This window comes from Hippopotamus amphibius, chromosome 2 (genome assembly GCF_030028045.1).
Source record: "Hippopotamus amphibius kiboko isolate mHipAmp2 chromosome 2, mHipAmp2.hap2, whole genome shotgun sequence".
In the NCBI taxonomy this organism is placed as follows: Eukaryota; Metazoa; Chordata; class Mammalia; order Artiodactyla; family Hippopotamidae; genus Hippopotamus; species Hippopotamus amphibius.
The window spans coordinates 142683362-142755450 of record NC_080187.1 but is presented as its reverse complement, the minus strand read 5'-3'; the positions used below and the strand labels follow the sequence as shown (position 1 = coordinate 142755450).

Genomic DNA, 72089 nt, shown 5'->3' with positions numbered 1-72089 from the left:
ACTTGGTAGTGTATACATGTCAATGCTACTCTCTCACCTCGGCCCAGCTTCCCCCTTGCAGTAAGTTTTGAAATCTGGAAATGAGTCCTTCAACTTTGTTCTGCCTTTTCAAGAATGTTTTGGCTATTCTAGGTCCCTTGTATTTCCAGATGAATGTTAGGATCAGCTTGTCAATTTCTGCAAAAAACCCAGCTGGGTTTTTTTTTGAGTTGTAATTAACATACAACATTAATGTAGTTTCAGGTATACAACACAGCAATTCAATATTTTCATACATTATGAAATGACCACTGCAACAAGACCAGGTACCATCCATCCTGGTACAAAGTTGTTCACACTATTATTGATTTTATTCCCTGTGCATACATTACATCCCCATAACTTATTTATCTTATAGCTGGAAGCTTGTACCTCTTAATCCCCTTCACCTATTTCATCAGTCCCTTCCCCTCTCCCCTCTGGTAACAACCAGTTTGTTCTCTGTGTCTATGACTCTGTTTCTGTTTTGTTTTGTTTGTTCGTTTGTTTTGTTTTTTAGTGTCCACATATAAGTGAAATAAATCATACAGTATTTATCTTTCTCCATCTGATTTATTTCACTTAGCATAATACCCTCCGGGCCCACCCATGTTTTTGCAATGGTAAGATTTCATTCTTTTTATGGCTGAATAATAATCCATTGCCTATATATACCACATCTTCTTTTTCTAGTCATCTACTGATACACACTTAAGTTGCTTCCAGATCTTAGCTATTGCAGATTGCACCGCAATGAACAAAGGAGTACTTATAACTTTTCAAAGTAGTGTTTTCATTTTCTTCGAAAAAAATATTTAGAAGCGGAATTGCTGGATCGTATGGTAGTTATATTAAGTTTTTTGAGGAATCTCCATGCTGTTTTTTCATAATTTGCTGCACCAACGTACATTTCCACCAACAATGCACAAAGGATCCCTTTTTCTCCACATCTTTGTCAATACTTGTTGTTTCTTGTCTTTTTTAGAGCAGCCATCTGACAGGTGTGAGGTGATTATCTTATGGTGGTTTTCATGTTCATTTCCCGGATGATTACTGATGTTGAGCATCTTTTCATGTACCTGTTGACCATCTGTATGTCTTCTTTAGAAAAATGTCTATTCGAGTCCTCTGCCCATTTTTAATTGGGTTGTTTATTTTTTAATATCAAGTTGTGTGAGTTCTTTATATATTTTGGATATATTATCAGATATATGATTTGCAAATATCTTCTCCCATTCGGGAGGTTGCCATTAAGACAGTTTCTTTTAAACAATCTATGAATCAAAAAAGTAATCATCATAAAAATTAGAAAATACTCTTAACAAAAGAACGTGAATATATTACATATCAAAGAGTAGAGAAAGCAGTTAAAGCAGTGCTTAAAAAAGAAAGTTCTAGTTTTAAATGTACACATATTTGAAAAGAAGAGATCTGAAAAAAAATCAATGACCTCAGTTATTTCAAGACATTAGAAATATGGCAGCAGCTTTTCCAGCGCCATCTGCTCGCGCCGCCACCTCCTGCTCCTCCCGTGGCTGCCCTGAGTCACTGCCTGCACAGTGCCGGCCGCCTGGCTCCCTGTGCTAGCCACCAATATTTGGCGTTCAAACAACACGGCAGACACCGACAACAAAGAACAGTCTGAACTTGACCAAGATTTGGATGATGTTGAAGAAGTAGAAGAAGAAACTGGTGAAGAAACAAAAATCAAAGCATGTCAGCTGAGCGTTCAGATGATGCAAAATCCTCAGATTCTGGCAGCCCTTCAAGAAAGACTTGATGGTCTGGTAGAAACACCAACAGGATACACTGAAAGCTTGCCTAGAGTAGTTAAAAGACACGTGAATGCTCTCAAAAACCTTCAAGTTAAATGTGCACAGACAGAAGCCAGGTTCTATGAGGAAGTTCATGATCTTGAAAGAAAGTATGATGTTCTCTATCAGCCTCTATTTGATAAGCAATTTGAGATTATTAATACCATTTATGAATCTACAGAAGAAGAATGTGAATGGAAACCAGAGAAGGAAGATGCCTGTTGAATGCCCTCTGATTTTTGAAAAGATATTTGCCATGGAGGGTGAGCCACCTTAGTGGACCCACTTTGGGGTATCTGCCCTTGTTCCCCAGGGCAGGGCTCCTGGAACAGATGTATTTGTACTATGTGAGAAGGGCTCCTCATGCCCAAACTCTAGAAGAGGGCCCTAGCCTGAGCTAGTTCAATCACTGTCTCTCTCCCAGGAATCTGGAAGTTGCAGAAACAAGACATATAAACCTGAAGGCTGGAGTAGTGGCGGCCACACTCTGCCACATGGGCCAGACAAGTAGAAAAAATAACATTCAGGAAGCACCAAACAATGAAGCAGAAATGCACGGAGCTGCAGAGACTAGAGGAGAAATAACCCTAATGACTTCTCATTTCTTGGTTACTGTCCCTCCCGAGGTCTGACGGCATTATCCCTTTGGATTGAGACATTTTTGTGTTCCTATAAAAGGCTCTTTATCAGTGCACATAATCTATAAGGAGTATTGAAACACCACTGGAAATCTAATAAGATGGAGACAATTCTGATCCCCTGAACTTTTCTAAGAAGAGAGTATTACACATAGCTGGAAGCAAGACTTTGATTATCCAGGAGGGGGAAACTCTATCAAAGGGTTTACTTAAACAACACTGTCACATCCAGCTGTTGATAACATTTCTAAGAGGCTAAAGGATGAGGGTGTCCTGTTAACTGCAGGGGTTTTGTTTTCCCCAGGGGGTATGAATCTTAGGGGTCAAAAGATGGGTTGCTTTGGACAACAGGGCAGAGACTGAGTACTCTTCAGCCATCCCCTATGCAGAGATCAGCTTTCCTACTGAAAACAGTTGAACAAATATTCCAGGAATACTCAAAGAATACATTTTAAAAGATACCAAATTGTTGCATGTAAGAATGGTAGTCCTATCTTAATAAGAAATCTCCCACCCTCTTTGCACAAATCATTCCAAGTGGACTTTTCTTGTTTCCAGCCCAAAGGACCTTAACTAATACAGCCTCTTTTTCTGCTTCCATAGAAGACAGGGCCAGTGGGAAGTCAGAAGAACCTATTTAGCTTCCTAAATACAAAAGATGAGAGGGGCACAGGGAGCTGGAGACCCATGCCGATGCTAAAACCCAAGAGGTTGGTCATTGAGGACCCAGGAAAAGAATGCAAGATCAGTCCAGCAGACAGCCTCACTTCCTTCTGGCCAGGGATGGGATGGGGTATGGGGATGCCTGAGCTAGGGGGACACAGTCTGGGCACCAACGCTGTGCACACAATCGGAGCTCATGTGTTCTTTTGCGTAAACTATGAAAGTAGAAATGGCAGCAGAAATCATAAAGTAAGCCTGTTTTTACTAGTCTTTCTCAATTTCTCATTCCTATTCAGTCCAGCTCTGCTCCTACCTCAAGTAACGCCTTTCATCACCAGCCAGGTGGAACGACTGATTCGGTAGGGCAGTAGTTTTCAAGTCTGGCTTATCATCAGAAGTCTGTGAGCAGCTTTAAAAAGATGTAGATTAAGAAAGAATTAAAAACAAAAGACACACAGACAAAGGGATATACATTGCCAGGTTCCACTCCCTCTCAAAGATTCTAATTCATAAGTCCCAGTGGAGGCCCAAGAATCTTTATTTTGAAGAAACTTCCCAGGGAATTCTGACTCATGGCTGAGGTTAGGAATTACCCCTTTGGGGAATAAACTCTCTGGGTCCTCAAGCATTTCCTCAGATCCCCATGTTGTCTTCTTGCCATAATGTGGGCTAGTTGTACCCTGATAATTCTCACTCCCTTTATAACTCTTTTCAGTGGAAGCCACACCTCCCAAACCCTTCCCAGGGACGATGAAAGAGGCTACCGGACAGCCTGCTCCTCACTGATTCTCTACCCACGGCCCCTCATAAAGTTACTCCCTGTAAAACACCCTGTAATATTTACCGAGGCCAAACTATGGCAACTGGGGGTCTCTAGCCTGCCCACTTCATTGTACACTGAGATTTAATACGTCACCTATATTCAGCAAGCCCATAGTAAGCATGACCGGTCAGCAGAAGAGGTCTCGGGGGTCGGGGGAGGGGGGCGGAAATGAGGCCAGAAAACTGCAAAAGAAACCCACAGAAGCTCTCTAAACTAACCTAGTCCTTCTTCCATAAACCACCAGATCTGGGGAAAACTAAGAGCATGAAAAAAAAGCACTAGGATAAAAGCCAAACAGCCAACCTTGGAGGAAGCAGAAATAATAGAGAAAAAGAAAGGCAACTTGAATCTTTTCCCCCCTCAGGTCTAAGAATTTTTCTTCTATTATTTCTTTTAAAAATGTCTGTCCTTCCAGTTCATTTCCATATCTCTTTCTCTAAAACTGCACTTAAGCAGATATCCTCCTGATAGACCCTTCCATGCCTTTTATCCTCTTCATTATATTTTTTGCTTCTAGTGAAAGAAGGACAGTGTGGCTAGAACACAAAGAGTGAGACAGAGTAAGGTCTTAGTTGAGGCTTTGCAGGGAGGTAGGACTTGACTGTGCAATATTTTAGAGGCCACATTGTGGATTTTGGTCAACCTTTTCCCTAAGAGCAAGTGAAGCCTCTAAAGTGATGTTAATCTAGCAGGGAGATGGGGCGTGGTGGTGTTATGATCAGATCTGTATTTTGGAAAAGATTACTCTGGCTGGGTTGGAAAGGAGCATGGATGGATGCAGGGGGACCAGTTGAATGGCTTGACCAAGGGTGATGGTGGTAAAGATGGGAAAAAGTGGATGGGTTGCAAAAAAAATTACAAAGAGCCAAAAGACATATAGAAAGTAACCAGAAAGGTACAAATTACAGTATGATATAATTTTTCATCTGATTGACAAAACTTTTAAAACACTGAAAACCTATATAAAATTGATGAAAAGGGGGAACTCTCAAATACTCTTTGTATAGACGTTTTGATGGTAATTTAGTAGTATCCAAATGAGCATGTCTCTCAATTCAAGTCCATATCTAAAACGTATCCTATAAGAATATTACCCTTTGTGCATAAAGATATATGTTCCAGGATGTTTACCACACCATTTGTTTGGAATAGCAAAAGACTGGAAACAATCAAATGTCCATCAGCAACGGAGTGAGGTAATATTACATACAACAATTCAAAAGAATAAAGTGACTCTTACATACTCGGATGGGAAAAAAGTCTATAATGTATTGATGCATAGAAAAACAAGTGTCAGAAAAACATGTCCAGGATGTTATAAAGAAAGCTCAATCCACCTAAATGTGCTTGTAACGTAAATATATCTTTGAGCGTGCAAAATCAATCATCTGGGATGATATATATCAATCTGTGTGTGGTCTATCTTCTGAGCAAAACTGGAAACTAGGTTTTCGGTTGAGAATAAGGGCAGCTGTTCCAAATGTTTTCCATCGGAGGAGAATGGTTATGGCTGGAATTGTCGGGAATAGGAAATGCAGCTGACACTACACTGCCAAGCCTTACGGAAGGCTCAAAATGGAAACTGAGCCAATCGTCAAGGTCATCTCATTTTCTCCAGCAAGACTCACGATGCGGAAGAGGAAGGAAGAGCCACAGACTGAGCATCTGCTATGACCCAGGTTGCTTACGTGTTTCACTCTAAACCAATTAATCAAAACTTCCCAAACACAAGACAACCTAAAGAATGGGAGAAAATATCTGCAAGTGATGCAAAAAACCAAATGACTCTATCCAACAATTGGCAGAAGGCCTAAATAGACATTTGTTCAAAGAAGAATACATATAGCCAATAGGCACATGCAAAGATGCTCAACATCACTAATTATTAGAGAAAGGCAAATCCAAAGTCTAATGAGGCACCACCTCACACCCGTCAGAATGGCCATCATTAAAAAGTCTACAAATAACAAATGCTGGAGAGGGTGTGGAGAAAAGGGAACCCTCTTATACTATTGGTGGGAATGTACGTTGGTGCAGCCATTGTAGAAAACAGTGTGGAGGTTCCTCAGAATACTAAAATTAGAATTACCATATGATCCAGCAATCCCACTCCTTGGCATATATGCGGACAAAACTATAATTCAAAAAGAAACATGCACCCCTATGTTCATAGAAGCAGTATTCACAACAGCCAAAACATGGAAACAACCTAAATGTCCATCGGCAGAGGGATGGATAAAGATGTTGTACATATATACAATGGAATATTACTCAGCCATAAAAAAGAACAAAATAACGCCATTTGCAGCAACATGGATGCAATTAGAGATTATCATACTCGGTGAAGTAAGTCAGAAAGAGAAACACAAATGTCATATGATACCACTGATGTGTGGAATCTAAAACATGACACAAATGAACCTATCTATGAAACAGAAACAGAATCATGGACTTAAGAGAACAGACTTGTGGTTGCCAAGGAGGGGGGAGGGGGTTGGGGAGGGAGGGAGTGAGAGGTTGGGGTTAGCAGATGTAAGCTTCTGTATATAGAATGGATAAACAACAAGGTCCTCCTGTATAGCACAGAGAACTATATTCAATATCCTATGAAAAACCATAGTGGAAAAGAATATTTAAAAATAAGAATGCATCGGACTTCCTAGGTGGCGCAGTGGTAAAGAATCTGCCTGCCAATGCAGGGGACATGGGTTCGAGCCCTGCCCTGGGAAGATTCCACATGCCATGGAGCAACTAAGCCCGTGCGCCTAAAAAAAAAAAAAAATAAGAATGCATATATATGTATATATATAACTGAATCACTTTGCTGTAGAGCAGAAATTAACACAACATTGTAAATTAACTATACTTCAGTAAAACAAAAAACTTCCCAGCCATAATTTCACACAGACAATAATACCCCACTGTGCAGATTAGGAGGTTAGGTAGTCCAAGGTTACACAAGAAGAGTATGGTAGAACTCCAAATTTCCCCATTAGTGTGCCCTCACGGCTCTCTCCTCACTTTCCCTGGCTGGAGCACGCTCCTCCCGGGTGGTAGAGTCGCCAGAAGGAAGGGGTCTGGGTGACCTTTGAGTGACCTCAGGGAACAAAGCTCTTCTACCCCTAAACCATCTACCAGCTCAGACTCTTATCAAAGAGAAAAGCATTTTTTTCCTGTTTAAGGCCCGAAACAAGAGAAAAGTTACTTTTATTCTCTGCTAACCCACTGTACCAACGTCCTCATTAAACAGTTTCTAAACAAAGGGATAGAGTAGTTCAGTGAAAACACTAGGTTACAGATTTAATGTGAAACGAAATATTCTTAGGCCTCATCAACTTTGTATATAGAGGGAAACTACCTGTCTATTCTCAACGCTACTTTTTTCTTTCTCTTTGGGGTGTCTCTATATGTTCGACATCCCAATGATTTGTAATTATAAAGAGTACATGTTAATTAGTATTTACATACTAATTGGTATAATACATACCATTGAGGATGGCACTATGAGAAACCATCATTTAGTAGGAACTCTCCATTATGAGAGGTGGTACACAGCAGAGATGACGCCATTTTCAGGCGGTCAAAGTCACTATCTGAGGTGGGAGAGGGTGTGTGCTGCCCTAGGGTGGGGCCGGTACCTCCTTCTGTCATCACAGCCAGACTCAGAACTGTTGGGGTGTTGACAAACGATATGCTGCTGCTGCATCCTCACAGCGCGACCCAGGCAATGACCAGGACATGGAGCAAAAGCACAATGCAGTATAAACAACACCGTGAGCTCACACATGCTGGGGTTCCAAACCCATGTGCTGTGGCAGCTTTGCCGAACACTAGCTCCAGGGATCCGCTGTCCCCAAGGGGAGTTAGGGAGGATGGAAGCCCAGCTCTGAGGACCAGACAGCCCTCCTTCAGAGCCAGACAGATACCTGAGTTTCCCTTCCTCCTCTTTGCCCCTAGATACTTAGACCACCTCTGGGGAGAAGGGGAAAGGACAGGGCCAATCTGTAAGTGACCAGACTTGACTATGCTTAAATCCATAAGCTACAGCCAAGTTTGGGTTTTCCTGCTAGGGACAAAATAGGGGGCTGTGTGTTGAGGTGAGCTCAATGACAGAAAAAAAAATTTCACATGCAGTTCTTAAATTTTTCTGTACTCATAACACCTATTAATTTTTCCTTGTAATTTGTTTTATGCTTGAAAAGGTCTTTCCCATGCCAACAGTTCTATTCCAGTTTAATTACTTTTTCACTGAGCACTTTAATAGTCATAATTTATTTTGGTGTACGCTGTGAGTTTGGGCTCTGATTTTACTTATTTTTCTTACATTAGTTGAGCAATTTCCCTCATCAAACTTTTTTTTGTGTGTGTTTTTTTTTTTTTTGCTAACAACATTACTGAGATATAATTCACATAGCCTAAAAGTCACTGTTTAATGTATACAATTTACAGTAAGTCCCCAACATACAAACCTTCAAGTTGGGAACTTTCAAAGACATGAATGTGCCCCAGTATGCCAGCTGTTGTACTGTACTACTGTACTTATCAAGGTACTGTATTGTAGGGTTTAAAATATTTTCTTTGTTTTTAAGTTTGTTTTTTATGTATTTTTTGTGAGAAAAGTATTGTAAACCTATTACAGTACAGTACGATATAGCCAATTATGTTAATTGGGTACCTAGGCTAACGTTGTTCGACTTATGAGCAAATTGGACTGACGAACATGCTCTCAGAATGGACTTCGTTCATATGGAGGGGACTTACTGTTATGGCTTTTAGAGTTCTGCAACCATCACCACGATCAATTTTAAGACATTCTCACCGGGACTTCCCTGGTGGCTCAGTGGTTAAGAATCCACCTGCCACTGCAGGGGACATGGGTTCCAGCCCCGGTCCGGGAAGACCCCACATGCCTCGGAGCAACTAAGCCAGTGCGCCACAGCTACTGGACCCTCGAATCACAACTACTGAAACCTGTGTGACGAGTAGCCCCTACTCACCACAACTAAAGAAAGCCCACGTGCAGCAACAAAACCCAACGCAGCCAAAAACAATAAGATTTTTTTTTTAAAAAAGGCATTATCAACATCCCCCCAGAAAACCTTGTCCCCTTTAGCAGCTACTCCCAGTTCCTCCCACGGCCTCTCCCACAAGGCCTAGACAACTGTTAACCTACTTTTGTCTCTAGATTTAATGTGTAACGAAATATTCTTGCCTATTGTAGACACTTCATATAAGTGGAATCATACACTATGTGGCCTTTTGTGTCTGCCTTCCCTCACTGACCATAATGTCTGTAAGGTTCATCCACATTGTTATGCACAGTAGTCCTTTATTCCTTTTACTGGCCAGATAATATTCCATTGTACAAATATACCACCTTTATCTATCCATCAGTTATTGCCAATTTTTGGAATTTTATTATGGGTTTGATTTGAGTTGTTCCCACTTTTTGGTTGTTATGAATAATGCTGCTACGAACATTCACGTACAAGCTTTTGTGTGAACCTGTTTTCGTTTCTCTCCGGTACATACCTAGGAGTGGAATCACTGAGTCATATGGGAACCACACATCTACCCTTTTGAGGGACTGTCAGACTGCTTTCCAACATGGCTAGACCATTTTGCATTCCCGCTCACAATGTATTCAGTTCCAATTTCTGCACGTCCTCATCAACACTTGCTTACTATCTCTCTTTGTGATTAGCATGCCCCTAATGTCTAAAGATGCTGAGTACATTTTCCTGTTCTTATTGGCCACTTGTAAATCTTTATTGGAGAAATGTCTATTCAGATCCTTTGTCATTATTTTAATCAGGTTACTTGTGTTTTTATTATTGAGTTGTGTTCTTCACATACTTTAGAAACAAGTTCCCTTTCAGATATATATAGGTTTTTCAAATATTTTCTCCCATTTTGTGGGCTGTCCACTTTCTTGATCCTGTCCTTCTTAGCAAAAAAGCTTTTAAATTTGATGTAGTCCAACTTATCTATTGTTGTTGTTGTAGCTTCTGTTTTTGGTGTCATATCTAAGAAACTGTCTCCTATTCCAAAGCATGAAGATTTATGGCCACATTTTCTTCCAAGAGCTTTACCATCTCCACTCTTAAATTTAGGTCTCTGATAAATTTTGACTTAACTTTTCTGTGCATGTTATAAGCTAGGAGTCCAAGTTCATTATTTTGTATGTGGATGTTCAGTTGTCCTGCACCATTTGTTGAAAAGATGATTCTTTCCCCATTGAATGGTCTTGTCACCTGTGTAGAAACTCAATCAATGTAGATAACATGGATTTATCTCCAGACTTTCAATTCTATTTCATCAATCTATGTGTCTCTTCTATGCTAGTACCACAGTGTCCTGATTATTACAGTTTTGTAGTAAGTTTTGAAACTGAGAAATCTGAGCCCTCCAACTTTGTTCTGTTTCTGGATTGTTATGGCTATTCTGGGTCCTTTATATTTCCACATAACTTTTAGGATCAGCTTGTCAATTTCTGCAACGAAGCTGGGATTTTGTTAGGGATTGTGTTGAGTCTGTAGATTAATTTGGGCAGGTTGTCATCTGAATAATATTAAGTCTTTTGATCCATAAGTAGAGGATATCTTTTCATTTATTTAGATCTTCTTTAATGTCCTGGAAAAAATCTTTTTGTAGTTTTATAGTATTTGTTTTTTAAACTACTCTTCCCTCTATGATGACCTGCCTTTGAACTTTGAACTCATTTCTCATGGGTCTGTTTCTATACTCTAATTATAGTCCATGACTCATGTCTACTCCTGCACTAAACTGCACTCGTTTACTTACAACAGTTTTGCAGCACGCTTTGACATCAGATAAGGAACGTCTTTCTATACCTCGAATAATTTTTCTACAAATGTCGTCCTCACTCATTCTCCCACAAGAATGTCAAAATTATCTTAAGTTCCGAAAAAAGAATTCTACTGTCATCTGAATTGGAATTACATGTTTCAGTTCATTTAAGGGAATGGACATCTTTGTAGTAGTGTTCAACTTTTCTACTATGTGTTTCAACAATGTGTGATATTTTTCTTTATAGGTTCTGTGATGGTTAATTTTATGCGTCATTTTTCATCCATACCCGATCAGGTGAAATTTAATGAGACCTTGGGCTTGGAAGTGATGTTGGAATGGGTTAAGACTTCTAGGGATACTGAGATGGAGTGTATTTTGCATATGCAAAAGGCAGACTGCTATGGACCAATTCATATCCCCTCAAAATTTATATATTGAAAACCTGACCACCAATGTGACTATTTGGAGACAGGCTCTACAAGGAGGTTAGAGGTTAAATGAGGCCATAAAGGTGGGGCCTTAATCCGATAGGAATAGTGTCTGTAGAAGAAGAGGAAGAAACACCAGGACTCTCTCTCTCTCTCTCTGTGCACAAAGAGGCCATGTGAGGACATAGTGAGAACATGGCTGTCTACAAGCCAGAAAGTGACGTCTGACCAAAACCAACCCTGACAACACCTTGATTTTGGACTTCTAGCCTCTAGAACTGTGAGAAAGTAAATTTCTACTGTTTAAGGCACCCAGCCTGTGGTTTTCTCTTATGGTGTCCTGCAGACTAATGCAAGGTGCTACACATTTCTCAAAAAATTTTTCCCAAATATTTTTTATTATAATAATATTCAAGGTGGTATTTGGAATAAGGGTTCTGAGACTTTTGTGCACATATTACTAGTGTTCCTCTGCTCCTGTTCTTGAAGCCTGCTCTTATTCCTATTGCCTCAAATCCATCTATCTTGTAGCTTCTGTTCTTGAGCTGCTGCATTCAAAGGGACCCGAACTTGGTTTACCTTTGTATTGGAAGACAGAGACGCTATGATTTCTAAATGCAATCCATGAGGTCAGACACATACGTTCATTTTAGAGAACAAGCAGATTTCTCCCCACCCCCAAATTAAAAAAAAAAGATTAGAAACAAGGTGATGATTTGTGTGTGTTCGTGTGTTTTTAATTCTATATTAGTCCCTTAAATCAAATAGAAACCAAAGGAACATTAGGACTAGCTTTTCTAATCACCCAGCTATCTGCTCTTACCAGAGATCTTTATTCTTCACAAGGCTTTGTATTACTGTCCAGGGTCCTTCACACCACCCTGAAGATCTCCCTGCTGCAGGCAGGTCTGGTGGTTAAGAACTCTCTCAACTCTTGATTAGCTGGCAATGTCTTAATTTCACCCTCGTGTTTGAAGGACAGTTTTGCTAGATATAGGATTCTTGGTCAACAGCCTCTTTCCTTCAACACTTGGAATACACCGACCCCTGCCATCTGGCCTCCCAGGCTCCTGAAGAGAAATCTGCTCACGACCCTCCTGGCAAATCTTCTTGCAGCTTCCCAGACATGAATGATGTACCTTATCAGTGTCTTATGCACCAGAACGTTTTCCTATTATATCATGTAGTCAGTTAAGCTGTAACATTTATTTTGAGACCAGAGTTTCAGGAAAAGGAACTGAATACTTCAAGTGTAGATGTTATGAGGTCTTTAAAATTATTACTGATTTTCAAACTACAAAGGAAAAGGCCACTGAAGCACCCTACAGATTTTAGTTTCTATCAAAGCAAATACCAATCTCTATTAACGCATATAAAGAAAAATCTCTTTGGGATCCTTTTTCCTAAGTGCAAAGGGGACTTGAACTGAAAAAGTGAGAAAACCACTGTGGCTTATCCCCAGCCCTGACTGGTCCGTTTCTTGCCCTTGCTCACAGGGCACCACTGTGATGAAACTCACCCTATAAAATACCCCAGCTGGGCCCAGGTCCTTAGAGCCCAGGAAGCTGTTTTTGGTGACCTGAGAGCATCGATCCCCGGCTAGTGTGTTTTTTGCCTTGTTCTTGCCATTTTGTTGATTTTTTTTCTCTACTCTTTTTTATTTTTCTCATTTTTCCTTTTTTTTTTTGCCTTTTTCTCATTTTTCTTTATTTTTGTCTTTTTATCATTTTCTTTTAATTTTAGTTTTTTCTTCTCAATTTTTGCCACTTATTTCTTTTGTTTTTTTCTCATTTTATCTTAGTTTTGTTCTTTTTCTCATTTTGTTCTTTTTCTCATTTTACCTTAGCTGTTTTTTGTTATTTTTCTCATTTATCCTAGTTTTTTTTAGTTAGTATTGCTAGTATTAGTACAGTTAGCATAGTTAGTATCGTTGGAATAGTTAGCGTAGTTGGTATAGTTAATACTTTATCAGCATAGTCAGTATAGTTATTAACACTTAGTGCAGTTAGTATAGTTAGTATCATTGGAATAGTTAGCATAGTTGGTATAGTTAATAGTTTATTTGCATAGTTAGTATTAGTTAGCGCTGTTAGTACAGTTTGTATAGTTAGTATCACTGGAATAGTTAGCGTAGTTGGTATAGTTAATAGTTTATTTGCATAGTTAGTATTAGTTAGCACTGTTAGTACAGTTAGCATAGTTAGTATCATTGGAATAGTCAGTGTAGTTGGTATAGTTAATAGTTTATTAGCATAGTTAGTACAATTGGTATAGTTAGCATACTATGCATTTTTAGTATAGTTAGCATTGTTAGTTAGCATAGTTAGCATTGCTGGCTAGTGTAGTTTAGCAGTTCACCACCATGCAGGGCCTCACGGCCACCTCTACTGACAACGAGGCTCGTATTGAGAACTACGAGATCCTCCACACCATCGGCGAAGGTAGGTTCGCCAAGGTGAAGTTGGCCCGGCACATTCAGACCGGGACAGAGGTTGCCATCAAGGTCATTCAGAAACTGGATCTAAGCTCCTCTGGGTACTGGGAACTTTCCCAAGAAGTTGGGAACATGAAGGCTTTAGATCACCCAAATATCGTGAAACTCCTCGAGGTGATTAACACCGACAAGACATTGTGCCTTGTGATGGAGTACCTCTGTGGCGGAGACCTGTGCAGCTACCTGAAACACCACGGCTACATGACCGAGGAAGAGGCCCGAGCCCCGTTCCGGCAGGTGCTCTCCGCCCTGCAGCACTGTCACCAGAGGGGCATCGTACACCGGGACCTGAAGCCAGCGAACCTCCTGCTGGATGCCCACTTAAACGTGAAGGTCACCGACTTTGGCCTGAGCCGAAAGTGCAAGGAGGGCCAGAAGCTGCACACATTCTGTGGAAGTCCTACGTACTCTGCCCCAGAAATGTTCCAACAAAAGAGCTACTATGGCCCACCGGTGGACGTGTGGAGCTTGGGAGTCATCCTATACAAGATGGTGACCGGGTCCTGGCCCTTTTGGGGACTAAGCCTTTCAGATCTGCAGCAGAAAATCGTACGAGGGCGATACCACATCCCACTTAATCTCTCACCAGAAATCAGAAATCTGATCAAGAGAATGATCGTAGTCAACCCCAGCAAACGAAGCAACACAACCGAACTCCTGCACCACGTATGGGTGAACGTGGGCCGGGAGGAGCCACTCCGGCCAGCCTGTGACGAGAACCTGGGGGCGACAGTGCGGATAACCCTGGACTCGAGGTGGGAAGACATGGAGGAGTCAAGAAGAGGCAGCAAGAGCTCTGAGGGATCTGAGGTGGGGGACTGCACCATCACTGCCAGCACTGTGTGGAACTGCTCTTCAACTGGGCTCTATGGCAGCTACACTGAGTCTTCCTCCAGCTCAGAGGTGTCCACCCTGATACCCGAGTGGTTCTACGATGCAGGAAAGGTGCTGCAGCACCAAGATCAGGAGACAAGCAAGTCTTTCACTCCCGCACCCTCTCCCCCACCCACAACAGAGGAGAGGACCGCCACCCCCAGTCCAGCCACTCCGTGTGGCCCTGGGGCCTCCTCCTCTAGCAGCAGCACCGGCAACAGGACTGAAGCCCAAGAGAGAAGCAACTGCCCCCCAGGGGTGGCCAACACCGGAAGCGCCTCCAGTGCTGGGCAGCCTGAGAGTGTGTCTCCAGCCACTCCCTCTGGCCACAGGCAGAAACAGAAGAAGGGACTGGCTCGGAGAATATGGAATTGCATCCTAACTCACCTCTGCTGCAGGCTGCCCAGCAAGAGAGATCAACCAAAGTTAAGCCCATATAAATAAAACCTGAGGGTAACCAAAGGAGGTCAGGTTGCCTCGCTCGCTCGGACCTGGTCCAGTGGGCAATGAGAGTGTTCTCTGCGCCCCGTAGGTGACCGAAGATGCTCAGCCTGCCGCGCTCCATGGGAGCCGGTCCAGTGGACAGTGAGACTGTTCTCTGTGTCCTGCAGGTGACCGAGGACACTCAGGCTGCCGCGCTCCGTGGGGCCCGGTCCAGTGGAGGGTGAGACTGTTCTCTGCGCCCCGTAGGTGACCGAGGACACTCAGGCTGCCGCGCTCCGTGGGGCCCAGTCCAGTGGAGGGTGAGACTGTTCTCTGTGCCCCGTAGGTGACTGAAGACGCTCAGGCTGCCGCGCTCCGTGGGGTCCGGTCCAGTGGACGATGAGACTGTTCTCTGCACGGGATTCAAATGCAGCACCTCCATGGCCATCAAAAGCCTCGTTTCACACACCCCCCCCGCCGCCCCCACCGCCCTTGGTTCTTCCAATTCTTGTGAATAAACGTGACTGTTAATAAACTCTGTTTTGCATCCTCCCTGCACAGAATTGGGGCTGGGCATTTCCCAGTTAGAGAAGCGGGTGGTCATGTAGGACTTGGAATGAATCAGAACAGCTAAATGGAGAAATGAATGGAGAGCATCAGCATGATGAGTCCCAACAGCGACAGCAGCTGCACTGCAGGGCAGACGTGCAGAGAGAGTGTGTTGCCTTCCAGCACTGACGTTCCCAAACACTGTCAGAAGGCCCGAGGGCAATGTGGTCCCTGCGGCCTGTGTTAATTACGACCTAGAGGCCCATGACAAGATAGCAAGGTCCCGTGAAGCAGCCAGAGGGCGCTGTGGTCAGGTCCCTGTGCAGCTGAGCTTCCTGCCTATCATGCAGGAGCCTGGCTCTCCCCTTCCCCCTGGGGGAGGGACTCCGATGCATGTTTTTGTTCTTGTTTTGTTGTGTTTTTTTTTTAATGTGGACCATTTTTAACGTCTTTATAGGGATCTCAGCTCCCCAAACAAGGAATCGATCCCACACCCACCCGTGTTGGAAGGTGAAGTCTTCGCCCCTGGACTGCCAGGGAAGCCCCTTTCTTAATTGTTTGCTGTGTGGGTGTGACCACAGGGACTGGATGGTGATCCTGGATGATTCCACCATCAAAACACAAGATGTGTCAGTTGTCACCTGGTTCCCTGGTTCAGCGAGCCCTTGAACACACACGTGACTGGAACAGGGTCTTCTTCCCAGAGGCCTGGCTTTGGGTCACGAGCTCTCGGAGGCATCACCTGCACATTCCATTGGCTCCTGTGTGCTGACCTGTCACGTGGCGACTGCAGAGTCCTTCACCACAGGACACAGAGCACTCGGTGCACGCGCCTGTGCACCCCCTAAGAGCAGAAACTACAGGAGGTGAGTAAGGACCAGCGCCAGAGACCCGCCTCCTCAGCCAGGCCTGGGCACTGGGGGGGACCCAGAGTGGGTGCTGGGCGGGTGCTCTGGGCGGGTGCTCTGGCCAGTATCTTCAAGGTGTCCACTTCCAGGTTCAGTCTCCTGAAATCAGTATGAACTTTAGGGCCAGATAAATCTAGAATCAACCCCAGATTTATTGGCATATTAGTTACATGACATTACCAATTTAACCCTGTGGATGTTGGTTTCTTCTTTACAAGAATAGCAACAAGGGCTTCCCTGGTGGGCCAGTGCTTAAGATTTTAGCCTTCCACTGCAGGGGGCACAGGTTCTATCCCTGGTCAGGGAAGTTCTGCATGCTGTGTGAACGCTCCTCCCCTTGGGGGGCCTGGAGCTCCAGGTTTGGTCTCCGGCCACTTGAGTCTGATGACAGGTCGGTTCAGCTTCTCAGATGCTCAGTCACCACTTGTAAAATGGAAAATGTCTTGAGCAGAGATGATGATACCAAAGGTGGTGCCAAGTATTGTACTCACCTTTCTGGGTTTCCTTTGTGTCTGGGATATTGGCCCTGCAAATCCTCACTACTGTGGTCATTCTCTGATGCCTTCAAATGTATTAAACAGTATTTTATGCAGCACTTTTACTTATTCTCACTGGGAGGATTCATCTGAAACAAGCCATTCTTCCCTAGCCAGAAGCAAAACTCCCTGGAAGCCTTTTCTGTGCTCACCTCATCCCATCACTGTAACCCTGCCCCCCCACCCCCCCCACCACACACACACCTCATGTCTGGAATTTTTCACCAGTTTATAATGCTACGTTTTTTTTTTACTGTTTTATAATTAAATACATTCCTTTGTCAGTCAACCCTTATTTAGATTTACTAATAAGCTTTACTGATTTATTTCACCATTACTGCTTCTTGCACCTCACTACTTTGTTGTGCATTTGTATTAGTTCTTTTTCAGTATATCCTCTAGTAGTTGTTTTTTCCTAGTGAGAGTCTCTGAGTGGTAAAGTGTCTGTCTTTTTGTGTCTAAGAAAAACTTTATCTCACTGATTACTGATTGATAATTTGATCATAAATTGTTTATAAGTTGACAATTGATTATTGATTAGCAGTGAATAATTTGGTTGTAGAATTCTAGATGTAAAACCTATTGTCCCTCATCACTTTGAATGCTTTTGTTTTCTTGCATCCATTATTGCCTACGAGAAACCTGATGCCATTCTGATTCTCACTCCTTTATAGAGAATCACTTTTCTCTTTATGATAACTTGCAGAATTTCTCTTTATCCTTGTTGTGTTTTTTACAGTGTCTGTTCAGAACTTGATGAATATTTTTAGACTGAGAACTTCTGTCTTCCTTAAGGTCTAGGAAACTGTCAGCAATTATGTAATCAAGTATAGAGCCTCTTCGTTATTTTTTCTATTCTTTCAAGAAATTTGTTAATTTTTTATTTATTGGCTGCATCGGGTCTTTGTTGCTGTGCGCAGGCTTTCTGTAGTTGTGGAGAGCAGAGGCTACTGTTCATTGCAGTGCACTGGCTTCTTATTGCGGTGGCTTCTCTGCTTGTGGAGCATGGGCTCTAGGCGCACGGGCTTCAATAGTTGTGGCAGATGGGCTTAGTTGCTCCGTGGCATGTGGGATTTTCCCAGTCCAGGGATAAAACCCGTGTCACTTGTATTGGCAGGCAGATTCTTAACCACTGTGCCAGCGGAGAAGCCCTCTGTTCTTTCTCTTGAATTCCATGTGATGCTGGCACTTCTGGATCTATCCCCCCCAAGTTTAACCTTTGTTTTCCCTCTCTTTTTCTCTTTGTGTTGCGTTCTGAGACTTTTCCTCAATTCACTGATTTGTTCAATCAGGATGGAAGGAAAAAAAAGTAGGGAGAGGACAATGCTGCCCAAGTAAAATAACCTGAAAGTAAACTTACCTCTGTCTATAACTGCCTGCTCACATTCAGCATTGCCCCTCCTCTATTTTAATTAGATACTGGAAGGCTCATATGCAAATGCCATGGCTTTGTGTACATTTGAGTTTCTGTAGTTGTGCTTTCAGAGGGATTTTTCAGAAGGGTCTGCTTAAAGATGCTTAAAGATGTTGTTACCATAAATTTGGGTCCCAATTACGTGCCATGGTGTAAGCAAACCCAGATTGTCTCCGTTCCTGTTCTCATGGAAATTAAATTCAAAAGTATCAGAAAGAAAGAAAAGTGAAACAAATAAACAAAAAATGCCCGCCTACATGTTTGTGAACTCATTCCCAGGCATGAAATTACCTGGGAAAATGACTCCAGGGAGATTGTTTGAAGACCTTCTGAGATCCTGTTGATGACAAATCTAACTGAAATGCTATCACATAATAAAATTCTGGGAAACTTCATGTACCAGAGTTTGTAGTGATCGACATGCTTGTCTACATAGGTGACTTGGGTTCCCCTCATACTGAAAGGTGTGGAAGGCACTAGCTCATTGTATGCAAATATGTGATCACAGTTCTCTCCATCCAGACCAGGTACACTGGGGCCAGGGACAGCATGATCCAGTTCTTCTTTTACCAGCCAATCAGTCATCAGTGGAGACAAACTGACTTCTTTCCCTGCACTGTGACGTGTGGAGGAGGTGAGGCGCAGACTGTTGATGAATATTTAGAGCTCAGAGTTAGAAAGGACGCATTTGCCTGTTTGCAGCTGGCTTTAAAATTAGTGTGGTGAATAGAGATGTGTAACCACACGGCACCTAACTCAGCGGCCTGGAATGCAGTGGTGATAATGAACGTGCATGTGCTTTCTTCTTGAAGACAGGTGACAGCTGGATGTGGAGAACACCCTCTACTTTGAGCAGAGAGCTGGAAACATGTTTGTATGCCTCTCATGCACCCCAAGATAAAAGCAGAAAGATAGGGGGCTTTGTAATTCTTACCCATCAGAAAAACAAATCTCTCTTTAATTTATTCCCTAGCTCTCGCACGCAGTTAGACGTTCTCATTTGGGTACCTAAGTTAAAAGAGAAGCTTTCCATTCTGGGAGGGACATTTATATAATGGGACTCAGCTTCGTTCAGTTGGTTCAATTCTTGGGAGGAGGATAGATGGTTCTGATATCTGGGTGCGCAAGGAGAGACACGATCAGTCCTGCCGGAACCTTCAGTATAAGCACCTGGCCGTGAGACACCATCAGTAGAAGCACCTGGCTGTGAGACCATCCACCAAAGGTAGCGTTGGCTGTTAGGACAGAAAGAACACTTTGGTTCCTTTTGGGGCGTCCCCCAACATCCCACCAGTTTTTGAACACCGGGAGAATTTCAGTACATTTGTTCATAATGTAGGAAGGCGATCTGCCTCATTTCTTTCCCTTTACAGACATTCACCAATTATCTTTTATGTCAAATTATTATGCAATACATTATCTTCTCTGCATACCAGTAAATATATATCTTAGCAATTGCTGTATGCTATATTAGATTATAGCAATATATTCACCATATGCATTGTCTTAAAAATTTGTCCCTTGCATAGCATTTTAGGTGCTCACAGCTTAAAAAACTGAAGGAACACTGTTCCTGATCTCGCTACTGGACTGACCTATATAGATCATAGTATACTGATAACATACACTTTACTTACCCATGAAACTGATGAGAGTGATATTTAAAGAAAAAGTATGTATTCAGTTATTACCTATTTAAAGGATAAATCATTATTTTTATTGTGGATGGCATCACTCTTACAAAAGGGTTTTATATTAGGACATATGCATTCAGTTATATCACATAACAGTATCTCATATGGTTGCTGTGAAAATTAAATGACTTATTATGTATTTGAAGTGCTTACAACAGTTTATGGGACAGAGTAACTACTTCAAAAGTTGTCAGCCCTCCCTCTGTTTGTGCAGATGTGGAACCCGTGGATGCACAGGGCTGACAGCATTTTGTACAAGGGACGTGTCCATGCATGGAGTGTGGTATCCCTGGGGAGGTCCTGGACCCTGTCCCCTGCAGATACTGAGAAACCACCGTATTATTATTTTCCCCTTGTGGGTTTGCTGCTCTCAGCCCTTCCTCATTGACGGCTTCAAGTTTGACATGCGAATCTACATCCTGATCACATCCTGTGACCCTCTTCGGATCTTCACGTATGAGGAGGGCCTGGCCCGCTTTGCCACCATGCCCTACGTGGAGCCCAGGCACAACCACCTGTAGGAGGCCAGCTGGGGGACTTCCCTGGAGGTCGAGTGGTGAAGACTTTGCCTTCCAATGCAGGGGGTGCGCGTTCAATCCCTGGTCAAGGACCTGAGATCCCACATGCCTCATGGTCAAAAAACCAAAATATAAAAGAGAAGCAATATTGTAACAAGTTCAATAAAGACTATAAAAAACGGTCCACATGAAAACAATCTTAACAAACAACATCCTTAAAAAAAAAAAAAAACGAGGGCAGCCAGCAACCCTACGGTGCAGGGCAGCACCCTCTTCCACTGCCACGAGTACTGAGGTTCTGTGGAGAAACCGGGTACAGGGGCTTGTCATGCAGCTAGCTTGTCACCCATGAACAAGGAGTGAAACCTGGAGTGCCTGGGCACCTGGCTAGGAGGAGTAGGAGGAGAGCACGTGGTGGGGGTGGGGCGGGGGGTTGACTGCAGAAAAGCCACACCTGCAGGAAGGACACCCCCCCTCCCTGGGAGCCTACAGAACAGTCCTCCCTGAAGAGGGAGAGGAGAGGAGTCACCCTGGGGAGGGGTGGGTCATCAAAAGGCAACGCAGGGCTGGAGGGAAGAACTATGTGGAAGCAGCCAGAGGCCACAGGGCCACTCTCTTCCCAGGATGATGTCTGCATGCACCTGACCAACTATGCTACCAACAGACACAGTGAGCATATTGTCCGGGAGGATGCTGTGGGCAGTGAAAGGTATGCTCTACTCTGCTTTCTCCTCTTTCTCTGCCCTTTAGCCCCACGGTCTCAGCAGCCCATGAAACTGAGCTGGCCCTTGGGAGGTTGAGCTGGCTTAACCTTCACAGACCCCTGTCCTGTGCCTGACTACCAAGTGCAGCCCCAAACCCCACCCTATAATTAAGCCCTGCTCCAAGCTGGTAGCAACCCCTTAAAGAGCAAGGAACCTAGGCATGGAATTAGGGTTAGTGTTAGGGAGCCTCCTGCCTGCAGCCCGGCTCCGCTGGTCTTCCTTTGACCCCTGGGCCTCACAGGAAGCTGTCAACACTCAACGCCTGGCTGCGAGAGCACAGCTACGACCCCCGAGAGCTGAGGGGAGACATCGAGGACATCATCATCAAAACCAGCATCTCGGCACATTCTGTTCTTCGCCACAACTGCCGAACCTGTTTTCCCTAGTATCTGAGTGGAGGTACATGTGCCTGATTTGAGATCCTTGGTTTTGACATCTTGCTGGACCACACACTGAAGCCCTGGCTGCTGGAGGTGAGGATCATCTCCCAGGCTTTGCAAAACCAAGGTCTGCCCCTGAACAGGACACCTGGGATAGGAGTGTACTCAGCTGGTGGAACATGGAATGGCGGACGCACAGGCCTTAGGGTGGATAGGATGTAGCAGAAGGTGTAAGACATCGGCACTTCTGACCTGCTAAGTCCAATCTTGGTGGTCTCTGGCCTCCACCATAGGAACCCAGACCTTGGATCCCAAACGTTCCTCGTGTAAGCCTTGCCTGTAAGGACACTATAGCTATAGAGTCAGGCTGTCTGATTTGCTCTCAGCAGCCTGTACACTGGAGGGATCTCTGTGGCAGAGTCCTGTGGCCTTGGAAGTGAGAACATCCAGCTTCTTTGGCTAAAGCCACTGGAGGGGGATGTCTCTCCTAGACCCTCCAGCTGGGCCTGCAAGAATCATGACCTGCTCAGGTGGTCTAGGAAGGGGATGGATAATGCCTTCTCCCGGCAGGTAAACCACTCTCCGAGATTCACCACTGACTCATGCCTTGATCGAGAAGTGAAGGATGCACTTCTCTGTGATACCGTGACCCTTGTCAACCTCCGGGGCTGTGACAAAAGAAAAGTGATGGAAGAGGACAAGCGGTGAGTGAAGGAACGGCTTTTCCAGTGCCACCAAGAGCCATGAGAAACCAGGTGCCCCAGGTGTTTGATGTGTGCTTAGTTGTGTAACTTATCTTCGTTTATTATTACTTGCCTGTGAGTAAGAGTCCTTCTCTAGATGGAGAAGGCAGTCTGGGGCTGAGTAGCTATTAAAAACAATTTTTTGCATCGATAATACACCACATATCATAGATAAGTGATGTATTATGTATGCAAATTCAAAAGACACAGTGAATAGTCTCTCTCCTACCCTCCTCCTCCAGCTACTCAGTTTTCTTCCCTGGAGCTGATCAGTGTTCCCTGGGTCATGTGTACACGTTCACAAAACTTTAACGCACATATATACGTGTATTTATATAAATTGTTTTTCTCCTTTTACCCAGACAATAGCATAACTTTCACACTCTCTGTACCCTACTTACCACTGTATTTTAGAACTATTTCGTATTAGCACATAAGGAACTTTATGGGGTTTGTTCTGGTTTTTTTTTTTTTTTCCCTTCTGTTTTTATTTTTTTTCCCTTTTTTTTTTGTTTATTATTTTTTTGGGGGTACACCAAGTTCAATCATCTGTTTTTTTTTTTTTTTTTTTTTTTTTGCCCACGGGCTTAGTTGCTCCGCGGCATGTGGGATCTTCCTGGAGCTGGGATCGAACCCGTGACCGCTGCATTGGCAGGCGGATTCTTAACCACTGCACCACCTAGGAAGCCCTAATCATCTGTTTTTATACACATATCCCTGTATTCCCTCCCTTCCTTGACTCCCCCCCCACCTCGAGTCCCCCCCACCCTCCCCGTCCCAGTCCTCTAAGGCATCTCCCATCCTCGAGTTGAACTCCCTTTGTTATACAACAACTTCCCACTGACTATCTATTTTACAGTTGGTAGTATATATATGTCTGTGCTACTCTCTCACTTCGTCTCAGCTTCCCCTTCATCCCCCGCCCCCTCCCAAAACTTGAGTTCTCCAGTCCATTCTCTGTATCTGCGTCCTTGTTCTTGTCACTGAGTTCATCAGTACCATTTTTAGATTCCATATATGTGAGTTAGCATACAATATTTGTCTTTCTCTTTCTGACTTACTTCACTCTGTATGACAGACTGTAGTTCTATCCACCTCATTACATATAGCTCCATCTCATCCCTTTTTAGAGCTGAGTAATATTCCATTGTGTATATATGCCACATCTTCTGTATCCATTCATTTGTTGATGGGCATTTAGGTTGCTTCCATGTCCTGGCTATTGTAAATAGTGCTGCAATAAACATGATGGTACAAGTTTCTTTTGGGATTATGGTTTTCTTTGGGTATATGCCCAGGAGTGGGATTACTGGATCATATGGTAGTTCTATGTGTAGTTTTTTAAGGAACCTCCAAATTGTTTTCCATAGTGGCTGTACCAACTTACATGCCCACCAACAGTGCAGGAGAGTTCCCTTTTCTCCACACCCTCTCCAACATTTGTTGTTTCCAGATTTTGTGATGATGGCCATTCTGATCGGTGTGAGGTGATACCTCATTGTGGCTTTGACTTGCATTTCTCTGATGATGAGTGATGTTGAGCATCTTTTCCTGTGTTTGTTGGCCATGTGTATGTCTTCTTTGAAGAAATGTCTCTTTAGGTCTTCTGCCCATTTGTGGATTGGGTTATTTGCTTTTTTGGTATGAAGCTGCATGAGCTGCTTGTATATTTTGGAGGTTAATCCTTTGTCCATTGTTTCATAGGCAATTATTTTTTCCCATTCTGAGGGTTGCCTTTTAGTCTTGTTTGTGGTTTCTTTGGCTGTGCAAAAGCTTTTAAGTTTCATGAGGTCCCATTTGTTTATTCTTGATTTTATTTCCATGATTCTAGGAGGTGGGTCAAAAAGGATGTTGCTTTGACGTATGTCATAGAGTGTTCTGCCTATGTGTTCCTCTAGGAGTTTTATAGTGTCTGGCCTTACATGTAGGTGGCAGGTGGGAGGTGGACTAGGGCTCAGGTCTCCAACAAGGGGCCTGTGGTCCAGATGCAGTCCTGAAGATGTTCCCATGGGCCAGCATTTCTGCACACCCGAGGTCAGCTGGGCTGAGTGGCAACTGCCCTGTGCAGCTGGGCCTGCACTCCCGGTTCTGACAGACATCAGGCCGGGGTCACTCACGTGTTCCTGGACGGGCCCCTTAGGCATGTGGGGTGTGAGCCTGGGAGCAGAGGCCCTGACCACACTCCTCACCTCCCCCTCCCTAGGCTCACCCGCAGGCCCACCTGGGGCAGGAGGGGAGGCGGCAGGACCTTCCCACGGGCTCAGGTGAGAGCACAGGGCAGGAGTACCCAGTCATGACTGCGAAGCCAGATGGACCATACCTGGCAAGAAACCCCCCACTGCCCATTCCTCCTCCCCCTCCTCACACTGCCATCTTGCCAGGGTCTATCATGGTCTCAGGAACTGGTTCTCACCACCCAGGACAGCAGAGTCACTCCCGGGGCCTCCTGCCCTGGAGCAGAGACAGTCCCCAGGGTGCTGGGAGCCTAGGAAGGGCACCAGGGCAGGTGATCTGTGAGCTGAGATGAGGTACAATTGAGGACATGCACCCTGTCCCTGGCCCAGGAGGACGGCCCAGGGCAGAACGCTGGCAGCAGTGGGGCAGAGGGAGACAGGGGGGTGGATCAGGGAGTAAAGGGGGCTGGACACTCCCCTGGGGAAGCACAGTGAGGCAGCTAAAGGGCTTGGGAAGAAGAGACCAAAAGGCAAGGTGGTGCTGAGAAGCCCAACTCTCCCTTGTCCCTGTTGCCTGGGGTGGACCCTGACCTGCACTTTTCAGGAATGAAGGCAAAAGCCCAGCAGGGTGTGACCTCCATGGAGAGGAGATTCCAGCTGATGCCTGAACAGGTTGGGGCAGATTTCACTGTGGCCGCATGTGTCCCCATGACAGCTCCGGGGGTTGGGACTCCTGTAAAATATCCCCATTTTACAGAAGAAGAGACTGAGGCAGAAGTTGCCGAGGGATGAGTAGAGCCACAAGGTAAGAGCAGGGCTCCTGGCTATGTCCTAGGTCTGCTCTCTGAGGAGCTGCTCTGGGCCACCAGGAGCGGGTCTGCTTGAGCTAAGGAGTCAGGCTTAGTTCCTAACTGGTAAGATGGGACATAAACCAGCCCCCGGCAGGGTCCCCGGAGAAGAGCGTAAGATGACATGTGTGAAGCACAGAGCCCAGAACTACTCACACAGCAGCCGCTCAACAAACAGCACCTTCCCTGCCTCCGTCCTTCACAACATCGGTACCTAAACCCATCATTTGTAGGCATTAGCCCCAGGTGTGTGGGGACCCGGCTAGGTCAGGCATCTAGAGGGGCAGCAGGAGCAGCTCTTCCTTTCATCGGGGTCAGCGGTGACGGTGCTGTTTATGGGTCCCCACCACCCCCAGCCTGGTGCTGGGCCCCCTGCCTGTGGGACCTCAGCCCCCTTCTCAGCCCCTCTGATGGACGGGGACCCTGAGCTCACAGAGGGAGACACTCCAGCCAGGTGGGCTGACGGACGCTGGGGTCTCTCGAGAGCATCAACCCCTGTGCTTCCCACCTGACTGCCTCCCCCCACTGAGAAGCTGGCTGTGCAGGAGGCAAGGAGCCCGGGAGAGGGGCGGGGCCACAGCACACGCTGCCCTCTGGGGCCTGACCCTCACCTCAGGGCCCACCTGGGAGGCAGGGTGGGTGCCTCCCCAGCTTTTCTCACCCCTGGGGGCATCCAAACCCCAGAACCAGAAGCAGGAAGTCAGCTTAGAGATGTCCTTTGGGAAAGCTTTTCCCCTGGGAATCCTGCTTCCTCTTCTTTCAAGGAAGCTTGAAGCCCTGGAAGGAACTTCCAGGAGTCTGGGAGTCAGAGCTTGGGGTCACCTTCCAGGCCAGGCTGCACCACTGCCCCGGCTCCCTCTGAGCCTCAGCTCAGTGGCTGAGTGAGGACAGCCTAGAGGGTCCCTGGAGCAGCCCCCAACCATGTTAAAGACCCAGCCCCTCACACCTCCTGCCAGAGTGTCCCTCAGGCTGGTTCTGCCTGCAAGGCTGCCTGGGGGAGAGATGGCCCAAGGGCTCCACCGGGTGGCCGGTCACAGCCAGACATGCAGCTGCACCCAGCAGCTTCCGAGGTTCATAACAATCATAACAGCAGAGGTCAGGACCCTGACACTGGGGAGACGGGGAAGGAGAGAACCCTGAGAGGTCAGGCTGTTCCTCCCCACCCTCTCACACCAGGTTCCCAGGTGTCAGCGGCACAAACGGGAGGCACCGCCATTGTAAAGCCGTCTGAGTGAAGAGCAGTGGATGTAGGGTCGGGTCGGCCTTTATTTGAACCCCTTGAGTTCTTTTTTTATATGTATATAAATTTATTTATTTATTTATTTATTATTTTATTGGCTGTGTTGGGTCTTTTTTTGCTGTGCGTGGGTTTTCTTCTTAGTTGCGGTGAGTGGGGGCTACTCTTTGTTGCGGTGCGCGGGCTCCTCATTGCCATGGCTTCTCTTGTTGCGCAGCATGGGCTCTAGGCGCGTGGGCTTCAGTAGTTGCAGCACATGAGCTCAATAGTTGTGGCTCACGGGCTCTAAAGCGCAGGCTCAGTAGTTGTGGCGCATGGGCTTAGTTGCTCCGCAGCATGTGGGATCTTCATGGAACAGGGATCGAACCCATGTCCCCTGCATTGGCAGGCAGATTCTCAACCACTGCACCACCTAGGAAGCCCTGAATCCCTTGAGTTCTTAATCTCACTTTGTGTCCCTCATCCATGCAGTGGGCTGTTTAGGACACATCCTGCAGCACTTTGCCCTCTCTCTGCATGAACAGGCAGCCAAAGGAGATGGGGGGATGGGGGGAGGGGTGGCAAGGCTGGACAGTGACAGGAGCCCCCTGGAGGTGCTCAGCCCTTAGGCCAGGGCTCATCCGTGGCTGCACATCACAGTCACCTGATGCTCGGGCAGTGCTTCTCAAAGCAGGGTCCCCGGACCAGCAGCAGAACTTCAACGGGGCACTTGCTGAGAATGCAGATTCCTGGGCTCCACCCCAGTCCTGCTGAATCAGAAACTCTGGGATGGGGCCTGGCAGCCCCCAGGTGGTGCTGACCCTGGTCCTGTGCGAGAACATGGTGCTTTAGGTACCAGGCTGCTAAAAAGCTCCTGAGGTGATTCCAGTGTCTTAGGCATCAGAGTCACCTGTGGAGGTGACAATACTAACAGGCACCTGCCAATCCCCGCTCCCCACCCCCACCCCACCAGGGATTCTGGTTCAGTGGCGCTGAGATAGGATCCAGACATGGATTAAAAAAACAACTGTGCAACCGATTGAGCAGTCACTCCTCTGGTTTGGACTCTTCTCCACATGCCCTACACACACCCTTCCTTCTCAGGGCCGGGCCCTGCAGCAGAGGACAGCTGGTCAGCTACAGCAGCAGGTGGTGGAGAGAATAATCACCAGTTATTGACATTTGGTGCCTGCTTGAGCTGCAACAGGCCTGGTGCTGGGGGCTTTGTATTAACATCTCACAAGAACCCTATGAATTGTTAGAGTTCCCTGCTTTACAGATGGAGAAACTGAGGCACAGAGAGGTTGAGTAACTCGCCCTAGCTCACACAGCTACTAAAGGGCAGAACCCGGATTTCAACTTCGTTCCTACAGACTCCAGAGTCCACTACTTTTACTTGCTCGTTTTACAAGTAAGAGGAAGGGATGATTTGCTGAAGGTCACCAGGGGTGGCACCCATCCCACCCCCATTACCTTTGCCTCAAAGCTCACCAGTGCCCCGGCACCAATTTTAAGATGTGATGAATGACCTCTGAGCAGGGTGCCACCCCCAGGAAATAATGCCACCCTTCTGGGCATTAACGCAGCTGGAAAAGGGAGGCAGAGACCAGGGATATTAAGTCACATGGACTTGTTCCTGGACCCACACGAGTCAGGATGTTAAGGAAATTGACACTTGCCCCGAGCCCAGGTCACGTGTTCCTTGTCCTCTGAGTGCTGGGTGGTGTCCACCGACACCCGGCTCAGAGAGAGGAAAGAAAAAGACAGGAGGAGGATCCGAGGGAGTAGAGAAAATATACAGCCACTTTATTGCTAAAAATGCGTTTTTCAAAAGTAAGAGAGTCATTCTGAAGAGACGGAGGGTCTCGTCTTTGGGGAGGGGGCTGAGTAGCAGCAGGCGGGCAGCCCTCACTGGTCTCGAATTCTCCTGGAGACTCGGTAGAGCTCCATGGTTGCCCTGGCGTCTTCCACCGAGTTGTGTCCCCACACGCTGTCCTGCAGGCACAGGTGCAGAGTGGGGACGTGGGGCCGAATCCAGGTGCCCCGTGTGACCCGGGCCTTCCCTGCTCACACCCTGACTCCCAGGGCTGAAGTGGGGCAGTGGGTGCATCTCCCCAGGCCCCTGCCACCCCGGACTCAGCAGGTGGCTGCAGCAGGCCTGGCTCCCCCATTAGCAGGAGCCCCAGGCCTGGCCAGGCCCAGAACCCAGCATCCTGAGGGCCAGGCTCTGCCCTCCAGGGGCTTCCAACCCGCTGGGTGGGGGCGGGGCCCTGCAGACTCGGCCTCTGAGCCAGAGGGGCTGAAGCAGTTCTCACAGGGAGCCCCGGGGACCCGGGGAATGCGGGCACAGGTGCTTCTAAAGCGCTCCTTGCTCAGCACGGTGAGAACAGGGCTCTGCAGGGAGTCGAGGTGCTGACACGCTGTCCTCGGTCCCCGGTACCACCAGCCCTTCTGAGGGGCCCAATCTCAGGGCCACCCCCTGCCTCCCACACGTTCCTGCCCCCCCAGCCAAGCCGCCCCCACTCCTCAGGCTGGGGCTCGGGCTCTCCCCTCCCTGGGCCGCCTCTCCCGCCTCCTCCACGAAGATGCCCCCTTCACCCCCCACTCAGACCCGGTGTCCTGCCTGCCCCCCATCCTCCGTCCCTGCTCCAGGACACCTGCCCTCCCCGCTGTGGACACGCCCCGCAGGTGTGCTGATGGGCAGGTCGTGGGCCACCCTGCCTTCAACCAGGGTCTCTCAAGGACGGGCCGGGCCTTGCTCAGGTGGGTCCTCAGGCTCTGGTCCCGCCTGGCCCAGAGCAGGCGCTTCTTAAACATCCGTTGAGCTGGAAGGGCCCACGTGTGGCCGCAGCCCCTCCTGTGCAGCCCGCCTCCCCTGGGCCCTTCCTCCTGGGACTCCGGGGTCCCTGCTCACCTGTGGCTGCACGTGCTGAGGCATAAGAGCCCCGGGAGCAGCGTCGGCTCCTGCCTGATGGGAGCTGTGTGTAGACAGTGCGGCTCCCGGGACCCACCTGCGCTCTGCGCTCCACACCCTTTCCCAGAGCTGGGTGGGGGGAGGAAGCTTCAGGTACCCACAGGGAACCCGGTGTGATTTTGAAAACAAACAAAGATGCCTTGACTGGGTGCCTTCCCTGCCCTGCTCTTCCTCCTCCCTCTACCAGGCTTCCTGGGTCAGCTCTCAGGTAAACCCTGCTCTCCTTCTGGGGAAACCCCACCCCTCCCTCACAGCACACAGCCTCTCAGGGCTACGGGGGAGACAAATCTTTGGGACCAAATATTTGCTCTGGAGCCACTGGGGGACCTTACAGTCCTGGAGGGAAGGCCAGGCCCCTGGGCTCACTCACAGGATTGATCCCTCGAAGGCAGGTCTGTCTGTCCTGCTGCGCAGCCCAGCCCTCAGCAGCCGCGCTCAGGGAGCAATGGGCCATGGAGCTTACTTTACGTATGTTTTGCCTCATTAAAAGCAAACAGAACTCTGCCTCTAAAAAATGTCAGAAAGAGAAGGTTCCGTAAGAGAGCAAAGAAGAGGTCTGTTGAGTCACCAGGTGTGGAAAAAGAAGTAAAGCGGTTGCTGAGCACGGAGGCTGAAGCTGTCAGTACCCGTTGGGAGATAATTGCTGAAAACGAAACAAAAGAAACAGAAAATCAAGGCCTTGATATGTCTTCCCCAGGAATGTCTGGCCACAGGCAGGGCCATGACTCATTAGAACATGATGAGCTTCGGGAGGTATTCAATGACCTCAGCAGCAGCAAAGATGAAGATGAGACACAGCATCAAGACGAAGAAGATAGAAACATCATTGACACTGAGGAAGATCTGGAAAGGCAGCTACAGGACAAGCTAAATGAATCAGATGAACAGCACCAAGAAAACGAGGGAACCAATCAGCTGGTTATGGGAATTCAGAAACAGACTGATAACATGAAAGGCACGCTCCAAGAGATCCAGGACAGGGCAAAGCCACAGGAGGATCTCATCATGAAAGTGGAAAACCTGGCTCTTAAGAACAGATTTCAGGCTGTGCTGGATGAACTGAAACAAAAGGAGGACCGAGAAAAGGAGCAGCTCAGCTCCTTGCAAGAAGAGCTGGAATCACTCCTAGAGAAGTGAGGAGGGTTTTGATACTTAATTTCATTCCTGAGAGCCGTCAGCAGTGAAAGAAAAATTTTGTTTTCATCACCTGGACTAGATAGTAAAACTTTGCAGTAGTTCCCAGTTTCCTCAGCTGCCTTCTATTGGATTTGTCTTACAGACAAATATAACTGAATTTCTACCTCATTTGTCTTTTGGAACCACTTTGCTAGGTGTTTGTCCTGTAGGAAGTAGGAGTGTATAGACAGATAAATGTAGGGAAGTTGTAGGATTAGTGAAGTGAACAATTCAGCTTAGTAATTCATCACAGCTTCACTGTAGGACGTTGCTGCTGTTTCTCCATTTACCAGAGGCTGCCATTGCTACTCTGATGTCATCTGAGATAAATAAGTAGAGTCTACTCTGGAGGCAGTGAAGGTTGTTTGCATATGTTTTCCCATGCTCTAGCTATTCCCAGCTATTCAAAGCAGTTTTCCACATTTTGAATTGCAAATCATTTCATACAGTTGTTTTCACAATAAATAAAAGCAACCAATTTTCACCTTAAAAAAAAAAAAGCAAACAGAATGTAAAGTTATTCACAAAATACATAACCCCCAAAGTTTAAGAAAGAAGTAAGTGAAGAAATAGTGGCAAAGAGAAAAATGAGTAGGAAGAATAATGATGTGTAATTTTCAGGGAGAAAATGTTCCTGTAGGGCAGTGTTGCTAGTGGTTACTCACTCCACGGCAGGACAGAGGACCAAGGATTTGGGACAGGTCATCGGGGCCTGACCTAGAACTGGTTAAGGTGTCCCTCCAGCCCCAGCCGAGGTTGGCCTCAGTGTCAGGCTGGCATCAGCTCAGCGCTGGTCAATGTTCCAACCCATCGTGCCCACACTCTGATGGTGGCCTGGGGCTCGCTCACCTGACAGTCTGGTCGTCCGGCCAGCTGGTGTTGCACTGGTGGAAGCTGGCCTTGCAGGCGGCCTGCAGCTGCTCGGGCGTGGTGAGGATGGCGCTGTTCTGCAGGCAGGCCCGCTGTGTCCTGTTGAAGTTCAGGGTGTAGTGCATGGAGATGGCTCTCTAATGGAACACGATGCCTGCAAGACACACGAGGGCGAGAGAGCAGCTCAGGCACAGCCTCCCATCACCCAGGCTTTTGCAGAGTTAGGGTAAGAGTCAAGGGGACTTAGTCAAGGGGACTGGGCTGTGCCTCTAGCTGATGGGTGGATCCTGTCTCTACATTTGCACCTGGTCCTTCTGCCTTTGCTGGAGCAGCTCCAGTAACGGGGAGCTCACTACTTCACAAGGCATCTTCTTGGAAACCTGTGATAATTCTGATAATTGGAAAGTTCTTTGACTTGAACTAAAATCTGCCTCCTTATCATTTTTTCTTGTCACTCCAGGACCCCATATTTGCTTTGCAGAAAGAGACACTCACAGCTCCACGCACCCTCAGCGCAGCGGCATCCTGGGGGGAGTCCTGTTTCAGGCACAGGCAGGAGTGGCCCATCATTGGCAGAGTCTCCCAACAGAAAAAAATCTGGTGCTGACTGAAGTCCTAAAGCCAACCAAGGACACAACCAAATTCTTTGGTCCATCGAGAGAAAAGGAACTGGGGAGTCCTCATCCCTTTCTCTGGCTTCTGGAGCTGGAGGTGAGGGCAGGAAAAGACACCTGGGTGGAGAGTCAGGAGACTGCTCTGGTTCACCTCCAGAGAAACCTCAGGCAAGTCACTTAACCTCAGTTTGCTTGTCTATAAAATGGGGATGATCACAGGGCAACCAAATCACAGGATTTGTTGGAAGAACAGACTGTCCTTTACACGTGACTGTAGCCCCAGAGTATTTAATTCACTTAAATTCCACAAAGAGTGGACTTATCCTCTCTGTTTTACAGAGGAAGCAACTGAAAGTTAAGTAATTTGACTGAGGTAAACCTTCACGGGGAGGAGCTGGGATTTGAAAGCCAGCCAGCCTGGGTGCACACCCGTGAGGATGCCATTCCGGTTCTTCTTGCAGGTGAAGCAGGGTCCCTGTGGGAGGCTCTCACCTTTCACCACCACCTCCAGGGTGGCCTCGCTGTCCTTGATGCTGTGTATCACCTCGCAGCGATAGATCCCAGAGTCCTTGGAGCACAGGTTCTGGATTTCCAGGGTGGGGTCGCTGGGGATGACCGGGTAGTTGGGCAGCGTGGCCTTGTCTTTGTAGGCACTGCTGACCCGCACCCGCCCTTCAGTGGCCACCAGCAGCACCACCTCCTTCTCCTTGGAAATGCGGCTCCACTTGATTCTGGGGCCGAGGGGGGCGGTGGTCACAGGGTGCATGGGGCCGATGAAGTCGCAGGGCGTGGTGAGGGGGCTCCCAAGAGGACCCGCAGCGGGGATGATTCAGGGATGCTGACACTCAGCGAGTTGTCAGGGTCTGTGCGGGAGACACGGGGGTGGGAGACAGACCTGTTAGTGCCCAGAGAGGACCACCCAGCCTCCCTGTCAGTCCTCCTGGAAATGACAATGTCTACGCTGGGGGAGCCTCCTGTGCCACATGGAATTCCCTTTCCAGAGCAGCTTCCGCCAGATCCTTGGTCTCTGCACCTCAAGTCAGGAACTTGGAACCAGAAAGGTTTGCAGAGGAGGGCAGGGGGAACTTCAGAGAGGAGACCACCTCTCTGCCTCTCAAACTGGGGTACCCTAGGGCATGCCAAGCCATAGGATATACAGGAATGATCTTCCCAGAGTGACAGCTTGACTCAAAGATTGGGGAAAAATTATTTTTCCATAGAATAAATTATTATTTTTTTATTATATTATTATTATTTTTTTAAGAACTTTTATTGAGATACAGTTAACAGACAATAAAGAGCATATATTTAGAGTGTACAATTTGGTATCCCAATCTCCCAATTCATTCCCCCCCAACCCTCCCTGCTTTCCCCACTTGGTATCCATATCTTTGTTCTCTACATCTGTATCTTTCTTTCTGCCTTGCATTTCCTCTTTCATAGTAGTTCACATTTGCCTTATGTATTGAGGTGCTGCTATACTGGGTGTATGTATATTTATAATTATTATCTCCTCTTCTTGGATGGATCCCTTGATCTTTATGTAACGTCCTTTCTTGTCTCTTGTAACATTTTTTATTTTAAAGTCTATTTTATCTGATATGAGTATTGCTACTCCAGCTTTCTTTCTTTCTTTTTTTTTAAACATTAATTAATTTATTTATTATTTATTGGCTGCGTTGGGTCTTCATTGCTGCGTGCGGGCTTTCTCTAGTTGCAGAGAGCGGGGGCTACTCTTTGTTGGGGAGCACAGACTCTAGGCGTGCAGGCTTCAGTATTTGTGGCACGTGGGCTCAGTAGTTGTGGCTCCCCGGCTCTAAAGCACAGGCTCAGTAGTTGTGGCATGTGGGCTTCGTCGCTCCACGGTATGTGGGATCTTCCCGGACCAGGGCTCGAACCCATGTCCCCTGCATTGGCAGGTAGATTCTTACCCTCTGTGCCATCAGGGAAGTCCCTCCAGCTTTCTTTTGATTTTCATTCCCATAGAATATCTTTTTCCATCCCCTCACTTTCAGTCTGTATGTGTCCCTAGGTCTGAAGTGGGTCTCTTGTAGACAGCATATATGTGGCTCTTGTTTTTGTATCCATTCAGCCAGTCTGTGTCTTTTGGTTGGTGCATTTCGTCCATTTACATTCAAGGTGATTATCGATATGTATGTTCCTATTACCATTTTCTTAATTGTTTTGGGTTTGTTTTTGTCGATCGTTTTTTTCTCTTGTGTTTCCCACTTAGAGAAGTTTCTTTAGCATTTGTTGTAAGGCTGGTTTGGTGATGTTGAATTCTCTTAGCTGTTGCTTGTCTGTAAACCTTTTGATTTCTCCCTCGAATCTGAATGAGATCCCTGCTGGGTAGAGTATTCTTGGTGGTAGGTTCTTCCCTTTCTTCACTTTAAATTTATCATGCCACTCCCTTCTGGCTTGCAGAGTTTCTGCTGAGAAATCAGCTGTTAATCTGATGGGAGTTCCCTTGTATGTTATTTGTTGTTTTTCCCTTGTTGCTTTCAATAACTTTTCTCTGTCTTTAATTTTCGTCAGTTTGACTACTATATGTCTTGGCGTGTTTCTCCTTGGGTTTATCCTGCCTGGGACTCTCTGTGCTTCTTGCACTTGGGTAGCTATTTCCTTTCCCATGTTAGGGAAGTTTTCAACTATAATCTCTTCCAATATTTTCTCGGGTCCTTTCTCTCTCTTCTCCTTCTGGGACCCCTATAATGCGAATGTTGGTGCATTTAACATTGTCGCAGAGGTCTCTTAGGCTGTCTTCAGTTCTTTTCATTCTTTTTTCTTTATTCTTTTCCGCATCAGTGGTTATCACCATTCTGCCTTCCAGGTCACTTATTTGCCCTTTTGCCTCAATTAATCTGCTATTGGTTCCTTCTAGTGTATTCTTCATTGCAGTTATTGTGTTGCACATCTCTGTTTGTTTGCTCGTTAATTCTGCAGAGGGTCAGACTGGGCTGAGGTGGGATATAATTAGACTCCACATTAAACCATGGAAGGTATCGATAGGGAAGATGCAGCATTGCCAAATCCTGTTAGAAGGCAAAGATCTTCCTGGAATGAGGAAGAGACACTTTCACAAAATAGCACCTTTTATGGTGAGTCATACACTGAAGGGATCCTTTTATCCAGGAGAGCCTACAGGTTGAAAAGAAAACTGTTTCAGATATTTGTTGGTGGCAGATACATAACAAAGCAAGGAAGGGGGAGCAGGAATGTTTGGGGTCCAGCTCTAGCCTTTTGATGTCCTTGGCCGTCACCACCAGGTCCTTCACAGAAATCTCCCTCTGCTGCTCAGCCCTGGCGCAGGACACAGCATGGTTTTAGTGGGGACAGCTGGAAGTGACAGCAGTGCCGGCTCTGCGGTTCTGTTTTGTTTTGCTTTGCTTTTTATAAATTTATTTATTTATTTATTTATTGGCTGCGTTTGGTCTTCGTTGCTGTACATGGGCTTTCTCTAGTTGCAGCGCACAGGGGCTACTCTTCATTGTGGTTCATGGGCTCCTCATTGTAGCTTCTCTCGTGGAGCATGGGCTCTAGGCACATGGGCTTCAGTATTTGTGGCACAGGGGCTCAATAGTTGTGGCTCACAGGCTCTAGAGCACAGGCTCAATCGTTGTGGTGCACGGGCTTAGTTGCTCCATGGCATGTGGTCTCTTCCCGGAGCAGGAATTGCACCCCTGTCCCCTGCATTGGCAGGCAGATTCTTAACCACTGCACCACCTAGGAAGTCCGCGTGCAGTTTTTAAATCTCTCAACCAACCATTATGAACTGGTTGGCCTTTTGTGGGGAAACCTCCCCAGGGTATTGCCAGGGGCTGGATATTGTGGGTCCCAGAGCAAGAGCACGAATGGAGACGCACAGACCATTTGTCTAAATATTTGAAAGTCCACGTGTTGTTTCAATTAGACCTGCCGCTCTGGGTACAATTACTGTAAAATGGGTGAGCGAGGGGGAGGAAGTGATGTCATTGGAGACCCCAGGTAAAAGCCTGGTGACATGTCGACAGTCACCAACTGAGCCCTCACTTGTGTGGTTGGTGATGGAGGAAGGAGTGGGGCTGCTGCTTCTACAGCAGCTGGTTCTAGGTGGCAGCTACTGGTCATCAGGGGTCACTATGGGAGCGGCACCTGAGTGCCAGGGCTCAGGCAGAGGTGGGAGCTTCTGTCTCCACCAAGCTGGGTACCAGACGCAAGGGCGCTGCCTACTGGCTGAGGAGATCAAGGGGCTCTCTGTTTGCATCCACTGTGGGCAAAGAAAGTGTAGCTCAATGTGCTGGGCTGCTTCTCCAGGGCTCTGAACTGTTTGAAGAGGAGCCTTTTCTCCAGCTGCATCCCCAGCACCCTGCCCCTCCACCAACCTCAGCTCATCCACCTGTTGCATCTTGCAGGGGAACTAGGTTCCCCCACACCCACCAGGTGTCACAGGGGAGGGGCTCCAATTCCCTGGGCCTTGGGCTCTCTATGAACTCACAGGAGACCCTGCCTGCATGGGTTCCTCTTGTGTGAGAGTGTGTGTGTGTGGTGTGTTTGAGGGAAGGGAGGGTGGAATGAGGGAGGTTGTGCTGTGCTGACAATGCAGGTCTGTTCTGAAGCCCAGAGGAAAAAATTATTACAAAGTAAAAGAAAGAAAATTTTGGCATTTCCAAGAATGCTTAAATAATTGTTGCTCTTCTGGCCCTCAGATTGTCAGTGTGTTTAAGAGCTCTGGGCTGAGTCCTTTTCACCACCCTGTGTCCTGAGGGCAGGCTAGTGCCGTCCCTGTCTGTAAGGATTTCCCCAGGGTGTGTGGTGCCCTGGGGGACTCCACAGCGAGGCAGCAGAGAGGTACATTGGGCTTCAAGGAGAGATGGTGAGGATGGCATGTCGCTGCTCAGGGACACGTCCACAGGCTCACAACTCACAGCATTTCAGACACATGGAGGCTTCCATGGGGCCTCCCTGAGGGCTGAATTCTCTACCACACAAATGCCTGATTATCTTATTACCCAGTCAGATCCCAGGGCACATGAAGAGGGGACCAACGTCCTTCTTATTTGGGGGCCACTCTCATCTTAATCAAATCGCGCTGGGCTGAGCCGGATGCGGAGTGTTTGCAGGATCCCTGGGCATCTGTCTGCCCTTGTTATCTGCCCAGGGGTTGAGGGCGCTTTGTCTTTGCGTGTGTGTTGAGCTGTGATGCTGCTTTAGCCATGATTGGCTCAGGTGCCTCTTCCCGACGGATGCAGGACATCACTCCCTGGGAGCAGGTGGGTCTTTTCTGGGGCTCCCAGAGGTGCAAGAGGAGGAGGAGCAGTGGGCTGGTTGTTGGAGGCCCAGGTTCTGCTCCCAGCTCTGCCCTTAAGTGACTGTGTGCTCCTGAGCAAGGCACCTAATCCTGCCGAAAAGGGCGCGGGCAGGACTCAGCCTGAGTCTTCACACCCCACAGGTTGTGCCCAGTGAGGTGCGGGTCATGAGATCGTTTGGGCAGAGTGAATACAAGCGGCCCTTCTCTGGCTGGGAATCGCTCCTCCCGTCCCTTCCCTTCCCTTCCCTGGGGACTCTCACACTGTCCTGACCCTGAGGAACCAGATTATTTCCTGGGGACCCTGCACGCCCTCTGTATACACACATCACAGATGTCAAAGGGCAGCCATGGTAACTTCCTCTGTTGTTAGAACAGACACACAAACACACCCTCATGTCCCCTGCCTCGGTCACAGTGAAGGTAAATGGGTAACTCCTTCTCAGGTTGTCCCTATATGACCTGTTACAGTAAATATAAGTTTGAGTTCAGCGTCCCTCTTTCACGTTTTGGAACCCCCTTCGCTGCACATCGGCCGCGTTCCTATTCTGGGGGGACATCCCACAGGCTTCCCTGTAAGTGGATGTTAGTCCCCTGTTTACACCTCAGTCATGGCTTCCCACGGAGTCCCAAATGCTTAATGTGGTACCCAAGGCTGTGAATGGCTTTTCCTTGCCAGATTCCGCATCTCTCTCTCTCTCTCTCTCTCTCTCGTCCATAAACGTTGCTCAGTGCTCGTGCTCCTGGCCTCTCCTCCTCACTGTGAGAAGTGCCCCACCCCCAGCAGAGCCCTGGTTCAGGAGCCCCTCATTTCCTCAGGATGCACACGCCACACCACAGTCAACTGTCTGAAAGGGGTTTAATCCAACTATTGGAGGATACAGCAGCAATCCACCTCCCCAAAGGTTTCAGTAGTCACCGTCTCGGGGTCATGTGATGGGGTTCCCAGGACTCCCTGAGTCACATGAGGAAAAGGGGACCATGATGATGAGTGTGGGTGTCGTTGTCATGAGTGACTCCTTGTCCTGCCTCTAGAGGATGCTCTTGTCTATCTGGGGACCTCTGGCACGTGGGGGGCACCACAGTGGGGAGCCCTGAGTGTGAGCCCAGGACTCTGCTCACCCACACCTGAGGGGAAGGTGGTGCAGGACTCACCTGACGTATTCCTGCAAGGCCAGCTTCCTACCCTGAGCCCACAGGTCTGCTGAGTGTCCTGGGGTGGATGACAGGAGGTCTATAGGAGCCCTGTAACTGGATGCAACATTTTGAGTTTACGTGCATGTGTATTTCTGGCATCGTCATTCTCAGTGGAATGTGTGTACCTAAAAAGGTAAAGAGTTTCCAAGGGGCTCTCTTCCGTATCCCAAAGAAGTGGGGTTTCCTAATACTGCTGAACCAAACAGAGTCAGTGAGGGAGCGTGGATGTGAGATTCTCTCTGGCTTGGTCCCTGGGGCAGTGACCTCCTTGGCATCAGGAGAAGCACATTCAGAAATGCTTGGCAGCCTCTCTGAGCGTTTAATTCCCCCAGATCATCTCTTTCTCAAACTGCAGAATCAGAGCATGCTGGGTGGAGGGACCTCTTTGGACCTTTGGCTCAGCTCCTCTCTCCTCCCCAGCCCCGGGCTCATCCTCACTTCCCAAGAGAGCTCTGGGCAGTGCTGCTCACAGGGTGGTCTGTGGATTAGCGCTGGTGGCAGCTGTGCCTGGTCCTCAATGAGATTAAGCACAGAGAGTGAGAGGGAGCGTTGAGAAACTTTCATAGCAGCTTGACATTGTCCAAAGATCCCACAGTATGATCAGAGTCCGCCAGTGTGGCCTGGATAGGAGTGTGTTCTGATGGCACAGCTGCAGAGACAGGAAAAGTCATGACCCACATGAAGGAGGCTGGGCCAGTGAATCAGAGCACTGCCTCCTTCATCCAGAATATCTTGCCAATAAATCAACAAATAAAGTTAGGAAAACTAAACAGAGGACTTAGTGAAGAGGTAAAAAGTGTGAATTACAAAAGGACTGATACGTTAAATAATTGTCTTTTGTTTTGTGATAAAGTGGGAGCTAATTGTCAACAACTGTTGCTGCAGACAAAGTACAAACGTTATTAAGGGGAAGGTCCTGTAAAAATATTTAAACTATGGAACAAACTCCTGGAGATTCTGCAAGATAAGTTTGTTCCCAACTTTAAATTACTTAATTGTATTTTCGGCTGTGTCAGTTCTCAGTGGTGGCACCTGGGATCTTTCATGGGGCACGCCGGCTTTTCATTGCAGCACACGGGCTTCTCTCTAGTTGTGGCTCATGTGCTCAATAGTTGCAGCACGTGGGCTCAGTTGCCCCATGGCTTGTGGGATCTTAGTCCCCTGACCAGAGCTCGAACCCTTGTCCCCTGCATTGGAAGACAGATTCTTAACCACTGGAACACCAAGGAAGTCCCCTGGTCCCAACCTTTTAAACATGTCAGTTGGACAATCAGATTAGCTTATTACATTATATCTTCAGTATTTTTAATGACTTTAATACTAACCTTCTACTGTGCTTTTTATTAGATTTTTTCATGTTATATGCTTTTAATTAAATTAGCCACTCTATGAACATGTCAGAGTACTCCTCCTGAAACTTTATTTTTAAAGTCACATCATTACCCTTCTCAAAAATCTCAAATATTTTTTTAAAGGAAAATATTAAACTTCTCTATGTGACAATTAAGATCCTTGCAACTTGGCACTGAGTCCTTTTTCCTTCCTTATTGCTCATTGCTTTTTAAAAAATGATAATTGTATATATTTCAGGTGTATAATAAAATCTCATGGGAGTTATACCTTGCATTTTCCTCACTCATAACGAGTGAGCACTTTTTCACATGTTTATCTACCACTCACATACCTGCCTTTGCAAAATATTTCAGCCTATATTTTGCAGTCAAACTATGCCATTTGAACGAATGATTTATTTCTTTTATTAACTCATTTTTCCAATTTGGCAGTAACTATTGATTGGCACAAGTTATTCACTTTTCCAAAAGAACACAGTTACTCATTAGGTCAATTTAGTGCATCGAAATCATTTGTCTCTTGCATTGATTCTCATTTGTGTAAAACAGTAGCCATTCTCATAACCCAGAACCCCTGGAACAAGACTTAAAATTGTATAGAGGGTAAAATACCAAATTAAAAATTTTAAATTACAATTCTATGATATCTAAAGATAATAAAAAATTTTCACATTTAAATCAGTAAGATACACTAGAACATTTTAGGAAGTTTGGACTATTTGTAATTGGGTTGTTTGTCTATTTATTATTAAGTTGTCGCATTTCTTTTTATATTCTAGATACCAGAAATGAAAAAGATATTCTTTGTCATATTTTTTTAAAAGTTTCCAAGAAAGCTTGCCGACCTCCTGCTCTAGAGCACGGTGGGCACATGGATCCCAGGACCCTTTGTCATAATCCTGTGGTCCCCCAGGGTCTGACACTCACAGGTGAGGATCCAAGGGTGGTCAGTCTGAATGCCCACAGAGCCGGGAGGTAAGGAGATAAGTGAAAGGGATGCAGAGGACTAAGGCCCCCTGGAGAGGAGCAGCTGCATCCGTTGGGGGTGGTAGAAAAGCAAGACACAGTGGGAATGACACGGTCTCATGTCTATAAAATCGGGAAAAAATCCACAGATACACCCTACCAACATGTGTACATATATGTACACACATGTCTAAATATGATGTGAGAGCATGTGAAGTGTGCTGAAGGCTGTATGTGAGGTTGAGGACATGGATGCTCCCTGGATGGAGGGGTGGACGCTCCTGTGAGCAGGCAGGAAGGCTGGGCCTGCGGAAGAGGGGAAACCGGTCACATGTGAGATGATCAGAGTCCTGCTTTATGTCAATTATACATGAGAATAAGAAAAATAGAGAAAGATACAAAGATGAGAATGAAAAGCAATGTAAAGTAAAGGGCGTAGCAGCTGCAAAGTTCCAGCCATGCCCCCCTCCCTCAAGGGAACGCAGCCCAGTGACACCAGATCTCTGGGCAGGAAGCTGGGGTGCTGGGTGTCTTCCCCGCTTCGGGCAGAGGGCGTGACTTCTGGACTTCATCCGCTCCACAGCTTACCCTTGCAGGTTCTAATTGCAGAGAGGGCTTCCCTGAAACTCGGGGGCTGGAATGAGGTAGAGGACGCTCCTGCAAAAGGGCGTAAATTTTAATACAAAGACGAGTTCAGTTGCCAAGAGCCGCCCTTCTGCCCCAAGGGCTGCCCAGGCTGGCCTGTCTCCACCACAGCGGCAGGAAGGCCGTCCCCTTGGCGGTTCTCTGATGGCGACAGACCCCAGCTATGAGAACTCGGCTCCTCTGGGAAGGGGACCCCGTGTCGCCAGCATGACCTCCAGCCCCAGGCCGCACGCAGGGTGCAGACTCATCATTAGTGGTAAATCCAGGCGGAGGTTTGAAGGACGGAGATGAGCACATGGCCGGCCGTGGCTCCTCTTCATCTTTTAGTCTTTACCCATCTGAAAATAATCGTAGGGCATTGAGGAATTCTTGGTGTCTTTGTGTTTTGCCTTATGCAAACAGGGTTCCTGGCCAGGGCTCTTCAAACAAGCTTGGTGGCAGTCTGAGGTAGCAAAGATTGAAGACTTTGCTCCTCTGGAAAGCTGAGGGGGTTCTCCAGGAGGGCTTGAGTGCTGGGCTTTCCTCCTGCATTTACGTCTCATGCCTGATTTTGAGGAGTGCAGGGGTGTGCTGCAGCAGGGGTGTAGAGGCAGGGCAGAGGGTGAGATGCCCGGCCTCGGCGGCTCTGTGTGTCGCAGAGAAAAACCTGGCCTCTGTTCACCAATGCCGAATAGGAATACAGAGACAGAGCCTTGGAGGCGTAGAAAGGAATAGCTTTATTACTTTGCCAGGCAAAGGGGGAACACAGTAGGCTCACGCCTCAAGAACTACCCCCCCCCTCTGGGGAATAGGGAGAGGTCTTATAGTTGGGGCTGTATAAAGGGGTCAGGGGTACACAAAAAGGATCAAGGCAATGACAGTCCTGCATTCTTCTGATGGGCTGGTGGTGAGTTAAGTAGAAGTCAGCATCATCAGCCTTCAGGTCCCACTGGTCTGGGGTCTACATGCTTGTGGGCAGCATACCCTCATTAATCATTAACTTCTCACACCTGGAGGGAGTTTTGACTTCTGCAAAATAGCTCAAAGATATTGTGTGTACTGTTGCTGGGGAAACAGGACCTGCCCCAAGGCTGCTCTTGACTGCTTCTCCCAGGTCTCCTGCAACCCCTCCCTTCACTAATTAACCGCTGCTTGAATCTGCCCACTGGAACTCAGGGAAGGCCATGGAGGCTGAATGAAGGCTGTTTTCCTATAATCAAAGAAATAGGGGACACAGAAAGGCTTTGTGCCCAGGAGCCCCACGGGACCCTGCTCCGTATCATGTGTTCAGGGTCTAGCATGGAGGGCGAGGTGCATTCAGTCCACGAGCCACTTACCACTGTTTCCCGTTGCAGAAGAGAGCCCTGGCTTGGGGTTAAAGAGGGGGGCACTGGTCCTGCCAGGGCTTGGTCTATGGCTCCTAGCCTTCTGCTGGCTTGGCCTTCTGCAGTGGAAACATGGGTCCCTCTGAGTTTGTATTCACAGAGGAGATTTGCTCACCTTTCCCAACGGTTGCCCAGTTACCAGCACAGAGGAATGGCATCCCGTGCTTCCCTCCAGCGTCTTTACCACACTGTATTGTAACTGGTGTGTTTACGTGTCCATATCCCTGTTACGTCTGTTGAATGCTGGGACTGCATTTCTGCCATGTCTATCACCAGGGTCTCGTGCATAGAAGGAGGTAAATAAATGAGTCCACTACCTCCCCCATTTCCCACGCAGCTGGAAGTGCCATATAATATCTGGGGAGCATTCCAGCTGTAATATTTGCTAGCGGGACTTTACACACGTCGGAGCGGCCAAAGCTAGTTTTGCATTCTTACGGCTAGTGAGCCTGACGCTGGCGCTGGCAAAATAGCGCCTTCCAGGTGTCTTCGCTGACAATGAGCAGGGGCCGATGGCTGCTGGATCTCTTATCCAGGCGACATGCTTGGGCTGCAGATGGCACCAGGAATGACGTGGAAGGGCATCACTCATGCTTGGCAGTGGCCCTGAGATCCTGGGGATCGATTCATGGGGCCGAACTGGATGCAGGAAATGAGGACCCTGCTCTTTGGCGGCCCTTCTCGGGAGGACCAATGGCACCGGACTCAGAGATTGCAGTTCTTGACTGCCCAGCCCGTCCTGGTGAAATCTAGGCTAGGGGAGAAGAGCAGCCCCTTACCACATTTCTTGTGAGGCTGCATGGTGTGGTGGAAGAAAGAGATAAGGAAAATCGCTTCTAGGCTGTGGCCACTAGTTAACCAGTTACTCCTCTGGGATTCAACAAAAACAGAGGACCCAACAGGTTTGCTACTAGCCCAGGGAATAGTGAATTCGGCAGCTGCTTTGTTGGCCCAAGACCGTTTCCTCATCTCCAGTGAGAGCCACGGCACTGGCAGAGCTAGGGAGAGAAGCCACTGAGGGTGGTGGCCTTGTTAGTTGCCAGTCATGAGTTTGGGGTGATTGCAGGGCAGGAAGATAGAGAACAAGCCTCTTGTGAGACAGCACTTGGCTGGATGTCATGAGTAGAAACAAGGGAGCCTTGGAACAGATGCCAAAGGAACCAACAGACCCTTTCCCAAGGCCCAGTGTACACGACTTTCCCAGGCTCCACTGCCAGACACCATCACGTTAGCCTCCTCGGCTGTGGCCACCACCACGTGCCGCTACAGCCCTTGTTCCGGGAGAGGCTGTGTGGGGACCCTCAGCTGATACTCATGCAGTGTATTCTGGCCCCGGTGGCTGGGGTGCAGCATGCAGGTGCGCTGCTCTACGATACCCAGACTTTGGAAGAGATTTTCCCTTTATAGCAGGGCATCATCCGCTCCAGCTCCTCCTCTTCCACAATTGCTTGTGGCTGCATAGTGTCCAGGTGTACTGGTAGCAGCGACAAGGTACATGAGCGATGAACGCAGGATCTCCAAGGATGAGTCCCCAGCCATCAACGAGGATGGCTGCAAGACGCCTGCCCACTCTCCCTCCGTCCCTTCCCTGAGCGTGGTGGAAGGTTCCCTTTGCTATCCGCTTTCTCACCTCCTGTTCCAAAGGGTCAGGTTCCATCTACTGAGGAGGAGCTCATCTCTCACACAAGAGAAGGAGGGGACAGCACAGACTCCCTTCTCTAGGAGTCCCAACCCGCTTTCCTGCAGAAAAGCAAGAGCTGCAAAACCCCTGACACCTCTTTCTCCTGCTTCCGGTTCCTGTAAGCCATGTGGGTGGAAAGGCCATGGAGCCGGGCCCTGGATTGGCTCTTCTCCCCTGCTGATACACCCTGGTTCTGGTCCTTGGTTTCCTTTTGCCTCTTATTGCCTGAGGTCTCCTGCTGTTGCTGCTTAGGCGCATCTCTTCTAGTTTCTGCCTGACAAGACACAGCGGCTTCAGATACCGGAGAAATTGTATTCAGGAGAAAGGGGGTGCGGGAAAATGGGGATGGGGGAAGAGCAGGAAATTGATCTGTTTGGGGACTGATGGGAGAGGAAGGCATGGGAAGATGGGGAAACCTACTAAAAGAATCATTAGGAGTCTGATAGAGGGAATTCCCTGGTGGTCAGGGGTTAGGACTTAGTGCTTTCACTGCCGCAGGCCTGGCGTCAATCCCTGGTCGGGGAAGGTCCCACAAGCCGCATGCTGCAGCCAAAAAACAAACAAAACAGGTGGGAGGGAATCTCAGCTTTGTAATTCAACTATACTTCAGTAAAAAGTAAATTTAAAAAAAATTGTTTAAGAAAGAGTCTGATAGAATTTATAACTCCCTTCCTCTTTCCTGGAGTGTCTGGCTTCCTCTGCACTCTGTTGAGGAGCAGGTCAGCTTCAGGCTTTGCCCCTACATAGGGGGACAGAGGAGATGTAGGGCTAAGTACCTGGCACACTCCTTTCTGGCCTTGGAGGCAGCAGTCTCCCGGAAGAGGGACACATTGTGCTTGAAGAAGGGCGCGTACTTCTCGGTGTCAGGCCCAGGGTAGATGTGCCGGTGTCCCCCCAGGTGGGAGTCCTCATAGCGGTCCTGGACCAGCATTGCTGCATGGATGGACTCATTTTGTTCTTGCCTGTGGAAACTAAACTCAGGGTGAGTCAAGGAAGGACTGAGAGAACGTTCAGTAGGGAGAGGAAGGCTGGCTGAGGCTTTGAGAGCCTCCTGCCAGCTTCATGGCCTTTCAGGACCTGCCCACCTGGCCAGTCCCACCTGTGTGTAGCCATGAAAACAGGCTTGGCTTTCAGAAATATGGTTTTCATCCTAAGTGCAATGGCTTCCTCTTGTAAACTAGCACTCCAAGTTATAATCTTTTAGGTTTCTGATTACGGAGTAGTATTTAACTACTACTCTATACAGTAGTTAATTACAGAAAATTTACAAGAGCAAAAAGAAGATAAAAACCTCTAATCTTACCATTAAGCTGGCATATTGGCTATGAGGATGAACTCTAGGGCAGGCCTTACTGAGTTTGAACCCTGGTTTTGCCACACATTACCTTGTTCTTTATTCCTTCCTTTCCTTCCTTCTTTATTTTAGAGGAAAATGGGACCATACAACATTTTTAAATGGCTGCCTAGTATCCTACTGGTTCTATGATTGTACTTTTGTTTAGTAAGTCCAGTAGTTTTCAACCTTTTTTCCCCATTGAAAGACATGATTCCTAATGGTCATGTGCACAGTCCAGTCTCGTGGGAGTACCTGGGGTATTTACAGTCACACTTCACCTTCATTCACACAGACATTTGAGTGCCTACTGTGCGCCAGGTCCTCAGGATGTCATGGCAAAACTCACACACACACTGGCCTGCATATCACAATCTAAGTGGTGAAGAGTGATGCTATTACAGGAATAATCCTCACTCTATTCAAGCTCATTTTTATTTTATTGATTGACTGATTGGCTGGCTGGCTGCGTTGGGTCTTCATTGCTGCACACTGGCTTTCTCTAGTTGCGGTGCGCGGGAGCTACTCTTTGTTGCGGTGCGCGGGCTTCTCATTGCTGTGGCCTCTCTTGCTGCGGAGAATGGGCTCTAGGCGCATGGGCTTCAGTAGTTGCAGCACATGGACTCAATAGTTGTGGCTCACCGGCTCTAAAGCACAGGCTCAATAGTTGTGGCACACTGGCTTGGTTGCTCCGCGGCATGTGGTATCTTCCTGGGGCAGGGCTCAAACCTGTGTCCCCTGCATTGGCACATGGATTCTTAACCACTGCACCACCTAGGAAGCCCCTCAAGTTCATTTTTATTGTCATTATCAAATTATACTTTAGTATCAGCAACACATTACTATGTTTGTAACCCTTCTTACAATGGAAACAGTGGGTAAATGATGACGCCCTATTACTGAATGACTAAACTGTTTTGTGATTATAAACTTTCACAGGAAATGGTTTCTAGAGGAGCTTTATTGGAACAACTACTACAAGCAACTATATGCCAATAAATTGGATAACCTGGAAGAAATGGATACATTCTTAGAAAAATACAATCTTCCAAGACTGAACCAGGAAGAAATAGAAACCATGAACAGACCAATCACAAGTACGGAAATTGAGGCAGTGATTAAAAATCTCCCAACACACAAAAGCCCAGGGCCAGATGGGTTCACGGGCGAATTCTATCAAACATTTCGAGAAGAGCTAACACCTATCCTTCTCAAACTCTTCCAAAATATTGCAGAAGGCAGAACACTCCCAAACTCATTCTATGAGGCTACCATCACCCTGATACCAAAACCAGGCAAAGATGTCACACAAAAAGAAAACTACAGACCGATATCACTGATGAATATAGATGCAAAAATCCTCAACAAAATACTAGCTAACAGACTGCAACAGCACATGAAAAAAATCATACACCATGATCAAGTGGGGTTTATCCCTGGGATGCAGGGTTCTTCAATATACGCAAATCAATCAATGTGATACATCATGTCAACAAATTGAAGGATAAAAACCATACGATCATCTCAATAGATGCAGAAAAAGCTTTTGACAAAGTTCAACATCCATTTATGATAAAAGCTCTCCAGAAAATGGGCATAAAAGGAAATTACCTCAACATAATAAAAGCCATATATGAAAAACCAAAAGTCAACATCATTCTAAATGGGGAAAAACTGGAAGAATTCCCTCTAAGGACAGGAACAAGACAGGGGTGTCCACTCTCACCATTATTATTCAACATAGTTTTGGAAGTGTTAGCCACAGCAATCAGAGAAGAAAAAGAAATAAAAGGAATACAAATTGGAAAAGAAGAAGTAAAATTGTCACTCTTTGCAGATGACATGATATTATATATAGAAAACCCTAAAGACTCTACCAGAAAACTGCTAGCACTAATTGATGAGTTTAGTAAAGTAGCAGGGTACAAAATGAATGCACAGAAATCTCTTGCATTCCTATACACTAACAACGGAAGAGCAGAAAGAGAAATTAAGGAAACTCTCCCATTCACCATTGCAACCAAAAGAATAAAATACCTAGGAATAAATCTGCCTAAGGAGGCAAAAGATCTGTATGCAGAAAACTTTAAGACATTGATGAAAGAAATCAAAGATGACACAAACAGATGGAGGGACATACCATGTTCCTGGAGTGGAAGAATCAACATTGTGAAAATGACAAAGCAATTTACAGATTCAATGCAATCCCGATCAAATTACCAATGGCATTTTTCACAGAACTAGAGCAAGAAATCTTACGATTTGTATGGAAACACAAAAGACCCTGACTAGCCAAAGCAATCTTGAGAAGGAAAAATGGAGTTGGTGGAATCAGGCTTCCTGACTTCAAACTATACTACAAGGCCATAGTGATCAAGGCAGTATGGTACTGGCACAAAAATAGAAAGGAAGATCAATGGAATAGAATAGAGAACTCAGAAGTAAGCCCAAACACATATGGGCACCTTATCTTTGACAAAGGAGGCACGAGTATACAATGGAAAAAGGACAGCCTCTTCAATAAGTGGTGCTGGGAAAACTGGACAGCAATATGTCAAAGAATGAAATTAGAACACTTCCTAACACCATACACAAGAATAAACTCCAAATGGATGAAAGACCTACATGTAAGGCCAGACACTATAAAACTCCTAGAGGAAAACATAGGCAGAACACTCTATGACATACGTCAAAGCAACATCCTTTTTGACCCACCTCCTAGAATCATGGAAATAAAATCAAGAATAAACAAATGGGACCTCATGAAACTTAAAAGCTTTTGCACAGCGAAAGAAACCACAAACAAGACTAAAAGGCAACCCTCAGAATGGGAAAAAATAATTGCCTATGAAACAATGGACAAAGGATTAACCTCCAAAATATACAAGCAGCTCATGCAGCTTCATACCAAAAAAGCAAATAACCCAATCCACAAATGGGCAGAAGACCTAAAGAGACATTTCTTCAAAGAAGACATACACATGGCCAACAAACACATGAAAAGATGCTCAACATCACTCATCATCAGAGAAATGCAAGTCAAAACCACAATGAGGTATCACCTCACACCGATCAGAATGGCCATCATCACAAAATCTGGAAACAACAAATGTTGGAGAGGGTGTGGAGAAAAGGGAACTCTCCTGCACTGTTGGTGGGAATGTAAGTTGGTACAGCCACTATGGAAAACAATTTGGAGGTTCCTTAAAAAACTACACATAGAACTACCATATGATCCAGTAATCCCACTCCTGGGCATATACCCAAAGAAAACCATAATCCCAAAAGAAACTTGTACCATCATGTTTATTGCAGCACTATTTACAATAGCCAGGACATGGAAGCAACCTAAATGCCCATCAACAAATGAATGGATACAGAAGATGTGGCATATATACACAATGGAATATTACTCAGCTCTAAAAAGGGATGAGATGGAGCTATATGTAATGAGGTGGATAGAACTACAATCGGTCATACAGAGTGAAGTAAGTCAGAAAGAGAAAGACAAATATTGTATGCTAACTCACATATATGGAATCTAAAAATGGTACTGATGAACTCAGTGACAAGAACAAGGACGCAGATACAGAGAATGGACTGGAGAACTCGAGTTTTGGGAGGGGGCGGGGGATGAAGGGGAAGCTGAGACGAAGCGAGAGAGTAGCACAGACATATATATACTACCAACTGTAAAATAGATAGTCAGTGGGAAGTTGTTGTATAACAAAGGGAGTTCAACTCGAGGATGGGAGATGCCTTAGAGGACTTGGACCCGGAGGGTGGGGGGGACTCGAGGTGGGGGGGGGGGAGTCAAGGAAGGGAGGGAATACAGGGATATGTGTATAAAAACAGATGATTAGGGCTTCCTAGGTGGTGCAGTGGTTAAGAATCCACCTGCCAATGCAGCGGTCACGGGTTCGATCCCAGCTCCAGGAAGATCCCACATGCCGCGGAGCAACTAAGCCCGTGGGCAAAAAAAAAAAAAAAAAAAAAAAAACAGATGATTGAACTTGGTGTACCCCCAAAAAAATAATAAACAAAAAAAAAAGGGAAAAAAAATAAAAACAGAAGGGAAAAAAAAAAACCAGAACAAACCCCATAAAGTTCCTTATGTGCTAATACGAAATAGTTCTAAAATACAGTGGTAAGTAGGGTACAGAGAGTGTGAAAGTTATGCTATTGTCTGGGTAAAAGGAGAAAAACAATTTATATAAATACATGTATATATGTGCGTTAAAGTTTTGTGAACGTGTACACATGACCTAGGGAACACTGATCGGTTCCAGGGAAGAAAACTGAGTAGCTGGAGGAGGAGGGTAGGAGAGAGACTATTCACTGTGTCTTTTGAATTTGCATACATAATACATCACTTATCTATGATATGTGGTGTATTATCGATGCAAAACATTGTTTTTAATAGCTACTCAGCCCCAGACTGCCTTCTCCATCTAGAGAAGGACTCTTACTCACAGGCAAGTAATAATAAACGAAGATAAGTTACACAACTAAGCACACATCAAACACCTGGGGCACCTGGTTTCTCATGGCTCTTGGTGGCACTGGAAAAGCCGTTCCTTCACTCACCGCTTGTCCTCTTCTATCACCTTTCTTCTGTCACAGCCCCGGAGGTTGACAAGGGTCATGGTATCACGGAGAAGTGCATCCTTCACTTCTCGATCAAGGCATGAGTCAGTGGTGAAGCTCGGAGAGTGGTTTACGTGCCGGGAGAAGGCATTATCCATCCCCTTCCTAGACCACCTGAGCAGGTCATGATTCTTGCAGGCCCAGCTGGAGGGTCTAGGAGAGACATCCCCCTCCAGTGGCTTTAGCCAAAGAAGCTGAATGTTCTCACTTCCAAGGCCACAGGACTCTGCCACAGAGATCCCTCCAGTGTACAGGCTGGTGAGAGCAAATCAGACAGCCTGACTCTATAGCTATAGTGTCCTTACAGGCAAGGCTTACACGAGGAATGTTTGGGATCCAAGGTCTGGGTTCCTATGGTGGAGGCCAGAGACCACCAAGATTGGACTTAGCAGGTCAGAAGTGCCGATGTCTTACACCTTCTGCTACATCCTATCCATCCTACGGCCTGTGCGTCCCCCATTCCATGTTCCACCAGCTGAGTACACTCCTATCCCAGGTGTCCTGTTCAGGGGCAGACCTTGGTTTTGCAAAGCCTGGGAGATGATCCTCACCTCCAGCAGCCAGGGCTTCAGTGTGTGGTCCAGCAAGATGTCAAAACCAAGGATCTCCAATCAGGCACATGTACCTCCACTCAGATATTAGGGAAAACAGGTTCGGCAGTTGTGGCGAAGAACAGAATGTGCCGAGATGCTGGTTTTGATGATGATGTCCTCGATGTCTCCCCTCAGCTCTCGGGGGTCGTAGCTGTGCTCTCGCAGCCAGGCATTGAGTGTTGACAGCTTCCTGTGAGGCCCAGGGGTCAAAGGAAGACCAGCGGAGCCGGGCTGCAGGCAGGAGGCTCGCTAACACTAACCCTAATTCCATGCCTAGGTTCCTTGCTCTTTAAGGGGTTGCTACCAGCTTGGAGCAGGGCTTAATTATAGGGTGGGGTTTGGGGCTGCACTTGGTAGTCAGGCACAGGACAGGATTCTGTAAAGGTTAAGCCAGCTCAACCTCCCAAGGGCCAGCTCAGTTTCATGGGCTGCTGAGACCGTGGGGCTAAAGGGCAGAGAAAGAGGAGAAAGCAGAGTAGAGCATACCTTTCACTGCCCACAGCATCCTCCCGGACAATATGCTCACTGTGTCTGTTGGTAGCATAGTTGGTCAGGTGCATGCAGACGTCATCCTGGGAAGAGAGTGGCCCTGTGGCCTCTGGCTGCTTCCACATAGTTCTTCCCTCCAGCCCTGCGTTGCCTTTTGATGACCCACCCCTCCCCAGGGTGACTCATCTCCTCTCCCTCTTCAGGGAGGACTGTTCTGTGGCTCCCAGGGAGGGGGGGTGTCCTTCCTGCAGGTGTGGCTTTTCTGCAGTCAACCCCCCACCCCGCCCCCACCACGTGCTCTCCTCCTACTCCTCCTAGCCAGGTGCCCAGGCACTCCAGGTTTCACTCCTTGTTCATGGGTGACAAGCTAGCTGCATGACAAGCCCCTGTACCCGGTTTCTCCACAGAACCTCAGTACTCGTGGCAGTGGAAGAGGGTGCTGCCCTGCACCGTAGGGTTGCTGGCTGCCCTCGTTTTTTTTTTTTTTAAGGATGTTGTTTGTTAAGATTGTTTTCATGTGGACCGTTTTTTATAATCTTTATTGAACTTGTTACAATATTGCTTCTCTTTTATATTTTGGTTTTTTGACCATGAGGCATGTGGGATCTCAGGTCCTTGACCAGGGATTGAACGCGCACCCCCTGCATTGGAAGGCAAAGTCTTCACCACTTGACCTCCAGGGAAGTCCCCCAGCTGGCCTCCTACAGGTGGTTGTGCCTGGGCCCCACGTAGGGCATGGTGGCAAAGCGGGCCAGGCCCTCCTCATACGTGAAGATCCGAAGAGGGTCACAGGATGTGATCAGGATGTAGATTCGCGTGTCAAACTTGAAGCCGTCAATGAGGAAGGGCTGAGAGCAGCAAACCCACAAGGGGAAAATAATAATACGGTGGTTTCTCAGTATCTGCAGGGGACAGGGTCCAGGACCTCCCCAGGGATACCACACTCCATGCATGGTCACGTCCCTTGTACAAAATGCTGTCAGCCCTGTGCATCCACGGGTTCCACATCTGCACAAACAGAGGGAGGGCTGACAACTTTTGAAGTACTTACTCTGTACCATAAACTGTTGTAAGCACTTCAAATACATAATAAGTCATTTAATTTTCACAGCAACCATATGAGATACTGTTATGTGATATAACTGAATGCATATGTCCTAATATAAAACCCTTTTGTAAGAGTGATGCCATCCACAATAAAAATAATGATTTATCCTTTAAATAGGTAATAACTGAATACATACTTTTTCTTTAAATATCACTCTCATCAGTTTCATGGGTAAGTAAAGTGTATGTTATCAGTATACTATGATCTATATAGGTCAGTCCAGTAGCGAGATCAGGAACAGTGTTCCTTCAGTTTTTTAAGCTGTGAGCACCTAAAATGCTATACAAGGGACAAATTTTTAAGACAATGCATATGGTGAATATATTGCTATAATCTAATATAGCATACAGCAATTGCTAAGATATATATTTACTGGTATGCAGAGAAGATAATGTATTGCATAATAATTTGACATAAAAGATAATTGGTGAATGTCTGTAAAGGGAAAGAAATGAGGCAGATCGCCTTCCTACATTATGAACAAATGTACTGAAATTCTCCCGGTGTTCAAAAACTGGTGGGATGTTGGGGGACGCCCCAAAAGGAACCAAAGTGTTCTTTCTGTCCTAACAGCCAACGCTACCTTTGGTGGATGGTCTCACAGCCAGGTGCTTCTACTGATGGTGTCTCACGGCCAGGTGCTTATACTGAAGGTTCCGGCAGGACTGATCGTGTCTCTCCTTGCGCACCCAGATATCAGAACCATCTATCCTCCTCCCAAGAATTGAACCAACTGAACGAAGCTGAGTCCCATTATATAAATGTCCCTCCCAGAATGGAAAGCTTCTCTTTTAACTTAGGTACCCAAATGAGAACGTCTAACTGCGTGCGAGAGCTAGGGAATAAATTAAAGAGAGATTTGTTTTTCTGATGGGTAAGAATTACAAAGCCCCCTATCTTTCTGCTTTTATCTTGGGGTGCATGAGAGACATACAAACATGTTTCCAGCTCTCTGCTCAAAGTAGAGGGTGTTCTCCACATCCAGCTGTCACCTGTCTTCAAGAAGAAAGCACGTGCACGTTCATTATCACCACTGCATTCCAGGCCGCTGAGTTAGGTGCCGTGTGGTTACACATCTCTATTCACCACACTAATTTTAAAGCCAGCTGCAAACAGGCAAATGCGTCCTTTCTAACTCTGAGCTCTAAATATTCATCAACAGTCTGTGCCTCACCTCCTCCACACGTCACAGTGCAGGGAAAGAAGTCAGTTTGTCTCCACTGATGACTGATTGGCTGGTAAAAGAAGAACTGGATCATGCTGTCCCTGGCCCCAGTGTACCTGGTCTGGATGGAGAGAACTGTGATCACATATTTGCATACAATGAGCTAGTGCCTTCCACACCTTTCAGTATGAGGGGAACCCAAGTCACCTACGTAGACAAGCATGTCGATCACTACAAACTCTGGTACATGAAGTTTCCCAGAATATTATTATGTGATAGCATTTCAATTAGATTTGTCATCAACAGGATCTCAGAAGGTCTTCAAACAATCTCCCTGGAGTCATTTTCCCAGGTAATTTCATGCCTGGGAATGAGTTCACAAACATGTAGGCGGGCATTTTTTGTTTATTTGTTTCACTTTTCTTTCTTTCTGATACTTTTGAATTTAATTTCCATGAGAACAGGAACGGAGACAATCTGGGTTTGCTTACACCATGGCACGTAATTGGGACCCAAATTTATGGTAACAACATCTTTAAGCATCTTTAAGCAGACCCTTCTGAAAAATCCCTCTGAAAGCACAACTACAGAAACTCAAATGTACACAAAGCCATGGCATTTGCATATGAGCCTTCCAGTATCTAATTAAAATAGAGGAGGGGCAATGCTGAATGTGAGCAGGCAGTTATAGACAGAGGTAAGTTTACTTTCAGGTTATTTTACTTGGGCAGCATTGTCCTCTCCCTACTTTTTTTTCCTTCCATCCTGATTGAACAAATCAGTGAATTGAGGAAAAGTCTCAGAACGCAACACAAAGAGAAAAAGAGAGGGAAAACAAAGGTTAAACTTGGGGGGGATAGATCCAGAAGTGCCAGCATCACATGGAATTCAAGAGAAAGAACAGAGGGCTTCTCCGCTGGCACAGTGGTTAAGAATCTGCCTGCCAATACAAGTGACACGGGTTTTATCCCTGGACTGGGAAAATCCCACATGCCACGGAGCAACTAAGCCCATCTGCCACAACTATTGAAGCCCGTGCGCCTAGAGCCCATGCTCCACAAGCAGAGAAGCCACCGCAATAAGAAGCCAGTGCACTGCAATGAACAGTAGCCTCTGCTCTCCACAACTACAGAAAGCCTGCGCACAGCAACAAAGACCCGATGCAGCCAATAAATAAAAAATTAACAAATTTCTTGAAAGAATAGAAAAAATAACGAAGAGGCTCTATACTTGATTACATAATTGCTGACAGTTTCCTAGACCTTAAGGAAGACAGAAGTTCTCAGTCTAAAAATATTCATCAAGTTCTGAACAGACACTGTAAAAAACACAACAAGGATAAAGAGAAATTCTGCAAGTTATCATAAAGAGAAAAGTGATTCTCTATAAAGGAGTGAGAATCAGAATGGCATCAGGTTTCTCGTAGGCAATAATGGATGCAAGAAAACAAAAGCATTCAAAGTGATGAGGGACAATAGGTTTTACATCTAGAATTCTACAACCAAATTATTCACTGCTAATCAATAATCAATTGTCAACTTATAAACAATTTATGATCAAATTATCAATCAGTAATCAGTGAGATAAAGTTTTTCTTAGACACAAAAAGACAGACACTTTACCACTCAGAGACTCTCACTAGGAAAAAACAACTACTAGAGGATATACTGAAAAAGAACTAATACAAATGCACAGCAAAGTAGTGAGGTGCAAGAAGCAGTAATGGTGAAATAAATCAGTAAAGCTTATTAGTAAATCTAAATAAGGGTTGACTGACAAAGGAATGTATTTAATTATAAAACAGTAAAAAAAAAAACGTAGCATTATAAACTGGTGAAAAATTCCAGACATGAGATGTGTGTGTGGTGGGGGGGGTGGGGGGGCAGGGTTACAGTGATGGGATGAGGTGAGCACAGAAAAGGCTTCCAGGGAGTTTTGCTTCTGGCTAGGGAAGAATGGCTTGTTTCAGATGAATCCTCCCAGTGAGAATAAGTAAAAGTGCTGCATAAAATACTGTTTAATACATTTGAAGGCATCAGAGAATGACCACAGTAGTGAGGATTTGCAGGGCCAATATCCCAGACACAAAGGAAACCCAGAAAGGTGAGTACAATACTTGGCACCACCTTTGGTATCATCATCTCTGCTCAAGACATTTTCCATTTTACAAGTGGTGACTGAGCATCTGAGAAGCTGAACCGACCTGTCATCAGACTCAAGTGGCCGGAGACCAAACCTGGAGCTCCAGGCCCCCCAAGGGGAGGAGTGTTCACACAGCATGCAGAACTTCCCTGACCAGGGATAGAACCTGTGCCCCCTGCAGTGGAAGGCTAAAATCTTAAGCACTGGCCCACCAGGGAAGCCCTTGTTGCTATTCTTGTAAAGAAGAAACCAACATCCACAGGGTTAAATTGGTAATGCCATGTAACTAATATGCCAATAAATCTGGGGTTGATTCTAGATTTATCTGGCCCTAAAGTTCATACTGATTTCAGGAGACTGAACCTGGAAGTGGACACCTTGAAGATACTGAGTGCTCTGTCACTCAAGATGTTCAAGCTGCTGCCAGGATACTGCACTCAGATACTGATCTGAGCCCCAAGGGAACCATGGACTTGGATGGGAAAAGGATTACCTCTTCATTGTCACGAAGCTCTAACAGATAAACATGTAGGTCCCAACATATAGTAGTATTAGCAGTACCTGTGATTTTGTTACCATAGAAATCATAGCTGTTTTCACATGGCATGAACATTGCGGCAGGCATCTCAAAACACGCAACTATATTCACCACCATTTCAAAATCAATCGTACCAGTACATCCTATTATAGTGTGTTAAAAGAGAAGCAACTCTACTACTATATGACATGTCCATGCTTTTTATTATTTTTCAAAGGTTTGCTATTTATTTGGGGTATTTTTTTGGCTGCATTGAGTCTTCATTGCTGCTCAGTTGCAGTGAGTAGGGGCTACTCTTCATTTCAGTGCACGGGCGTCTCACTGCAGTGACTTCTGTTGTTGTGGAGCATGGGGTCCAGGGCTGCGGGCTTCCATAGTTGCAGCACTCGGGCTCAGGAGTTGTGGCTCATGGGCTCTAGAGCGCAGGCTCTTAGTTGTGGCCCAGGGGCTTAGCTGCTCAGTGGCATGTGGGATCTTTCTGGACTAGGGTCTGAACCCATGTCTCCTGAATTAGCAGGCAGATCCTTCATCACTGCACCACCAGGGAAGTCCCTATATCACACATTTAAAATTATTTCAGTAACTATTTCAATATAATTGGTTTCCAATTACACAATACATTGTAAATATGTTTTTTATATTGCCGACCTGTAATCCAATATATTTTATTTCTTCCTAGTCATGGAGTACCTCTGTGGGCGGCATACGTGAAACCATTTGGAGGACCACAGCTGCATGACAGAGGCAGAGGCCCGAGGCCCATTCTGGCAGCTGGTCTCCACCCTGCGGCACTGTCACCAGAGGGGCATCATACACCGGTTACTGAAGCCAGGGAATCCTCCTGGATGCCCACATGAATCTGAACATTAGTGACTTCGGCCTGGGCAACACGGGTGAGGAGGGAGGAAAGCTTGATACATTCTGTGGCAGCCTCGCTTACACTGCCCCAGAAATGTTCCCGGGGGAGAGCTACTGTGGCCCTACAGTGGATGTGTGGAGCCTGGGAGTTGGCTGGTACACCATGGTGCTCAGCTCTCTGCGCTTTGGGGGATGATGGTTTTGGGCCTGCGGCAGCAAATCCTAAGAGACCAATCGGAAACCTGTTTACAAAAGACTGCCGTCACTCCAGTGAAAGCAGCGATGCAACGGACCTCATGAGTCATCGACTGGTGAACATGGGCCAGGAGGAGCCACTGGAAGAAAAAAGTGGGGTGGGCGGGTGAAGCAATGCTTCTGATGGCCGTGGAGGTGCTGGATTTGAATTCCATGCAGAGAACACTCACCGTTCCCTGTACCAGGTCCCATGGAGCGTGGCAGCCGGAGCTTCTTCAGTCATCTGTGGGGCGTAGAGAACACTCCCATCATCCAGTGGACCAGCCCCAGAGAGCGCGGCAACCTGACCTCCTTCGGTCACCCATGGGGTTTATTCACAGGCTTCACTCTGCTGGAACGCTTCCTGCTGGGCAGCCTGCAGCAGAGGTGTGTTAAGATGCAGTTCCAGATTCTAGAAGCCACCCCCTTCTTCTGTTTCTGGCTGTGGCCAGAGGGAGTGGCTGAGGACACACTCTCAGGCTGCCCAGCGTGGGAGGAGCGTCCAGTGTTGGCCACACCCAGGGTGCATTTGCTTCCCTCTGGGGCTTCAGTCGTGCTGCCAGTGCTGCTGGTGGAGGAGGAGGCCCCAGGGCCACACTAAGTGGCTGGGCTGGGGGTGGCGGTCCTCTCCTCCGGGCTGGGTGGGGGACTGGCAGGCTTGCTGGTCATCTGTCCTGACTCCCAGTTTTCATGCAGCACCACCTTTTCTTCATGGTAGACCCACCTGGAAATCAGGGTGGACACCTCACGGCTTGCAGAAGGCTCAACGTCCCAGCTACTGAGCTCCGCTGAAGAGCAGGGCCTCACCGTGCTGACAGGGATGGCGCAGACCCCACCTTGCATAGTTGAGAGCTCTCGCTGCCTGCTCTTGAGTCCTGCTAGTGGTCCCACGTCGAGCCCAGAGTCATCACCACTGTCACCCCTGGGTTCCCTTCTCGGGCTGGCCAGAGTCGCTGTTTATTTACGTGATCGTTAATAAACTCTTTTGGATCCTCCCTGCACAGAATTGGGGCTGGGCATTTTCCAGTTAGAGAAGCGGGTGGTCATGTAGGACTTGGAGTGAATCAGAACAGCTAAATGGAAAAACGACCTAAGAGAATTAGTACATTGAGTCCCAACAGCGACAGTTGCTGCACTGCAGGGCAAGTGCAGATACAGTGTACTGCCTTCCTGCACTGCCATTCCGGAACACTGTCAGAAGCCCCGAGGGGAATGTTGGTCCCTGCGGCCTGTGTTAATTATGACTGAGAGGCCCATAATAGGATAGCAAGGTCCCGTGAAGCAGCCAGTGGGCGCTGTGGTCAGGTCCCTGTGCAGCTGAGTTTCCTGCCTATCATGCAGGAGCCGGGCTCTCCCCTTCCCCCTGGGGGAGGGACTGCGATGTATGTTTTTGTTCTTGTTTTTCTTGTTTTACTGGTTTTTAATGTGGACCATTTGTAAAGCCTTTATTGGGATCTCAGCTCCCCAAACAAGGAATCGATCCCACACCCACCCGCGTTGGAAGGTGAAGTCTTCGCCCCTGGACTGCCAGGGAAGCCCCTTTCTTAATTGTTTGCTGTGTGGGTGTGACCACAGGGACTGGATGGTGATCCTGGATGCTTCTACTATCAAAACACGAGATGTGTCAGCGTCACCTGGTTCCCTGGTTCAGCGAGCCCTTGAACACACGCATGACTGGAACAGGGTCTTCTTCCCGGAGACCTGTCTTTGGGGGCACGTTCCCTCGGAGGCGTCACTTCTACAGTTCCATTGCCTCTTGTGCACTGCCCTGTCACTTGGCGACTGCAGAATCCTTCACCACAAGACACAGAGCACTCTGACCACACACCCGTGAAGCAAAGAAGAAAACGACCGCAGTTTAGTAAGGACTGGTAGGACAGACTCTACAGGGTGGGCCTTCCCAAGGAAAAATTGATCCTGACATTATGGCTGTTTCAGGGCTGTCACATGTCTCTCTGGGAATGAGCAGCAGCACAGAGAACTCCCAGCCATATTCTCAGATTTTCTTTTACTCAGAGAAGCAACAGAATCACCATGCAGAGACAACCATCACAGAGATGGGACAGCGCCGTCTTCAAGGATGTAAGAGCTGTCACTCATGTGTCTTTGTACTAGAGCCAGCAGTGTGCAGCCCTCAGCACACAGCCCTTGCTGCCAGCTGTTACCCCCTCACCCCACTACCAGGCAACGGTTACCGGGAGACCACTAATGCCACTCTACCTGTCCCGCTCAGCCATTGGTCGGCACTGCAGAGGGCCCCGCTCAGCCATTGGTCGGCACTGCAGTGGGCCCCTCCCCCAAGCGAGCAACTGTCAGTGAGCCACCGTTAGTGGGGACCATTTTTTCCAGTCACGGGTGGGTGGAGTGTGGTCATCAGGTGGAGAGTGAGGTAAGAGGCGGATCCCCGCCATCTCCTCCGGGGGCCCAGGGCACAGGCTGGGGGTGGGTCCTTCAGGGCTCCAGAGCCCTGGCCAAGACTGTCCACTGTCTGCACCCTCCCCTCCCCGACCCTCATGGCAGTGGCAGTTTGCATGGGACACAGTCTGGGGGACCTGACCCCCACTGTTTGGGCGGCCTGAGGAGAATGAGGGCCAGCTGGGTCCTGGGCGCTGGGAAGGGGTGGTTACCCCGGCCCAGAGCACCCGCCCAGCACCCACTCTGGGTCCCCCCCAGTGCCCAGGCCTGGCTGAGGAGGCGGGTCTCTGGCGCTGGTCCTTACTCACCTCCTGTAGTTTCTGCTCTTAGGGGGTGCACAGGCGCGTGCACCGAGTGCTCTGTGTCCTGTGGTGAAGGACTCTGCAGTCGCCACGTGACAGGTCAGCACACAGGAGCCAATGGAATGTGCAGGTGATGCCTCCGAGAGCTCGTGACCCAAAGCCAGGCCTCTGGGAAGAAGACCCTGTTCCAGTCACGTGTGTGTTCAAGGGCTCGCTGAACCAGGGAACCAGGTGACAACTGACACATCTTGTGTTTTGATGGTGGAATCATCCAGGATCACCATCCAGTCCCTGTGGTCACACCCACACAGCAAACAATTAAGAAAGGGGCTTCCCTGGCAGTCCAGGGGCGAAGACTTCACCTTCCAACACGGGTGGGTGTGGGATCGATTCCTTGTTTGGGGAGCTGAGATCCCTATAAAGACGTTAAAAATGGTCCACATTAAAAAAAAAACACAACAAAACAAGAACAAAAACATGCATCGGAGTCCCTCCCCCAGGGGGAAGGGGAGAGCCAGGCTCCTGCATGATAGGCAGGAAGCTCAGCTGCACAGGGACCTGACCACAGCGCCCTCTGGCTGCTTCACGGGACCTTGCTATCTTGTCATGGGCCTCTAGGTCGTAATTAACACAGGCCGCAGGGACCACATTGCCCTCGGGCCTTCTGACAGTGTTTGGGAACGTCAGTGCTGGAAGGCAACACACTCTCTCTGCACGTCTGCCCTGCAGTGCAGCTGCTGTCGCTGTTGGGACTCATCATGCTGATGCTCTCCATTCATTTCTCCATTTAGCTGTTCTGATTCATTCCAAGTCCTACATGACCACCCGCTTCTCTAACTGGGAAATGCCCAGCCCCAATTCTGTGCAGGGAGGATGCAAAACAGAGTTTATTAACAGTCACGTTTATTCACAAGAATTGGAAGAACCAAGGGCGGTGGGGGCGGCGGGGGGGGTGTGTGAAACGAGGCTTTTGATGGCCATGGAGGTGCTGCATTTGAATCCCGTGCAGAGAACAGTCTCATCGTCCACTGGACCGGACCCCACGGAGCGCGGCAGCCTGAGCGTCTTCAGTCACCTACGGGGCACAGAGAACAGTCTCACCCTCCACTGGACTGGGCCCCACGGAGCGCGGCAGCCTGAGTGTCCTCGGTCACCTACGGGGCGCAGAGAACAGTCTCACCCTCCACTGGACCGGGCCCCACGGAGCGCGGCAGCCTGAGTGTCCTCGGTCACCTACAGGACACAGAGAACAGTCTCACTGTCCACTGGACCGGCTCCCATGGAGCGCGGCAGGCTGAGCATCTTCGGTCACCTACGGGGCGCAGAGAACACTCTCATTGCCCACTGGACCAGGTCCGAGCGAGCGAGGCAACCTGACCTCCTTTGGTTACCCTCAGGTTTTATTTATATGGGCTTAACTTTGGTTGATCTCTCTTGCTGGGCAGCCTGCAGCAGAGGTGAGTTAGGATGCAATTCCATATTCTCCGAGCCAGTCCCTTCTTCTGTTTCTGCCTGTGGCCAGAGGGAGTGGCTGGAGACACACTCTCAGGCTGCCCAGCACTGGAGGCGCTTCCGGTGTTGGCCACCCCTGGGGGGCAGTTGCTTCTCTCTTGGGCTTCAGTCCTGTTGCCGGTGCTGCTGCTAGAGGAGGAGGCCCCAGGGCCACACGGAGTGGCTGGACTGGGGGTGGCGGTCCTCTCCTCTGTTGTGGGTGGGGGAGAGGGTGCGGGAGTGAAAGACTTGCTTGTCTCCTGATCTGACTCCTGATCTTGGTGCTGCAGCACCTTTCCTGCATCGTAGAACCACTCGGGTATCAGGGTGGACACCTCTGAGCTGGAGGAAGACTCAGTGTAGCTGCTATAGAGCCCAGTTGAAGAGCAGTTCCACACAGTGCTGGCAGTGATGGTGCAGTCCCCCACCTCAGATCCCTCAGAGCTCTTGCTGCCTCTTCTTGACTCCTCCATGTCTTCCCACCTCGAGTCCAGGGTTATCCGCACTGTCGCCCCCAGGTTCTCGTCACAGGCTGGCCGGAGTGGCTCCTCCCGGCCCACGTTCACCCATACGTGGTGCAGGAGTTCGGTTGTGTTGCTTCGTTTGCTGGGGTTGACTACGATCATTCTCTTGATCAGATTTCTGATTTCTGGTGAGAGATTAAGTGGGATGTGGTATCGCCCTCGTACGATTTTCTGCTGCAGATCTGAAAGGCTTAGTCCCCAAAAGGGCCAGGACCCGGTCACCATCTTGTATAGGATGACTCCCAAGCTCCACACGTCCACCGGTGGGCCATAGTAGCTCTTTTGTTGGAACATTTCTGGGGCAGAGTACGTAGGACTTCCACAGAATGTGTGCAGCTTCTGGCCCTCCTTGCACTTTCGGCTCAGGCCAAAGTCGGTGACCTTCACGTTTAAGTGGGCATCCAGCAGGAGGTTCGCTGGCTTCAGGTCCCGGTGTACGATGCCCCTCTGGTGACAGTGCTGCAGGGCGGAGAGCACCTGCCGGAACGGGGCTCGGGCCTCTTCCTCGGTCATGTAGCCGTGGTGTTTCAGGTAGCTGCACAGGTCTCCGCCACAGAGGTACTCCATCACAAGGCACAATGTCTTGTCGGTGTTAATCACCTCGAGGAGTTTCACGATATTTGGGTGATCTAAAGCCTTCATGTTCCCAACTTCTTGGGAAAGTTCCCAGTACCCAGAGGAGCTTAGATCCAGTTTCTGAATGACCTTGATGGCAACCTCTGTCCCGGTCTGAATGTGCCGGGCCAACTTCACCTTGGCGAACCTACCTTCGCCGATGGTGTGGAGGATCTCGTAGTTCTCAATACGAGCCTCGTTGTCAGTAGAGGTGGCCGTGAGGCCCTGCATGGTGGTGAACTGCTAAACTACACTAGCCAGCAATGCTAACTATGCTAACTAACAATGCTAACTATACTAAAAATGCATAGTATGCTAACTATACCAATTGTACTAACTATGCTAATAAACTATTAACTATACCAACTACACTGACTATTCCAATGATACTAACTATGCTAACTGTACTAACAGTGCTAACTAATACTAACTATGCAAATAAACTATTAACTATACCAACTACGCTAACTATTCCAGTGATACTAACTATACAAACTGTACTAACAGCGCTAACTAATACTAACTATGCAAATAAACTATTAACTATACCAACTATGCTAACTATTCCAATGATACTAACTATACTAACTGCACTAAGTGTTAATAACTATACTGACTATGCTGATAAAGTATTAACTATACCAACTACGCTAACTATTCCAACGATACTAACTATGCTAACTGTACTAATACTAGCAATACTAACTAAAAAAAACTAGGATAAATGAGAAAAATAACAAAAAACAGCTAAGGTAAAATGAGAAAAAGAACAAAATGAGAAAAAGAACAAAACTAAGATAAAATGAGAAAAAAACAAAAGAAATAAGTGGCAAAAATTGAGAAGAAAAAACTAAAATTAAAAGAAAATGATAAAAAGACAAAAATAAAGAAAAATGAGAAAAAGGCAAAAAAAAAAAGGAAAAATGAGAAAAATAAAAAAGAGTAGAGAAAAAAAATCAACAAAATGGCAAGAACAAGGCAAAAAACACACTAGCCGGGGATCGATGCTCTCAGGTCACCAAAAACAGCTTCCTGGGCTCTAAGGACCTGGGCCCAGCTGGGGTATTTTATAGGGTGAGTTTCATCACAGTGGTGCCCTGTGAGCAAGGGCAAGAAACGGACCAGTCAGGGCTGGGGATAAGCCACAGTGGTTTTCTCACTTTTTCAGTTCAAGTCCCCTTTGCACTTAGGAAAAAGGATCCCAAAGAGATTTTTCTTTATATGCGTTAATAGAGATTGGTATTTGCTTTGATAGAAACTAAAATCTGTAGGGTGCTTCAGTGGCCTTTTCCTTTGTAGTTTGAAAATCAGTAATAATTTTAAAGACCTCATAACATCTACACTTGAAGTATTCAGTTCCTTTTCCTGAAACTCTGGTCTCAAAATAAATGTTACAGCTTAACTGACTACATGATATAATAGGAAAACGTTCTGGTGCATAAGACACTGATAAGGTACATCATTCATGTCTGGGAAGCTGCAAGAAGATTTGCCAGGAGGGTCGTGAGCAGATTTCTCTTCAGGAGCCTGGGAGGCCAGATGGCAGGGGTCGGTGTATTCCAAGTGTTGAAGGAAAGAGGCTGTTGACCAAGAATCCTATATCTAGCAAAACTGTCCTTCAAACACGAGGGTGAAATTAAGACATTGCCAGCTAATCAAGAGTTGAGAGAGTTCTTAACCACCAGACCTGCCTGCAGCAGGGAGATCTTCAGGGTGGTGTGAAGGACCCTGGACAGTAATACAAAGCCTTGTGAAGAATAAAGATCTCTGGTAAGAGCAGATAGCTGGGTGATTAGAAAAGCTAGTCCTAATGTTCCTTTGGTTTCTATTTGATTTAAGGGACTAATATAGAATTAAAAACACACGAACACACACAAATCATCACCTTGTTTCTAATCTTTTTTTTTTAATTTGGGGGTGGGGAGAAATCTGCTTGTTCTCTAAAATGAACGTATGTGTCTGACCTCATGGATTGCATTTAGAAATCATAGCGTCTCTGTCTTCCAATACAAAGGTAAACCAAGTTCGGGTCCCTTTGAATGCAGCAGCTCAAGAACAGAAGCTACAAGATAGATGGATTTGAGGCAATAGGAATAAGAGCAGGCTTCAAGAACAGGAGCAGAGGAACACTAGTAATATGTGCACAAAAGTCTCAGAACCCTTATTCCAAATACCACCTTGAATATTATTATAATAAAAAATATTTGGGAAAAATTTTTTGAGAAATGTGTAGCACCTTGCATTAGTCTGCAGGACACCATAAGAGAAAACCACAGGCTGGGTGCCTTAAACAGTAGAAATTTACTTTCTCACAGTTCTAGAGGCTAGAAGTCCAAAATCAAGGTGTTGTCAGGGTTGGTTTTGGTCAGACGTCACTTTCTGGCTTGTAGACAGCCATGTTCTCACTATGTCCTCACATGGCCTCTTTGTGCACAGAGAGAGAGAGAGAGAGTCCTGGTGTTTCTTCCTCTTCTTCTACAGACACTATTCCTATCGGATTAAGGCCCCACCTTTATGGCCTCATTTAACCTCTAACCTCCTTGTAGAGCCTGTCTCCAAATAGTCACATTGGTGGTCAGGTTTTCAATATATAAATTTTGAGGGGATATGAATTGGTCCATAGCAGTCTGCCTTTTGCATATGCAAAATACACTCCATCTCAGTATCCCTAGAAGTCTTAACCCATTCCAACATCACTTCCAAGCCCAAGGTCTCATTAAATTTCACCTGATCGGGTATGGATGAAAAATGACGCATAAAATTAACCATCACAGAACCTATAAAGAAAAATATCACACATTGTTGAAACACATAGTAGAAAAGTTGAACACTACTACAAAGATGTCCATTCCCTTAAATGAACTGAAACATGTAATTCCAATTCAGATGACAGTAGAATTCTTTTTTCGGAACTTAAGATAATTTTGACATTCTTGTGGGAGAATGAGTGAGGACGACATTTGTAGAAAAATTATTCGAGGTATAGAAAGACGTTCCTTATCTGATGTCAAAGCGTGCTGCAAAACTGTTGTAAGTAAACGAGTGCAGTTTAGTGCAGGAGTAGACATGAGTCATGGACTATAATTAGAGTATAGAAACAGACCCATGAGAAATGAGTTCAAAGTTCAAAGGCAGGTCATCATAGAGGGAAGAGTAGTTTAAAAAACAAATACTATAAAACTACAAAAAGATTTTTTCCAGGACATTAAAGAAGATCTAAATAAATGAAAAGATATCCTCTACTTATGGATCAAAAGACTTAATATTATTCAGATGACAACCTGCCCAAATTAATCTACAGACTCAACACAATCCCTAACAAAATCCCAGCTTCGTTGCAGAAATTGACAAGCTGATCCTAAAAGTTATGTGGAAATATAAAGGACCCAGAATAGCCATAACAATCCAGAAACAGAACAAAGTTGGAGGGCTCAGATTTCTCAGTTTCAAAACTTACTACAAAACTGTAATAATCAGGACACTGTGGTACTAGCATAGAAGAGACACATAGATTGATGAAATAGAATTGAAAGTCTGGAGATAAATCCATGTTATCTACATTGATTGAGTTTCTACACAGGTGACAAGACCATTCAATGGGGAAAGAATCATCTTTTCAACAAATGGTGCAGGACAACTGAACATCCACATACAAAATAATGAACTTGGACTCCTAGCTTATAACATGCACAGAAAAGTTAAGTCAAAATTTATCAGAGACCTAAATTTAAGAGTGGAGATGGTAAAGCTCTTGGAAGAAAATGTGGCCATAAATCTTCATGCTTTGGAATAGGAGACAGTTTCTTAGATATGACACCAAAAACAGAAGCTACAACAACAACAATAGATAAGTTGGACTACATCAAATTTAAAAGCTTTTTTGCTAAGAAGGACAGGATCAAGAAAGTGGACAGCCCACAAAATGGGAGAAAATATTTGAAAAACCTATATATATCTGAAAGGGAACTTGTTTCTAAAGTATGTGAAGAACACAACTCAATAATAAAAACACAAGTAACCTGATTAAAATAATGACAAAGGATCTGAATAGACATTTCTCCAATAAAGATTTACAAGTGGCCAATAAGAACAGGAAAATGTACTCAGCATCTTTAGACATTAGGGGCATGCTAATCACAAAGAGAGATAGTAAGCAAGTGTTGATGAGGACGTGCAGAAATTGGAACTGAATACATTGTGAGCGGGAATGCAAAATGGTCTAGCCATGTTGGAAAGCAGTCTGACAGTCCCTCAAAAGGGTAGATGTGTGGTTCCCATATGACTCAGTGATTCCACTCCTAGGTATGTACCGGAGAGAAACGAAAACAGGTTCACACAAAAGCTTGTACGTGAATGTTCGTAGCAGCATTATTCATAACAACCAAAAAGTGGGAACAACTCAAATCAAACCCATAATAAAATTCCAAAAATTGGCAATAACTGATGGATAGATAAAGGTGGTATATTTGTACAATGGAATATTATCTGGCCAGTAAAAGGAATAAAGGACTACTGTGCATAACAATGTGGATGAACCTTACAGACATTATGGTCAGTGAGGGAAGGCAGACACAAAAGGCCACATAGTGTATGATTCCACTTATATGAAGTGTCTACAATAGGCAAGAATATTTCGTTACACATTAAATCTAGAGACAAAAGTAGGTTAACAGTTGTCTAGGCCTTGTGGGAGAGGCCGTGGGAGGAACTGGGAGTAGCTGCTAAAGGGGACAAGGTTTTCTGGGGGGATGTTGATAATGCCTTTTTTAAAAAAAAAATCTTATTGTTTTTGGCTGCGTTGGGTTTTGTTGCTGCACGTGGGCTTTCTTTAGTTGTGGTGAGTAGGGGCTACTCGTCACACAGGTTTCAGTAGTTGTGATTCGAGGGTCCAGTAGCTGTGGCGCACTGGCTTAGTTGCTCCGAGGCATGTGGGGTCTTCCCGGACCGGGGCTGGAACCCATGTCCCCTGCAGTGGCAGGTGGATTCTTAACCACTGAGCCACCAGGGAAGTCCCGGTGAGAATGTCTTAAAATTGATCGTGGTGATGGTTGCAGAACTCTAAAAGCCATAACAGTAAGTCCCCTCCATATGAACGAAGTCCATTCTGAGAGCATGTTCGTCAGTCCAATTTGCTCATAAGTCGAACAACGTTAGCCTAGGTACCCAATTAACATAATTGGCTATATCGTACTGTACTGTAATAGGTTTACAATACTTTTCTCACAAAAAATACATAAAAAACAAACTTAAAAACAAAGAAAATATTTTAAACCCTACAATACAGTACCTTGATAAGTACAGTAGTACAGTACAACAGCTGGCATACTGGGGCACATTCATGTCTTTGAAAGTTCCCAACTTGAAGGTTTGTATGTTGGGGACTTACTGTAAATTGTATACATTAAACAGTGACTTTTAGGCTATGTGAATTATATCTCAGTAATGTTGTTAGCAAAAAAAAAAAAAACACACACAAAAAAAAGTTTGATGAGGGAAATTGCTCAACTAATGTAAGAAAAATAAGTAAAATCAGAGCCCAAACTCACAGCGTACACCAAAATAAATTATGACTATTAAAGTGCTCAGTGAAAAAGTAATTAAACTGGAATAGAACTGTTGGCATGGGAAAGACCTTTTCAAGCATAAAACAAATTACAAGGAAAAATTAATAGGTGTTATGAGTACAGAAAAATTTAAGAACTGCATGTGAAATTTTTTTTTCTGTCATTGAGCTCACCTCAACACACAGCCCCCTATTTTGTCCCTAGCAGGAAAACCCAAACTTGGCTGTAGCTTATGGATTTAAGCATAGTCAAGTCTGGTCACTTACAGATTGGCCCTGTCCTTTCCCCTTCTCCCCAGAGGTGGTCTAAGTATCTAGGGGCAAAGAGGAGGAAGGGAAACTCAGGTATCTGTCTGGCTCTGAAGGAGGGCTGTCTGGTCCTCAGAGCTGGGCTTCCATCCTCCCTAACTCCCCTTGGGGACAGCGGATCCCTGGAGCTAGTGTTCGGCAAAGCTGCCACAGCACATGGGTTTGGAACCCCAGCATGTGTGAGCTCACGGTGTTGTTTATACTGCATTGTGCTTTTGCTCCATGTCCTGGTCATTGCCTGGGTCGCGCTGTGAGGATGCAGCAGCAGCATATCGTTTGTCAACACCCCAACAGTTCTGAGTCTGGCTGTGATGACAGAAGGAGGTACCGGCCCCACCCTAGGGCAGCACACACCCTCTCCCACCTCAGATAGTGACTTTGACCGCCTGAAAATGGCGTCATCTCTGCTGTGTACCACCTCTCATAATGGAGAGTTCCTACTAAATGATGGTTTCTCATAGTGCCATCCTCAATGGTATGTATTATACCAATTAGTATGTAAATACTAATTAACATGTACTCTTTATAATTACAAATCATTGGGATGTCGAACATATAGAGACACCCCAAAGAGAAAGAAAAAAGTAGCGTTGAGAATAGACAGGTAGTTTCCCTCTATATACAAAGTTGATGAGGCCTAAGAATATTTCGTTTCACATTAAATCTGTAACCTAGTGTTTTCACTGAACTACTCTATCCCTTTGTTTAGAAACTGTTTAATGAGGACGTTGGTACAGTGGGTTAGCAGAGAATAAAAGTAACTTTTCTCTTGTTTCGGGCCTTAAACAGGAAAAAAATGCTTTTCTCTTTGATAAGAGTCTGAGCTGGTAGATGGTTTAGGGGTAGAAGAGCTTTGTTCCCTGAGGTCACTCAAAGGTCACCCAGACCCCTTCCTTCTGGCGACTCTACCACCCGGGAGGAGCGTGCTCCAGCCAGGGAAAGTGAGGAGAGAGCCGTGAGGGCACACTAATGGGGAAATTTGGAGTTCTACCATACTCTTCTTGTGTAACCTTGGACTACCTAACCTCCTAATCTGCACCGTGGGGTATTATTGTCTGTGTGAAATTATGGCTGGGAAGTTTTTTGTTTTACTGAAGTATAGTTAATTTACAATGTTGTGTTAATTTCTGCTCTACAGCAAAGTGATTCAGTTATATATATACATATATATGCATTCTTATTTTTTTTTTTTTTTAGGCGCACGGGCTTAGTTGCTCCATGGCATGTGGAATCTTCCCAGGGCAGGGCTCGAACCCATGTCCCCTGCATTGGCAGGCAGATTCTTTACCACTGCGCCACCTAGGAAGTCCGATGCATTCTTATTTTTAAATATTCTTTTCCACTATGGTTTTTCATAGGATATTGAATATAGTTCTCTGTGCTATACAGGAGGACCTTGTTGTTTATCCATTCTATATACAGAAGCTTACATCTGCTAACCCCAACCTCTCACTCCCTCCCTCCCCAACCCCCTCCCCCCTCCTTGGCAACCACAAGTCTGTTCTCTTAAGTCCATGATTCTGTTTCTGTTTCATAGATAGGTTCATTTGTGTCATGTTTTAGATTCCACACATCAGTGGTATCATATGACATTTGTGTTTCTCTTTCTGACTTACTTCACCGAGTATGATAATCTCTAATTGCATCCATGTTGCTGCAAATGGCGTTATTTTGTTCTTTTTTATGGCTGAGTAATATTCCATTGTATATATGTACAACATCTTTATCCATCCCTCTGCCGATGGACATTTAGGTTGTTTCCATGTTTTGGCTGTTGTGAATACTGCTTCTATGAACATAGGGGTGCATGTTTCTTTTTGAATTATAGTTTTGTCCGCATATATGCCAAGGAGTGGGATTGCTGGATCATATGGTAATTCTAATTTTAGTATTCTGAGGAACCTCCACACTGTTTTCTACAATGGCTGCACCAACGTACATTCCCACCAATAGTATAAGAGGGTTCCCTTTTCTCCACACCCTCTCCAGCATTTGTTATTTGTAGACTTTTTAATGATGGCCATTCTGACGGGTGTGAGGTGGTGCCTCATTAGACTTTGGATTTGCCTTTCTCTAATAATTAGTGATGTTGAGCATCTTTGCATGTGCCTATTGGCTATATGTATTCTTCTTTGAACAAATGTCTATTTAGGCCTTCTGCCAATTGTTGGATAGAGTCATTTGGTTTTTTGCATCACTTGCAGATATTTTCTCCCATTCTTTAGGTTGTCTTGTGTTTGGGAAGTTTTGATTAATTGGTTTAGAGTGAAACACGTAAGCAACCTGGGTCATAGCAGATGCTCAGTCTGTGGCTCTTCCTTCCTCTTCCGCATCGTGAGTCTTGCTGGAGAAAATGAGATGACCTTGACGATTGGCTCAGTTTCCATTTTGAGCCTTCCGTAAGGCTTGGCAGTGTAGTGTCAGCTGCATTTCCTATTCCCGACAATTCCAGCCAGAACCATTCTCCTCCGATGGAAAATATTTGGAACAGCTGCCCTTATTCTCAACCGAAAACCTAGTTTCCAGTTTTGCTCAGAAGATAGACCACACACAGATTGATATATATCATCCCAGATGATTGATTTTGCATGCTCAAAGATATATTTACGTTACAAGCACATTTAGGTGGATTCAGCTTTCTTTATAACATCCTGGACATGTTTTTCTGACACTTGTTTTTCTATGCATCAATACATTATAGACTTTTTTCCCATCCGAGTATGTAAGAGTCACTTTATTCTTTTGAATTGTTGTATGTAATATTACCTCACTCCGTTGCTGATGGACATTTGATTGTTTCCAGTCTTTTGCTATTCCAAACAAATGGTGTGGTAAACATCCTGGAACATATATCTTTATGCACAAAGGGTAATATTCTTATAGGATACGTTTTAGATATGGACTTGAAT

The 72089-nt window shown here is 46.5% G+C and overlaps 1 protein-coding gene and 1 pseudogene across 1 annotated transcript; both read right to left on the bottom strand.

The window, feature by feature from the left end:
• Positions 1–31726: 31726 nt before the first annotated feature.
• On the bottom strand, positions 31727–33131 carry LOC130844521 (aggrecan core protein-like). The gene is given in 2 exon segments (XM_057720727.1): positions 31727–31905; positions 32858–33131. Coding segments are annotated over 2 exon segments (453 nt in total).
• A 2269-nt stretch (positions 33132–35400) lies between these two features.
• LOC130844520 (uncharacterized) lies at positions 35401–63539 on the bottom strand (annotated as a pseudogene).
• Between the last annotated feature and the right edge of the window lie 8550 nt (positions 63540–72089).